The sequence below is a fragment of the Eptesicus fuscus genome, chromosome 13 (genome assembly GCF_027574615.1).
Source record: "Eptesicus fuscus isolate TK198812 chromosome 13, DD_ASM_mEF_20220401, whole genome shotgun sequence".
NCBI lineage: Eukaryota > Metazoa > Chordata > Mammalia > Chiroptera > Vespertilionidae > Eptesicus > Eptesicus fuscus.
In genome coordinates, this window is record NC_072485.1 from 78,182,673 (window position 1) to 78,247,081 (window position 64,409).

At 60.5% G+C, this 64,409-nt stretch overlaps 8 protein-coding genes across 10 annotated transcripts in view; 4 read left to right on the forward strand and 4 right to left on the reverse strand.

Moving 5' to 3' along the window:
- Positions 1–2,114: 2,114 nt before the first annotated feature.
- CORO1B (coronin 1B) lies at positions 2,115–7,355 on the forward strand. Of its 2 annotated transcripts, XM_054725117.1 has the most exons (11): positions 2,115–2,201; positions 2,942–3,144; positions 3,508–3,630; positions 3,736–3,865; positions 3,993–4,174; positions 4,262–4,381; positions 5,028–5,132; positions 5,207–5,352; positions 5,568–5,625; positions 6,433–6,711; positions 6,872–7,355. In XM_054725117.1, the coding sequence occupies exons 2-11, from the start codon at positions 2,944–2,946 to the stop codon at positions 6,995–6,997; spliced, it is 1,470 nt and encodes a 489-aa protein (XP_054581092.1). In that variant the 5' UTR covers positions 2,115–2,201; positions 2,942–2,943; the 3' UTR covers positions 6,998–7,355. The 2 variants fall into 2 exon arrangements, with proteins under 2 accessions (XP_054581092.1, XP_054581091.1); XM_054725116.1 differs by lacking the exons at positions 2,115–2,201; positions 2,942–3,144 and adding an exon at positions 3,153–3,406.
- Positions 7,356–7,500: 145 nt separating this feature from the next.
- PTPRCAP (protein tyrosine phosphatase receptor type C associated protein) lies at positions 7,501–9,766 on the forward strand. Its single transcript, XM_028153786.2, has 2 exons — positions 7,501–7,797; positions 8,913–9,766. The coding sequence occupies exons 1-2, from the start codon at positions 7,795–7,797 to the stop codon at positions 9,537–9,539; spliced, it is 630 nt and encodes a 209-aa protein (XP_028009587.2). The 5' UTR covers positions 7,501–7,794; the 3' UTR covers positions 9,540–9,766.
- Positions 9,767–9,857: 91 nt separating this feature from the next.
- Positions 9,858–16,606, reverse strand: RPS6KB2 (ribosomal protein S6 kinase B2). Its single transcript, XM_008147029.3, has 15 exons — positions 16,450–16,606; positions 16,067–16,107; positions 15,855–15,975; positions 15,279–15,347; positions 13,608–13,755; positions 12,505–12,562; positions 12,308–12,408; positions 12,113–12,203; positions 11,939–12,029; positions 11,715–11,822; positions 11,106–11,168; positions 10,932–11,009; positions 10,735–10,842; positions 10,526–10,638; positions 9,858–10,265 (listed from the first exon to the last, which is right to left on the reverse strand). The coding sequence occupies exons 1-15, from the start codon at positions 16,525–16,527 to the stop codon at positions 10,076–10,078; spliced, it is 1,458 nt and encodes a 485-aa protein (XP_008145251.1). The 5' UTR covers positions 16,528–16,606; the 3' UTR covers positions 9,858–10,075.
- A 1,045-nt stretch (positions 16,607–17,651) lies between these two features.
- On the reverse strand, positions 17,652–25,398 carry CARNS1 (carnosine synthase 1). The gene is made up of 8 exons (XM_008146868.3): positions 25,134–25,398; positions 24,339–24,428; positions 23,605–24,092; positions 23,214–23,388; positions 23,039–23,124; positions 21,795–22,026; positions 21,412–21,695; positions 17,652–19,963 (listed from the first exon to the last, which is right to left on the reverse strand). Exons 3-8 carry the CDS (start codon positions 24,085–24,087, stop codon positions 18,728–18,730), a joined length of 2,496 nt encoding a protein of 831 aa, XP_008145090.3. The 5' UTR covers positions 24,088–24,092; positions 24,339–24,428; positions 25,134–25,398; the 3' UTR covers positions 17,652–18,727.
- A 5,239-nt stretch (positions 25,399–30,637) lies between these two features.
- Positions 30,638–37,302, reverse strand: TBC1D10C (TBC1 domain family member 10C). Of its 2 annotated transcripts, none has more exons than XM_054725615.1 (10): positions 37,239–37,302; positions 36,841–37,008; positions 35,803–35,902; positions 35,464–35,571; positions 35,271–35,377; positions 34,953–35,067; positions 33,929–33,994; positions 33,641–33,830; positions 31,735–31,889; positions 30,638–31,455 (listed from the first exon to the last, which is right to left on the reverse strand). In XM_054725615.1, the coding sequence occupies exons 2-10, from the start codon at positions 36,975–36,977 to the stop codon at positions 31,108–31,110; spliced, it is 1,326 nt and encodes a 441-aa protein (XP_054581590.1). In that variant the 5' UTR covers positions 36,978–37,008; positions 37,239–37,302; the 3' UTR covers positions 30,638–31,107. The 2 variants fall into 2 exon arrangements, with proteins under 2 accessions (XP_054581590.1, XP_054581591.1); XM_054725616.1 differs by lacking the exon at positions 37,239–37,302 and adding an exon at positions 37,138–37,214.
- A 1,072-nt stretch (positions 37,303–38,374) lies between these two features.
- On the forward strand, positions 38,375–41,763 carry PPP1CA (protein phosphatase 1 catalytic subunit alpha). The gene is made up of 7 exons (XM_008146871.3): positions 38,375–38,518; positions 39,032–39,163; positions 39,310–39,540; positions 40,250–40,354; positions 40,803–41,026; positions 41,109–41,243; positions 41,319–41,763. The coding sequence occupies exons 1-7, from the start codon at positions 38,464–38,466 to the stop codon at positions 41,427–41,429; spliced, it is 993 nt and encodes a 330-aa protein (XP_008145093.1). The 5' UTR covers positions 38,375–38,463; the 3' UTR covers positions 41,430–41,763.
- Positions 41,543–47,203, reverse strand: RAD9A (RAD9 checkpoint clamp component A). The gene is made up of 11 exons (XM_008146873.3): positions 46,897–47,203; positions 46,728–46,798; positions 46,145–46,273; positions 45,616–45,730; positions 45,428–45,527; positions 44,014–44,123; positions 43,810–43,919; positions 43,668–43,732; positions 43,438–43,575; positions 42,500–42,701; positions 41,543–42,418 (listed from the first exon to the last, which is right to left on the reverse strand). The coding sequence occupies exons 1-11, from the start codon at positions 46,928–46,930 to the stop codon at positions 42,323–42,325; spliced, it is 1,170 nt and encodes a 389-aa protein (XP_008145095.1). The 5' UTR covers positions 46,931–47,203; the 3' UTR covers positions 41,543–42,322.
- Positions 47,204–60,043: 12,840 nt separating this feature from the next.
- Positions 60,044–64,409, forward strand: part of CLCF1 (cardiotrophin like cytokine factor 1) — a 9,798-nt gene continuing 5,432 nt past the window's right edge. Inside the window, exon 1 of the mRNA XM_008146874.3 lies at positions 60,044–60,207. Coding sequence (XP_008145096.1) covers positions 60,192–60,207 — 16 coding nt within the window. The 5' untranslated portion in view covers positions 60,044–60,191. The remainder of the gene's footprint in view (positions 60,208–64,409) is intronic.

Genomic DNA, 64,409 nt, shown 5'->3' on the forward strand with positions numbered 1-64,409 from the left:
CTTCCCTTCTCCCGGTTACAGGTCCCAAGGCCTTTCCAACAGGGCAGGCAGATCAGGGACTAAAACCTCAGTGCCAGCCACCTGCCTTCAACTCTGGTTCACAGTCCAAACCCCACCTCTTGGAGACTGGGCCAGCCCCGCCTCCAAGGTCCCCAAGAGGAATCCCACCCATAATGGATGATTGCTATGCAGGAGAAAGAGCAGTGCCATGAAGGGTTTTGAGGAATAAAGAGGAGTTCTCTTGGTGGCCCCGCATTCCACAGCTCCCCCCGCCCCCGCCCCCTTGTGCATCCCCTGTTACGCTCAGGGGAACTCATCCCTTCTCCAGACAAGAGACACCGTCCCTCTCCCTCACGGGGGCCAGACATGGATTCTGAGAGTTGTGAACATGAACATTTCTCAATTCGACACTCAGGGCTGCTGTTCATTCATTCACTCAGCGTACATTAATGGAACAGGTACTGTGCTAGGTCTTCTGTTCTAGGTACTGGAACACAGTGGGAAACGAGACAGAGTACTGACCTTGGTTTGCTGACATCCTAGAGGGCAAGGCAGACAGACAGCAAATACACCAATAATTATATCCTATAACATCAGGCCCTGGCTAAGAATGATGCAGGGGGAACAGGTAATGGGGATCATAATAATGATCATGATTAATCCCTACAGTTGATCAGGGGCCCCGGTGGGAGTGATGGGTGGGAGGGCAGTCAGGGAAGGCCCTTGGAGGAGGGGACGCCTGAGCGGAGGCTGGAGGGAGTGAGGTTGGAGCCTTTTCAAGATCTGAGGGAAGTGTCTTCAGATGAGGGAGCAGGACGTGCCAAGGTCCTGAGGCAGGAAGGAAAGGGGTATGTTTCTGGGACAGGAGCTCAAGTGTCACTGGGCCACATGCAGGGAAAGGACAGTCGTAGGTAATAAGGGGTGGTTGGCAGGGGTCAGACAGGCAGCGTGGGGGTAGGGTAGCAGCCACTGTAGGTGTTACCTGGCTTGGGGTGTAGACATAACAGAGAGGGAGGCTTTGTGGCTGCCTCCCCTCTTCTAAGCCACCCGCATTCCTGTCCCGGGCTGGAGGGGTTGTCCTGCCCGAGGTTTATGGGGCAGTGGGAAAGCAAGGACTTTGGAGCCAAACAGATCAGGCCTGAGTCCCGGAAGGGTGACCTGGGCAGGCACCTCTCCTCCCTGAGCTGTTTCCTCAATGGGGTGTGGTGAGGGGCATGAGGAGGGCACAAGCCCCAGCACACATGGGACACACAGGGGCTTCATGGAGCCCTGACTTCTGCTCTCCCCTCCTTCCCCCTGCGCCCCACTCTTCCTGAGAAAGGGACCTAGCCCATCACCCCTTGGTCACCCAGGGCAGTAGGTGCTCAGAGGAGGAATGAGGGGAAGGGGCTGGTGCCCAGGGACACAGCCCCCGGTGGAGGGGGCAGTCGGCCTGTGAGACCTGCAGGAACAACCAAGCCCCCTTGTCACAGGAGCTGGCTGCGAGGAGGGAGAGGTCTGTGGACTGACCTCCAGGTCTCCGTGGGAGACGGTTGGGGAAAGACAGGAAAGTGTGAGGGATCTGGGGGTGGTGGGGGGAGGAAATGGCGCATTTCTATTTTTAATAAGGAGGCCCAGCAAGACCCAGGTGTTCACCGGGAAGAATGAGTTGGGGGGTGGGGGGCCTTCCACTCGCTCCTTAAAACACTCTGTTTTATTTACATTGTTAACCAAGAGGGATTCTGCTGTAACTTAGCAAGAGGCACGGCCACACGTCGGCCGTCCCAGTCGATAATGCATTTTGGAGTGGGTGGATGGCCTGGGGGCCCCGAAGCGTGCATTGGGGTGCGAGGTTGGGAGGGGCAGGTCTCCATCCACTCCTGGAAGGGCCGGGACTGCCCCTCCCGTGCGGCCCTCGGGCTCCCAGGCCTCAGCCCCAGAGCGACTGGGGGCCTGCGGGGCGGGGCTCCCAGGCCCGTCCAGGCCCCGCCCCGCGCCCCCCCCGCGCCCCCCGCGCCCCGGCGCCCCCGCGCTCGGGCCTCCAGGCACCGTCGCAGCCTCCTGCCCCGCCCCTCCGCGCGTGACCCAGGCCCCGCCCCTGGCCCCGCCCCGCCCCGCCCCTGGCCCCTCTCCTCTGTCACTTCCTGATTCCCGCTTCCTGCTTCCCAGAGGCTGGGATCCGGAGCCGCCCGAGGCCGGTGCCGCAGTCCCCGGCGCCCCCGGTGAGCGCCGAGGCCGGGGCTGGGGGCGCAGACGGGGGGCGGCGGAGCTGCGGGGGCGGGGCCGCGGGGGGCCCGGGTGGGAGGTCGCGAGTCCGGGGAGCCCTTCCCCTCCGCGGTGCCCCACCCTCGGTCCCAACTCCCCTTGGCCACCCAGCCCCTCCTCTCCTGGGCCGGGGTCCCTGGCAGTCGGGCTCCCGGTTTACCTGGGACCCCGCTCCGAGGCGGCTCAGGGATGCTCTGCGGCTTCCCGACCCCCGCCCAGCCCTGCCAGGCCCCCCGGGCCGGCCTGGGGTCCCTGCACATTCCTGCGGGCTCTGCACGTTCCCTGGGACTCGGCCCTGGGGCCTAGCGCGGCCCCAACAGCGGAGACCTGCCCTACCCCCTCTGTGCGCCCCCCTCATCACCCAGCTCCCGAACCCTGGGCGGAAGGAGCCTGCTGGGAATGGACTGGGACCCGCGGAGAAGCTAAGCCCGCTCTGGCTTTGGCCCTCCGCCCCCTGCTCCCCCCACACATACCAGAGCCAGCGAGGGGCCCAGGGAAGGGTCCTGCCAGGCTCCCAGGGCTCAGCATTCCCTCTTCCCCTGGGGCAGGCAGCCGGGCCTGCACCTGTGACCCCATCCTGCAAGGGGAAACTGAGAGCCAGGCCCCAGTGGCATCCCTCCGCCCCGCTTCAGGCAGCCCTGGGAGGCTGGGGGCTGCTGCGCTGGGTGGGAGCTGACCGGGCCTCTGCACACTGCAGACATGTCCTTCCGAAAGGTGGTTCGGCAGAGCAAATTCCGGCATGTGTTCGGGCAGCCGGTCAAGAATGACCAGTGTTATGAAGACATTCGAGTGTCCCGTGTCACCTGGGACAGCACCTTCTGCGCAGTCAACCCCAAGTTCCTGGCGGTGATTGTGGAGGCCAGCGGTGGGGGCGCCTTCCTGGTGCTCCCCCTCAGCAAGGTGGGGCCCCTGAGGGCTGGGGGAAGGACTGGACATGGCTTGGCCACGCCTACCAGACCCACAGCCACAGCCCACATCTTGCCCATCCCCACACTGCCGGGAAGGTGTCATAATCCACGTTTCTCCCAGAAGGAGAAAGTCTTTTATTGCTACTGAGTCAGGGTCAAGGCCACCAACATTTCCTGCTCACCTGGTGGTGCCCGTGAGGGAGAGGTGGGCCAGGAAGAGCAGTCACGTCTGGGCCACCTGTGGGCCAGGCCAGGTGCATCATTCCTGCTCCGTGGAGGGGAAGCCTGAGGCTTTGGGAGGGGGGGAGCTCGGGAGCCCGGAGTCCTCCCTGACTGTCCCCCCTCGTGCCTGCAGACGGGCCGCATTGACAAGGCCTACCCGACAGTGTGTGGGCACACGGGCCCTGTCCTGGACATCGACTGGTGTCCCCACAACGACGAAGTCATTGCCAGTGGCTCAGAGGACTGCACGGTCATGGTGAGGTGCGGGGCTGTGGTGGGCCCAGGGTCGCAGGTGTGGTTCGAGGCCGCTGGCAGCGTGGCCGAGCGCAGGCCTTAGCTGGCAGCCTCGCCCCTCCCACAGGTGTGGCAGATCCCAGAGAACGGGCTGGTCTCCCCGCTGACGGAGCCGGTGGTGGTGCTGGAGGGTCACACCAAGCGCGTGGGCATCGTTACCTGGCACCCGACGGCCCGCAACGTGCTGCTCAGCGCAGGTCTGCACACTCCCCCGCCCTCGCCCACGTCCTCTCTGCACAGCTCTGGAACCCCCACACCTCCTCCCAGGCCCATCTGAGGGTGCTCCAAGGGGGCCCGGTGGGCTGACGTCCCCCCACCTGGCAGGCTGTGACAACGTGGTGGTCATCTGGAACGTGGGCACGGCGGAGGAGCTGTACCGCCTGGACAGCCTGCACCCCGACCTCATCTACAACGTCAGCTGGAACCGCAATGGCAGCCTCTTCTGCTCCGCGTGCAAGGACAAGAGCGTGCGCATCATCGACCCCCGCCGGGGCACCTTGGTGGCGGTATGTGGCCCTGGAGGCCGAGGGGGGCAGTGAACGGGCCAAGGGGCTCTACTCAGGCGTCGCACTGACCACCGTGACCCCCCACAGGAGCGGGAGAGGGCTCACGAAGGGGCTCGGCCCATGCGGGCCATCTTTCTGGCCGATGGCAAGGTGTTCACCACAGGCTTCAGCCGCATGAGCGAGCGGCAGCTGGCGCTCTGGGACCCGGTGAGTGGCCTGGCTGGCCTGAGGTGGCAGGCTGGAGACTTGGCCCCCCCGGGCGGGGAGGGCGGGAGTCACCCTGGAGAGACCTGCGGTTCCCAGGTTCTCAGCCTAGCACCTGAGGCTCTCCTGTTCCCGCCGCCTGCTCTCAGGCCTCCCCTGTGCCTCCAGCTACCTCCGAGTCTTCGTTCACTTTGTTCCTACCAACTGGAGGGTCTTTCCCTCCTTTGCTTGCCTGCTCCTCCCCAGCTGCCCTTTGAGACCCAGTGCAGAGGCCCCTCCTCCAGGAAGCCGCCCAGCCCTTCCCCTGAAGTGCTCTGTCCACGGCTGTACTCTGTATCCTGATCTCCCAGGGCCCCTGAGACAGGCTGATGCTTCCTGGCACCCCAGCTCCCACGTGGCGGGGATGGTCAGCACTGGCTCAGTGGCCTGGGAGTAGTCCGAAGGCCAGGGAAGTAGGACCCTGGGAGCAGAGGGGAGCCAGGAGGGCGTGGCGGGGCACACTATGTAGGCAAAGGCTTAGAGGTGGGAGAGAACCCACCGGCCTGGTATGGGAGGCCGGCTGGGGCAGCCCCGATGGAGCGCTGGGACATGGAGGGGGGAGGGGAGTGTGGCCTGGCCTGGCCTGACTGCACCCTACCCTCCATGCCAGGCAAACCTCGAAGAACCCATGGCCCTGCAGGAGCTGGATTCAAGCAACGGGGCCCTGTTGCCCTTTTATGACCCTGACACCAGTGTGGTCTACGTGTGCGGCAAGGTGAGGCTGGGCGGCCTGGTGGACAGGGAAGAGGGATGCCCGAGCACTGAGACCTGTTCCCACCCACCCCACAGGGTGACTCCAGCATCCGGTACTTTGAGATCACAGACGAGTCCCCTTACATCCACTTCCTGAACACGTTCACCAGCAAAGAGCCCCAGAGGGGCATGGGCAGCATGCCCAAGCGGGGCCTGGAGGTCAGCAAGTGCGAGATCGCCCGGTAAGAGGGGCCACCTAGGCAGCTGGCTTTGGGGGAGCGGGAGTGGCCTAGGGGCAGGGTTGAGAGGTCAAATTATAGAAGACTGCTTAGGAGGCCCTGGGGTGAGGGAATCAGCCTTGGAGGGGCTAGGTGAGGACTGGAAGTGGGGAGTAGAGGGAGCCAGGAGAACTGGTAGGGGGTTCCATGCACAGCTCCTCCCTCCCTCCCTTTTCCAGGTTCTATAAACTGCATGAGCGCAAGTGTGAGCCCATTGTCATGACTGTGCCAAGAAAGGTGAGGCCACCCAGTTCCCCTGTCCTACCCGGCAGTGTGTGGGCACCCACTCCCTTCTCCAGCAGACAGGCCATGTGGGGTGAGGCCTGCTGGGTGTGGGTGCAGTCAGTGGGCTGGACAAACACCAGTGTGTCCCCAGGTGTTGGGCTGTACTGGGCAGGGGACAAGCCGAGATAAGGGTGAGAGCCAAGGCCCGGCTCTGGATGAACCACAGGAGACAGTCAGGAGGTCTTCTCGTCGGAGGCGGCTGGCAGTGTGGCTGGGGCAGGGCCCTCCAGTGGTGGGCAGTAGGCCAGGCACAGGGCACAGAGCTGTGAATGGAGAGGGGCAGGGAGGCTGGCTGCAGTGGAGGCCCCCAGGAGGAGGGGATCAGGCCACATGTGGCTGCGTCTCAGATGCCCAGCCAAGAGCTTTGGGCGTGTCTCCTCCTTCTCCAGCCAGCATTTGCTGAGTGACCATTCAGTGCCAGGCACGTCCCAGGGAGCCGAGCTGTGAACCAGACTGACAGGGCTGTCGCAGGTGCTCACAGCCCATGGGCACAGCCATGGCGCCTGGAATCCCCCATCCCTGCTTAGGGAGGCTGGGGAAGGCTTCAGAGGGAGCAGTTGGCGGTGTCCAGAAGGGAAGTAAAGGGACAGATTGAGCTTAGACAGGTGGTGACTCAGGGCCAGGCCACTGGGGAATGGGTTGACAGGGTGCAGGCCTGGAGGCCAGGAGAGTGATGAGGAGGTGGCCACCTAGAGTCCAGACAAGAGGACGCTGATGGTGGGCCCCAGCTGATCCCAACCCCCCTCACCCCCTGCCCAGTCGGACCTCTTCCAGGATGATCTGTACCCTGACACGGCAGGGCCCGAGGCGGCCCTGGAGGCGGAGGAGTGGGTGAGCGGGCGGGATGCAGACCCCATCCTCATCTCCCTGCGGGAGGCCTACGTGCCCAGCAAACATCGGGACCTGAAGGTCAGCCGGCGCAACGTGCTATCTGACAGCCGGCCTGCCGCGGCCCCTGGCTCCACTCGCCCGGGGGCCTCCATACCTGCAGCCTCCACCAATACGACCGCCCCCAGCAGCAGCATCGCCGGAGCTGGGGTATGTGCTGGGCGGTCTGGGTGGTGTTGGGAAGGCCCGGTGTGCTGTGTGTGCCTGAACCATTTGCTGTTTATCTCTGAGCCTCAGGCCCCTCCCTGCCTGCTAATGATTGAGGGAGGGCTACAGCTCTGTGACCCCTGACCCCCCCATGTCCCTGCAGGAGGCTGGCAAGCTGGAGGAGGTGATGCAGGAGCTGCGGGCACTCAGAGCACTGGTCAAGGAGCAAGGGGAGCGGATTGGCCGCCTGGAGGAGCAGCTGGGCCGCATGGAGAATGGGGACGCATAGGACCACAGGCCACAGGCCGAACGGATGCCATTCCCACCTCACCTCCTCCTCCTCCTCTACCCCCTCCTCACTCAGCCTCTGCTATCAGGTCACACTGCTGGCTGGCTGTCCCCTGCCCCCTGCTGAGGGCCTCTGGGGCAGGTTCAAGGGCCAGTCCACACCCTGACCCATCCTGTGGCCCAGGCTGGAGCTGCCTGGCTTTTGTCATTGTTACTGTGGAGCATTTTTGTACCAACACAAGCTTATACTCTGAGGGACCATCTCCCCACTCCTACCCAGCCCCCGCTCCCTCCTTGGAGGAGTAGGAGGGATGGGCTCTATATTTTCATTCCAAATAAAATTCTCTTTCTAAAAGCCAGTTTGCCATTCTGCTGCAGGTGGGGCTGGGAGAAGAAAAGGGGACAGATGAGGCCGCAGGGATCATCAACTTGAGAGAGGTCTGGGGGCCGTGAGCATCCCCCACCGTCAGCTTCCCTGAATTCTTCCCTGAAGACTGAGGCAGAAGACATGTGGGAACCTTTAGGGCCATATCCGGCTGAGCTGGCTGCCCACTTCCTCTTGGAGGCCTGGTCACAGGCCCCACAGCCCAGCCCGGCCCAGCGAGAGGCCTGTGCGGGTCAGGGTGGTCCCAAGAGGCTCAAGGGGCCTGTGGCGGAGAGGGCTGGGTGGGGTCTCGTGGGCAGGAAGCGGAAGCGCCAAGTAACCCCTAGCTGTAGCTGAGCGCGCGCGAGCTCACTTCTCACTCGGTACAGCTGGAGCTAGAGGTGGGCACCCAGCGCTGAGAAGCCTGCGGACCCATGGTGAGCGTTGGAGCCCGCTGGGTCCTTGGGTGGGGGTGACAGGTCAGAGGGAGTTAAGGAAGGATTCCCCCAGTGGGGCTAAAAGCAACCGGTCCCGGCAGAGCACAGAACAGAGAGCCGGGACAGGTGTGGGGCAGAAGCTGGGCCTTTCCCTTCGCCTCAGAGCTGGGCCACCCTGGGACTCGGGTTGTGACCCAGACCTGCTTAAAGACCCCCCAAGACCCTCCCCTGCTCTGCTGGTGAGCCTGCCCGGGAGGGAGTCTTGTTTGTACCTCTGCACCCTTCCCCCCAACACCCCCACCTGCCTTGTTCCAACCGCAGGCTTCCTCTGGCAGCTGCACCCGCCTCCCCCAGCCCCTGAGGCCCCCAGGGACAGAAAGTTAAACTGAACGGAAATGCTGTAGCTGGGGCAGTAGCAGAGCTGGGGGGGAAGAGGAGTCTCAGGGACCCCCTTTCTGGGATCTGGCCAAGTGGACAGTAAGCAATTGCCTTGGGACTGGTTCCTCCATCCCAGGCCTCAGGAAAAGCCAGCCCAACACCAACCTGCAGGCTCCCTCCCACCCCCACCCCTGCCGGCCCGGCAGTCTGACAGTCAACCATTTATTGAGCACCTACTATGTGCCAGGAATTTTTTAGGTGCTTGAGCCAGAAAGAACACCGTCTTCCTGCAGTTAATTCTGGTGTGTGTGTGGGGGGGGGGGGGGGGGGGGGGGGATAAACCTAATAAACAAGTAGCATTCCCATTGGGCTAGGAGTGGGGGGTGGGTAGTGGAGCTGGGCTGGGCTGCAGGGATGAGGGCAGGGTGGTGATCCAGGTCAGGTGAGGCCTCATTGAGGTTCTCAGAGCTCAGGTGAGGCGAGCCATGTGGCCGGCAGGAAGCGGAGGAGGGACGGGACATTCCGGCAGAGTCTGCCCTCTGAGCCCCCCACAGAGCAGGCTTATAAGGTGCAGCGGGAGGGAGGTGGACAGGTCTCATAGGGCAAGAGCCTCGTTGACCAAGCAAGAACTTGGGCTTTTCTGCTCCACTGTCCCCATTTTGCCCAAAAGGCAACCGAGGACCCAGTCACCCAGCCTGCCCATGGCCTGGTGATGAGCCCTGCCTGTCTCCCCACAGGACCTGCCCTGTGCCCTCGGGCTTGGGACGCTGCTGGCCCTGCCAGGGGTCCTGGGCTCCGGTGGCCGTGCCAAGGACACCGTGGGCTCCAGCTCCGTCACTGTGGTCCTGCTGCTGCTGCTGCTCCTTCTGCTGGCCACCGGCCTGGCCCTGGCCTGGCGCCGCCTCAGCCGGGACTCCGGAGGCTACTACCACCCGGCCCGCCTGGGAGCTGCGCTGTGGGGCCGCACCCGCCGCTTGCTCTGGGCCAGTCCACCAGGCCGCTGGCTCCGGGCCCGGGCGGAGCTGGAGTCACCAGATGAGGACCCAGAGCAGCAGGAGGACGAGCAGGACGAGGAAGACTACAGCCTTGGTGGTGGCCCGGAGAAGGCCAAGCCCCAGGAAGAGGAGCAGCGGCGTGGAGAGCAGCACAGCCCACAGCACGGCCCAGGGCCCGCACAGGAAGCGCGCGGCCGTGACTCCGGCGACACTGAAGGGGGCCTGGGCCTCAGCTCCAAGGAGCTGCAAGGCTCAGCCGGCAGCGCCGAGGCCCTGCTGAGCGACCTGCACGCCTTTGCTGGCAGCGCCGCCTGGGACGACAGTGCTGGGGCTGCTGGGGGCAAGGGCCTCCATGTCACCGCACTGTAGGGGCCAGCCCTGGGGTCACATCCCGGTCGCTGCGCCTCTGCTTCCCCAGCTGCCCTGACTGGAGACTGCCTGCCCTGGACCTCACTGTCACCTCCACACGGAGAGCCTCAGACTGTCACTCCGCCCCTCAGTTTTGTCCCCAAGGCTGCGCATCTCTGCCCCCTCCAGGAAGGGCACTCATCCCTGGGCCCTGAGCCGCCCTCTGAAATAAAGTCCTCCAGCCCTTGGCCCTGTGGTGGCCCTTCTGTCCCTGAGCAGACGCTCCTCTGGCACGACCTTGCCCACTCCTGCCCCCAGACGGCCAAAGGAAGAGCCAGGTCGGTGCCATGATCTGATCCTTTATTTCTGCGAGCACACAGCTCAGCGGCGGGAGGCCCTCCCCCGCAGCCAGCCCCGGCTCATGATTCGGGGGCATGGCCACTCCCAACAGAGACACGCTCTCACACACACTCACTCCTGTACCCCAACGTCCCCTGGGGTCCTTCTTGGGCTGCAGGGAGGAGCCTCAGTAGCTGGCTTCATCCCTGCCCACCCTCCTAGTGCCCAGGGTGCCCACGGCCCCTCTTGGACTTCTTTTTCCCTGAGGGGGGTCGGATGGGGAGGGGGACAGTGCTCGAGGGTGGTGGTGGTGGCGGTGGTGGCAGGAGAGGAGGTAGAGGGGGCTCCATGGGCTCTGGTGGGCCGGGGCTGGGCCGGAACCCCTCAAAGGGTGAGAACGTCAGGGGGCTGCAGGGGAAACCAAGGCAGAGTCAGCGCCTCCTGGCACCAGGGCAGGAGGGCTGACTTCCCCACCTGCCTGGGTACATAGGCTGTGCGGGCAAGTTCCCCCCAGGCAGCTCCTGCCACAAGGTGTCCCCGAGGTGAATGGGAAGCTGAGGCTAATGCTGGCTAAGAGCCTCAGCCAGGGCAGCCCTGGGCTTGAGGGCAGAGCCACAGCTCGAACTGGCCTCCTGGCCCAGCCCTAGGCTCCCCTCTGCCCTGAGTACCTGATGGGGGTCCGGGGGCTGCTGTTGAGGCGCCTGGGGGAGCGCAGCTTGGGCTGGAAGGAGAAGCCCTCCTTGATGCTGTCCAGGACGGAGGGCGCCACGTACGTGAAGCCCTGGGGGCAGAGGCAGGGCAGGCGATGCTCAGCAGCCACTGCTCCTCAGCCAATCCCGCCCGTGTCCCCAGAACCTGCAGGCCGCCCAGACCATACCAGGAAGGCCTGGTTGGCGCTCTCGCTGAGGGCCGTGTCGTCTGGACTGTCCACTGGTGTCTGCCGCGTGAAGTGGGTGTCAAACTGGCTCACGTCCTCTTCTGACTGCTGTGGGCAGACCCGAGTGGGGAGGGGTCAAGGGGTGTCCAAAATGGGGGTCCTCCACCCACCCCTGGGCCCATGGGCCCACCACTCACCAGACTGGGCCTGAAAGGGGGGTCCACACGGCGGGCCAGGAGATCGTCCCAATTAATGTGCCGGAAAAAGGGGTGCCTCTGTGGGTAGAGCGCCCCCAAACATGCCAACAGTTCACCCCCCTTGGCTCTCTCTCTGCCCTCCAGCACCCCCCCTTATGGTGGTTCCAGACCCACCTGTACATCAGCAGCGTCCCCTGGGCCGCCCCCCATCCGTTGGCTGGGGTTCCGCTTCAGAAACTAGAGGACAGGACAGAGTGAGGGTCTGGGACAGAGGTAGTGCTCGGTGTCCCCGTGTTCCCAGGAGCTGGCTGGGGAGGGGACAGGGAGTGGAGAGGCGGGAGGAGTGGGAGGGGACGGCCTCTGGAGTGTGGTCTCTACCTCCTGACGCTCAGACTTCCAAGGTTTGGTCCAATGGCCCCTTCTCTACGAAGCCTTTACAAAGGCCCATGGTTGCTGGCATCACCCCAGGTGCTTTGGTGGGGACCCAACTCCAATCTGCGTGAGGGCCTACCCGGCCCTGTGCCCCTGGCCGCCTTTTCAATGGAAGAGCGGCTAGCTCATCACGGTTTGCAAATTAGGACGAGGGACTTGGGGTCAGCAGCTGCTCTGCGTCAGAGCTAAGCCCCAAGCTCAGTGTCTGGGACTGCAAAGTGGGGCTCCTCCGTCCCAAAGGCACCCTGCACAGCTGCAGTGCTCTGGCTCCCCACGACCCAGAGGCACTCCGGAGCCCACGCAGGGCCTGGGAAATGAGACGGGCCGGACCAAGGGCAGGAGGGAGCCCACCTTTTTGACGAGGTCCCGGGCATCCGGGGTGAGGTAAGGGGGCAGCGTCAGCTTCCCTTTGATGATCTTGTCCATGGTTTTCTTCCGATTCTCTGCAGTGAAGGGTGGCTGGAGGGGAGGAGGGTGAGAGGAGCCTTGTGGGCCTCCCTCCGGGCCCTGCCCCCGCCCGGGAGAGGGACCTCCTCCTGCCCTCACTCCTGCCCTCCCGAGGAGGCTGGACTTGCCGATCCAGTGAGCATGTCGTACATCAGGGCCCCCAGGCTCCACCAGTCCACCGCCCGGTTGTGGCCGCTGCGCACCAGAATCTCAGGGGCCCTGGAAGCCGGGTAGAACCATCAGTTGTGCCAGGCCCTTCCTGGCTGTCCTCCCGACCCTGGGCCTCGCCAGCTGCCCCTTACATGTACTCAATGGTGCCACAGAAGGTGTGGGTGACGACACCCTCGTGAATGGACTCCTTGCAGAGCCCGAAGTCCGTCAGTTTGATGTGGCCTGAGGAGGCATGTTGGAGGAGTGGTCAGGGCCCCAGGCCACCCCACGGGCTCCTCAGCCCTCCCCGCAGGTTCTGACCGGTGGATACGACTGCACACGCGCACCCTGGCTGTTAAGCATGATGTTCTCGGGTTTGAGGTCCCGGTAGATGATGCCTTGGGAGTGGAGGTGGCCCAGGGCCAGTGTGATCTCTGCCAGGTAGAAACTGCAGACACGGGACAGGGTGAGGGCAAGAGTGACGTGGGGAAGGCAGGCCCTCGCGCTCCCTGGAGCCCCAGGAGAGGCAGGAAGGAGCACCCACCAGGCCGTGTCTTCCAGGAAGATGCCCTCTCGCTCCAAGTGTGTGAAGAGCTCGCCGCCTGCGACACAAACACGTCAGCAGCTGTGTGCTGGGGCCCAGCTCCTTTGCTCTCCGAGTCTTGGTTTCTTCTTGGGGGAGTGGGGCTCACAATTCCCGCCCTACCTGCCTCACAGAGCTGCCGTGGGGTTCAATTCAATTCAGCAAACATCTACCGACGCCTACTCGGTGCCTGGCCCTGTGCTGGGTGAAGCTGGGACAGAGGTAAGAGACCCAGCCATGGCCCTCAGGACGCTCAGTCTAACGGGAGAAGACATGCCAGACGGAGGCGACAGCTCTGAGAGCTTAACCCCAAAACACCTCACAGAGGAGACAAAGGAGGACAAAATCAATCCCCAGGTGAGGGGACAGGAAGGCATGGCAGCAGTGGGACTTAAAGGGGATGCTGAGATGGCACTCAGGGGCTGGAGCTCACAGGGCTCCTGGGTGCAGATGGGGGAGCAGGGAAAGCAGGCCTGGACCGCTCCATGGCGAACAGGAGGCCCCAGGAGAGGCCAGGCCAAGGTCAGGCTGTATCCGGGCAGTTACAGGGAGCCATGAATTCTGAGGAGTGTTGGGAACAATGCCAGGCTCTGAGACGACGACCCTGGGAGTTAATGGAGGAGACACTAGGAGAGGCTGAGCCGGAGTTAAGACACAACTGTGCCCACCCCGTGCCCCTGGAAGAGTGGAGAGGATGGAGGTCATGGCAGAGAATGGCCTAACTGGCTCTGGGACCTGACTGGATGCAGGACACACAGGAGGAAGGAACAGGACATGAAGGGACAGTGGAAATGGAGAACAGCCCTCTAGACTTCTAAACAAACTTCCACATTCCCATCCACCCCCAACACAGGCGAGGGACACAATAGGCATTAGATAGATGTTTGCTGAATGAATGAATGAATGAACGAACGAATAAAGGGATGGACAGAGACTGACAGATGGGTGTGGGGGGCCCCCTAGCTGTCCTACACACCACAGCTCTCCAGGCTTCCCTCAGACCCCCAGACCTCCCTGTGCTGGTTCCCGGGCCCTGCCCATGCCCTCGCCGGGCCCCCTCATACCACTGAGGCACTCGAGGATGAGGTAGAGTTTGCCACCAGTCTGGAAGGCATAGGCCAGTTCCACAATGAAGGGGTGTTTCACCGACTCCAGAATGTTTCGTTCAGCCCGTGTGTGTGCCGTGTCCTTGGCGTTGCGCACAATTTTGGCCTGGAGAGGCAGGAGTCGGTTAGAAGGTGGGTGCCTGGGGCTCCTTCGGTCCCTCCAGCCAGTATCCTTCAGCCACCCTCTCTCAACCTCTAGCGTTTTCTCAACCTCAGCACTGCCGACACGTTGGGCAGGCAGCTCCTTGGTGTGGGGGGCTGCCTTGTGCACTGCAGCGTCCCTGGTCTCTACCCCCTGGGTACCATTGGCACCCTCTCTAGTCATGATTCCAAAATGTGTTCAGGCATTGCCAAATGTCCCCTGGGGCCAAGACTGCCCACGGTCGAGAATTAATGCCCAAACAACACCCAGTCATGTGCTACATGCTGACATTTCAGTCAACAACAAAGCACATCTATGATGGTGGTCCCATAGAGCATAATGAAGCTACAAATTCCTATCTCCTAGCGATGAGGTAAAGTCCTAGCGCAGCCCATTCCCCGAATGTTTGTGGTGATGCTGGTGCAAACAGACCCACTGTGCTGCCAAGTACATCAAAGTATAGCACTGCCCTGGATGGTTTGGCTTGTTGGTTAGAGCATCGGCCCGAGGACTGAAGGGTCGTGGGTTCGATCCCCAGTCAAGGGCATGTGCCTCGGTTGCAGCCTCAATTCCTGGGCCTGGCTGGGGCATGTACGGGAGGCAGCCAATCTATGCATCTCTCTCACATCGGTGTTTCTCCCCCTCCCTCCCTCCCTCCCTCCCTTTCACTCTGTCTAAAAATCAATGGAGAAATATCCTCCGGTGAGGATTTAAAAAAACATGGTACCCACAATTATGTAGAGTACATATTTGCGAACAATAATAAATGACTATGTTACTGACTTATGTATGTGCTATACCAGTGGTTGGCAAACTGCGGCTCTTTGGCCCCTTGAGTGTGGCTCTTCCACAAAATACCACGTGCGGGCGCACTCGTACAGTGCGATTGAATCTTCGTGGCCCATGCGCAGAAGTCGGTTTTCAGCTCTCAGAAGAAATTTCAATCGTTGTGCTGTTGATATTTGGCTCTGTTGTCTAATGAGTTTGCCGACCACTGTGCTATACTATACTTTTTCTCTCTATTTTAGAGGGTGCTCTTTCTACTTATAAAAAAAAAGTTTGCCATACAACAGTCTGCCCTGCGACACCGCAGCAGCCTCATACATCTCATTTACAGCATCTCTGGATTGCATCACTTTCTCTTGTGTTTGACTGAACCTTGTGCTGTTTTGTACAGTAATGTGCTGTACAGGCTGGCAGCCCAGGAGCGACAGGCTCTGCCATATTGTCTGGCGTGCAGCCGGTGAGACCGTCTGGGTTTGTGTAAGTGCACTCTGCGATGTTCGTACGACAATGAGATTGCCTAACACTGCATTGCTCAGAGTGTACGCCCTCATCAGGTGGGGCATGACTGTGATCACAACTGACAACAGACCAGCAAACGCCCAAGACAGGCCTGTCTCCTCCATCATGTTCCCTGCTGTCCTCCCCAAACCTAGTGCAGCACGTGGGGAATGGCAGGTGTGTTGGCTGAACGGATAACTCACCTTCCTCAGGACCTTCATGGCATAGATTTTGCCCAAGTTGGTGCCCTGCACCTTTCGCACCTGGAACACCTGTAGGGCAGGGAAGACAGGATCAACTTCCCTCTCTACACCCTATCTTCAAAAGGCCCCACCCCACCGCCAAAAAACGCCCCACCCTGGCCCTGACCGGTTTGGCTCAGTGGATAGAGCGTCGGCCTGAGAACTGAAGGGTCCCAGGTTCGATTCCGGTCAAGGGCATGTACCTTGGTTGCGGGCACATCCCCAATAGGAGGTGTGCAGGAGGCAGCTGATCGATATTTCTCTCTCATCAATGTTTCTAACGCTCTATTCCTCTCTGTAAAATATCAATAAAATATATATTTTTTTAAAAAACGCCCCACCCTGAAGCACGGGGACCTAGAGGCTGGTGCCCACCTCAGGGTGGGGCAGTAAAGATTTCAAGTCCGATTCTAAAAGGATTTGCCCTCCACCCTTTATGCTTCTACCTCCGAGTTCTGTGGGAGGCTCCGGATTTACAAGCCTCGCTTGTTGGACCCTTTGCTGCAAAGCCTGTGAGGAAGGAGGTGGGGCCAGTACCTTGCCATAGCCCCCCTTGCCCAGCACACGCAGCAGCTCAAAGCAGTGGGGCCCAATGCGCTCGGGGCCGGGGTTCACACTGGTCTCCGTCAGCTCCACCTCCTCATAGTGCCCCACGGGCCTGTGGACACAGGAGGGCGATGGGGGCAAGGCTCCATACTCCCCAGGTTCCCTGTCCCATGCCCTCCTCCCCCAACACGACCATCACTCACTCCAGGCCAGCCGCCCTCAAGTCGGCGAGGGGACACGCGTCCTGTGAGAAACCGAGGGGTCAGAGGCAGGGGAGGTGCCAGGATTCCGCCCCCACAAGCTGGGCTGCTTGGCCCAGGAGAGGAAGGGGACAGGAATGGGAGCTGGCAGGTGACGGGCCAGGACTGGGAGGACAGGACGAGAGCAGAGAAAAGGAAGGATCGCGGGTAGGTCCTGGAAGGCAGGTCGGGGTGACGGTGGGGAAGGAGCTTAACAGGGGCCGGGATCTGAGGAAGATCGGGGTCTGCAGGAGCGGAGTCCACTCATGGGGGGAGCCGGGGCGATCCCATCGCCTGGGTGCTGCGATCGGCTCTGGGATCCAGCCGCGCCCGGGAGGACCACTCACCGCGGGGCTGAACTCTGGCTCGCCCTCGCCCTCGCTGCCTTCCTCCGTCTCCAGGTCCAGGTCAAACACGGCCGCCATGGCGGCGCCGGCCCCGCGGGCCCCTCGGCGCGTACCAGCCGCGCAGTGACTGACAGCCCGGGTCGGGCCTCCACGTTATCTCTCGGCGACGTCGACTGCGGCCGCGCGCGCCGATTACGCAAGGCATCTCCCTCCCTGGAGTCGGCCGCTTTGCCCTAGCGAGGAGAAAATATGGCGTCCGTCGCAAGGCTTCTCGGGAATTGTAGTTCCAGGTTACCAGGATGCCAAAACCTGCGGAACCCTCTGTCGAAACCTTCAGTCTTCCCAGCACAGCTCTCCGGGAGAGGCACCGGGCCGGGCGGCCTGGGAGGCGCCCATCTTGGCTCTTAGAGAGCTTGAATGGGGCGGAGCCGGACGCGCATACAGGTGTGAGTGTAAATAAATGCAATTTCCAGCCCTGTTGAGCCTTTCGCTGCCAAGCTGGCTGGGTGGCGATTGGGCAGGTCACGTCTTCTCTCTGTTCGCCCCTGAAAGGGAGGCGGCTGCATCAGTGTCTCCCTAACGTGCCTCCGTACCTCCGTGTTCTGTCTCCGTGCGTCCGTGTTCCAGGACCCTGCAGGTCAGAGCATTTACTCGGTGACTGCTCCGTGCCCAACTTACTGCCAGGCTTTGTTGCCAGGTTCCTGCCAGAAAGGACTTGTGTCTCATTCATCCACCTGTAAATATAGGCTTGTGTTGGAATTTGCTCTGCTGCCAATTTAAGCACATTTTGTAATCCGGCTACCTGATATGGAATAGGCGCTTAATAAAACTTAGTTAAAAGAATGAATGAATGAATGAATGCATGCATGAACGAACGAACACACCAACCCTGGTCTGTGACTTTAGATTTGGGCATGCATTCTTATTGGATGGGGCTCTGTGGGGGTGAATTGGACCAGATGAGGCCTGGGTGAGTAGATTTAATCTTGTATGTATAGATCTCAGGGGTCTCCGTGCTGGAGGAGGGTCATCTGGTTGGATGTGACCCTGTGGGTGTAATCCCACCCTCAGGAGGCCCTCAAGTTTGGGTGCTGGTGCGGATTCTCCTGGCAGGCTCCCACAAAGGTCCACCCAAAAGCCTGGCCAGTGTGGCGGGTATCCTTCGCTCCAGATGTTACAGGTACCCCCTAGCCACCCCTCACTTCTCCCTTCCCCATAGAGCTGAGCCTGAGCAATGCTGTCCAAGTCGCAAGAACCTATCGCAGACCCTGGACCTTTAAGTAGTCCTTAAGCCTTTATTTGGGGAGGGATGCTTGTGGAGCTGTCCATAGCTCCTATGCTGAGCACACAGGAGTTCTTAAAGCAGTCTCCCCTGAGTTAAGGAGTGAGACTCCTCTGCCAATGCTAGTTAGGTGTACCAGCGGCCAAAGCACCTAAGCTTGGTGAAGATACATGATGCATGAGGGGCTATTCATATGTGCCAGGGCCACATATGAATCAGGGCAGGGAGGTTAGCAAGGCCTAGAAACTGAGTGGGCATGTAAGACAGTAAAAGCAGGCACCTGGACCCTACACCTTGTCCCTCGACATTCCACCCGCTGTGATATGACCTTCAGGCCATGGTTTTTCCTCTTTGAGCCTCTTTCCTTGTCTAACGGGTCAATCATGTCTACCTGGAGGGGAGATGGTAACTGCTGACCTCGGGCCACCTGCTCAGGTCAGATGAGGCAGGTGCAGCCTTGCCAGAAGTTGTCAGCAGGCTCTACAACTGTCCTGGAATTCGTTAAGTGAGAGGGTGAGAGTAAGAGCACAGGGTGTTTAGTCTCAGGTTTTGTTGGGATTTGCCCAAGGCCAGGGCCTGCCAGGTTCTCTCCTGTAGATGGCAGGAGGGGAGGGATGCTTGGAGGGGTGGCAGGCTGGGCTAGGTTTGGGCACACTCCCACCTCCCTGGGGGTGGTGTGTGTGTGTGTGTGCATGCACGCACACGCAGCTGTTGTCCTTTCTCCATGGCAAGAGTCCGGGGGCAGCTGTGGCCTGGACTGGGCCTTTGGGAGGGCAAGAGGGCCCAACGGCCCCCCAGTTGCTATCTTTTATGGCCCTTAATCCCAGGAGGCCTTGGTGTCAAAATGGCCGCCACTCTGGAATGGAGCTGAGGCCTAGGAGTGGGCCAGGCCAGGGCTGGGACAGGGCTAGGGGTAGAGAGGCAGGGAGAGTATCAGGAAGCTGAAGGCAGCACCGCACCCCTCCAGCACTCTGGCCCTGCCCCCTGACACCAGTGCTATTTGAAGTGGGACAGGAAGTGGGCAACGGGGTAGTGGGGCCCATCGATGCCCAGGCCCTGGCAGAGTCCCAGCAGGCGGAGGCGGGCCTCGGCGGGGCTGGGCCCAGCACAGGCCACACTGCAGTAGGGCTCCTCATACTCGCCAGGCACCTGGGCCTCCTCTAAAGATGTAAACTGATTGAAGCGCACCAGGCCCCGGTCGTGAAGAGCCTGCAGAGCCTCCTGGCTGGCCGTGGAACGCAGCACCTGCAGGTGCTGGGACACTAGGCCAGTGACACCCACCAGGTAGCCACTGGCCCGTGGGTGCGGGGGCACGGCAGGTCGCAGGCCACAGGCCACCATAGCAGCGGCCAGCAGCAGGTCCACACCGTAGAGCTCCAGGATCCAGTCTCGAAGGTAGAAGCCACCCATGCGGGGGTTGATCTCGATGAGCCGAGGCCCGGCCCCAGTCAGCTTGAGCTCTACGTTGAAAACCCCATCCAGCAGCCCGCAGCCCAGGCAGCAGCGGAAGGCCGCCTGCACCAGCTGCGCCTCCTGCTCCGGAGCCAGCCCGCTGGGCATGCAGGCCGCCGTCTCAGTGAAGCCAGGCAGCCGCGTGGGGCCATTGTCAGAGACAAAGGCAGCCAGCAGCTTCCCACGGAACAGCACCAGGTCCACGTCGTGCTCAGTGCCCTCGATGAACTCCATCAGCAGCATGGAGTTGCCCCAGCCCAGCCCAATGCCCGGGTGGTCGGCCTCACCCTGTAGGTCATGGGCGATGCGTGAAAAGTGCTGGTGGCACTGCAGCGCATCCTCCACCAGCCGCACGCCCACTGCGCCCGCTCCAAACTCCAGCTTCATGACCCCTGGCAGGGGCACCTGGCGGACAGCCCTCTCCACGTCAGCCTCACTCTCCAGGGGGCAGCAAGGCACAGCATGGAGGGAGGGCGAGGGCCAGGGCGGGCCTTGGCATCGCAGCAGGTGCAGCTGGGTGCGGCTCTTCTGCTTGGCCAGGCGCATGGCAGCCGGGGGGCTGCAGGGCAGCCCCAGCTCCTGGCAGAGCAAGGCTGTGAGCACCAGGCAGTCATCCCAGTAGGAGAAGCAGCCATCCAGCTGCAGGCCACGTGCCCGCACCAACTCCGCCAGCAGCCGCGCATTCTCCTCATCCCTCCGGTGCTCCGTCACGTCGAAGTGGATGAAGGTCTGCACCAGCTGGGATGCGAAGTGGTTGGGGTCTGACTCCACCAGGTGCAGCTGCAGAAACCACAGGAGGGCAACACACTCAGATCAGCCCGTGCTGGACGCTGAGGAAACAGAATGGAGCCCAGAAGGTGGCCTTGGCCCTCAAGGGAGACGGGTTTACCGACATTAGGTGCTCGAGAAATACTGGTGGATGACTGGGTAAATGGGAGGTGCAGAGGTGGGGCATGTAACCCAGCCTGGGGGGGAGAGAAAGCACCCTAGAAGAGGCAGTGCTTAAGCTGGGAGCCACGTAAGAGCCACCAGAGGAAAGAGGGCTGTAGGAGGGAGAGGGCAGAGGGGTGGGGTGCAGAGGGCAAGTGTGCTCATTCCCACAGGCAGCCTCACTCTGGCCAGGATTTGGAGGGAAACTACCAGATCTGGGGCTCGGACAGGCGGTCTGGTGTCTTTGGGCGTTACGCTCTTGGTCATCATTTATCCAATGTGTTCTCACACGGGGAGGTACGCACAGAAGAATCCAGTGGGGCCCCACACCTCCAAAGCTCACCGCCCGCTGGGGGAACAGACAAAGCAGCTGGAACCCAGGGCAGAGCAGCCCTGAAGAGGGCAGGGAGGGTGGCTGTCTGCACGGTAACTGTGAGGAGTGCAGAGGCATTCCGGGTGCATGTGTGTGCGAGGCAGGGAACGTGGAGGCATAGGAATGGCTGGGGGAGGGGGAGTACTGTACTGAGGGAGAGGGGACAGGAGGCCACTGTGGTAGACTGGGACCAGGAAGAGCCTGGATATTTGGCCTCCGTTTTCTATCTGTTCAATGGGGGTAAGAATGTCCATTCTGCCGGCCTGGCTCCAGATTCTGTAAGGAGGCCACTTCTGTGAACTTGACTCGGGATCTGTAAGCTGCTCCCCAGCACCCTCCTGGTGCCCTAGGGGTTCCAGCTCAAAGGAAGCACCTGGCCTTTCTGCCCAGGCTCCTTAGCCCGGCATTCAGAGCCCGGGCCTGGCACTAATCCTGAATGCTCCCCGCGCCTCCAGCCTGTCTGCCCTGCGCTCCGCTGAGAACTGCGGGGACAGAGCCGGCCCGGCGAGGCTCAGTGGATGAGCATCGACCTATGAAACAGGAGTCGAGGTTTGTTCCAGCTCAGGCGCAAGCCCGGGTTGCGGGCTCGGTCCCCAGTAGGGGGCGTGGAGGAGGCAGCCGATCAATGATTCTCATCATTGATGTTTCTCTCTCTCTCTCCCTCTCCTTTCCTCTCAGAAATCAATAAAAAAAAAAAATAACAAAAACTGCGGGGTGCGGGGACAGAACTGGGCTAGACTTCTAACCCGGGCCAGGCGGCTGGCTCGGCCCCTAGGACTGGGGTCCAGCGCCCCAGAGAGATCGCCGGGCGCAGACACCGCCCCTGAGGCCGGCCCGCCCCCAGACCCGCCCACCCTTGCTTCGGGCCCGCCTCCACCACGCAGACCCCGGGCTTGAGCCCGGCTCCGCCCCGCGCCCCGCCCACCTTGAGCCCGTAGTCGCGCGCCGCCTCCCACACGAACTTCTTGCTGACACTGCCCCCGCCGACCACCAGCAGCTGCTTGCCCTCCATCAGGCAGCGCGCCGAGCGCCGCAGCATGGTCTCCACCAGCGGTGCGGCTGCCACCGCCTCCTCGGTCGCCGGCCCCGAGCGCGGGGCAGCCCAGAGCCCCTCGAGCGCACCGCACGCCTCCAGGCACAGGCCGCTGTTCAGCTCCAGAGCCACCGGGGTGAGCGCGCCACCCGCCGCCGTCAGCGCGAAGTCCACGCCTGGGCCGGGTGCGGGGCGCGGGCTCAGCGCGGACCGCCCTCGGGCCGTGCCCCTCCCCGCCGATGTCCCCAGCCTCCGGCCCGGGCCGCCGCACTCACCGAGGAAGTCCGTGCCGGCCAGGCGCCCGCCGCGCTGCTCAACGCTCAAACCGGCTTCCAGGGCCAGCACAGCGGCCAGCGCAGCCTCGGCGGCCGTCTTGACGCTCCGCCGCACGGCCGCCACCTGCGCCGCCTCACCCAGGCCGCACTGGGCCAGCGCCACCTCCAGCGTGCGCGGCAGAGAGTTCTGGTGCCGGAGAGGCCGGTTCCCGCGGCCCACCGCGCACACCACCTGGGCAGGCTGTGGCTCAGGGACTGGCCCAGGAGGAGTCCTCCCAGGACACCCCATCCCATCCCTCCCCCTGCACCCTCCTCCCCCGTGAATGCTGCCCCCTGTGCCAAGATCCAGGCCAGACCCCTCGGGACATCCAAGAAGCCCAGTTCTCCGTAGTGACTTGCATTGCACAAACCACCTCCACAGCCACTGCCCAGCTGGTCCCTAGACCCCTGGGGGATTCCACTCGGGTTTCCATCCCAGCTGGGGTCTCTGCTCCCTGAGGGCTCCAAGCATGCTGGGTCCTAGCTCCTGCAGCCCTGGGGACCTGTGCCACCCTGGTGTGCCCCAGCCCAGGAACTCCCTGAGGACAGGACTGAGCCTCTCCCTCTCAGCTTGGCCCAGAGCTGTACACCCAGGCGGGTTCCCAAGCCTTCCCGAGCTCCCAGCTTGGAGGCCCCTCCTAAGGGGGCCTGGAGGTTTGTCAGGGACCTGGGTCGGCCTCTCCTGTGGGAAGAGCTCCTTGGGAAGAGGACTCAGCCCCACGCTCTGCGCGCAGCATGGGGATCAGTCAAGGCTCCTGATGTGGGAGGGGTGCAGGCAGGGTTGGAGGGGCGGGAAAGAGGGCCAGACCCAGGAGTCCTTCCAGAAGCAACCAAGGTCCCCCTCCAAGGTTTTGTCCTCTTGCCCTAGCTGGCGTGGCTCAGTTGGTTGGAGCGTTGTCCCAACACCAAAAGGTGGAGGGTTTAATTCCTGGTCAGGGCACATGTCCAGGTTGTGGATTTGATCCCCCAGTTGGGGTGTGTGCAGGAGGCAACTGATTGATGTTTCCTCTCTCTCACATGGATGTTTCTCTCTTCCTTCCTCTCGAAAATCAATAAAAACATTAAAATGTTATAAAAAAATAAACATCTATAAAAATATTTTTTTAAAGATTTTTGTCCTCTCTGCCCAGGGGCCCTCATCAGCCCAGTGGGGCTAGACTGGGGCGCGGCAGCAAGGTCATGACCTAAACCTGGGCCACCCTCACCTTGCTCAGCAGGGGCCTGTCACCCTGTGTCCGGCACACCACAGCACAGATCCGCATAGCCAGCTCCGGACCTGGCGGGCCGTTTCCTGGGGGAAGACGGTGAGGCCTGAGCCCAGCACAGCAGCCAGGAGACCGAGCCAAGCTCCCACCCCTGGCCGGCTCAGGCGGCTCTCACCTGGGGAGGGCAGCCGGGCAGGTGGGCACACAGCCTCCACCAGGACACTCTCCTCCTCCTCCAGTTTCTCCAGCAATGCCACCACTGTGTCCGCCACTGTGCCCACGTGGGCTCGTGGGTGCAGACGTAGTGCCTGCTGCCCCCGCCAGCGCCAGCTGCTGAGCTTGATGGCCACCTGCAACCACAGAAAGGGGCAGGGGCTTCCTCACCACCCACGCGCCTGCGGGAGGAGATGTCACACCATAGGAGCCCATGAGTAAACTGAGACAGAAGGCAGAGGTTGCCGCAGCGATGGGGCGGCAACAGGACACAAAGTCGGGGGTAACTTCCCAGCAGGACTTGGTCCCATCCTGTGGCATCTACACGGACCTCCCGGGCCGGAGCCTGTTACCTGCAGGGCATCACCCAGGGCCTCCGAGTGCAGAAAGGCCCCCACTTCCTCCTTCACCAGCGTCTCCTGGCCCTCTCTGCCACTCAGCTCCACCAGCCGCAGCCCCGGGCTGCCAGCCCCTCCCCGAAGCAGCGCGGGCGGCTTGTAGGCGAAAGCCAGGGTAGCTGGCACAGCCACGCCACCTCGCTGGGCCAGCAAGTGCCTTGTCAGCAGCCGGTCCTCCAGCAGCCGGGCCAGCTCTGCTGAGGCTCCTGTAGGGCAGGTGAGGTCGCGAGCGAGCTCAGCTGCTTCCCTCCCCTGGCCGGGCCCCGGTCCCAGGCCCACCAGGAAGTAGGTGGCTTGGCGCTGGGGGACAAAGTCATCCAGGAAGCTCAGGCCCCCCGGATGGAAGCTCACTGCCTTGGAAACCAGCAGGGCCGCCTCTCCCGGCCGCCCCGGTGCCGGCACCTTTGTCAGCCACGCAGGGGACAGGCAAAGCAGCATGTTTCCTGTGGGCAGATGGGGGAGAGCCGCTGGTCAGGGAAGGCTTCCTGTCCCATGCCCTCCTCCGCCAGCCCGGGCCCTGGGCCGTGGGGGCAGCTGCTCCCAGAACCCACCCCCGCTTTGAGCACGGCAGCTGGCACCCTGGAACGCTGGCAGTTGCCAGGGTTGGCGGGTATTTTGGGATGTGGCTGGGCCGGGGCAGGGCTGCCCTTTCTGTAGGAGGGGGTGGGGGAACTTGGGTGCACACTCACCGGGACTCTGGACCCCACCCTCCAGCAGCACAGACAGAAAGGTGCTGGGGGATCCCAGAATGCACAGGGTCACCTCTGCCCCAGGGCAGCCTCGAGGGAAGAGAACACGCCAAGCTCACCAGGGGCTCCCCGCTTGTCTTTCTGCCCCCCTTTCCTGACCCCCGTGGCCCTTCTGGGTGTGGACGAGAAGAGTTAAAGGGACCAAGGGGAAGCTAGAGAGGGAAGAGGAAGCTCTGCCCACCCCCGCCCTGGGAGGCTAGCTCCCTTCTCTCTGCAGCTGGTCTGGAAGGCGCTGGAGGTTGGGTGACCAGAGACCTGAGCTCTGCCACTGACTTTCGTGGGACCCTTGGCCCCTGTGCCGTGGGAGGAGGAGCCTCTGCACCTCGTTTTCCAGTCTGTACCACGCAGCCGAGGCTGGTTCTTCCTGTGTTTTACAGCTTTGGGGGCCACGTGATATGTAAAATAGGTAACGCAGGGAAGGAGGCTGGGGTCCCAACTGCTAGCTGCCTCCACTGCAGCTCCCAAGACAAGACACTTCCCTGGAAGCTGTGGCTCCAGAGACCATGGGTTGTGAGTTCCGGGGCGGGATCCTCTGGGGGTGGAGGGAAGCTAGGTCTCTGACTTGACTGGTGCCAGAGGCCCGTGGAAACAATGCCTGCCTGCCCGAGATTGGCCCGGGCTTCAGACCTAGTCACAGCCTGGGAGAAGGGACTGACCTTGACAGGGATAGAAGCAGGCTGGGCTACGGACACCTCCCTCACCCCAGGGGTTCCCCTCCGTGGAGCCCTTGGGCACCTGTGCGGGGCACCTGGCTGCGGTCCTGGGTCTCCGGAAGGCCAGCTTGCTGCAGGCAGCTCTGCAGGAGGCTGTAGTAGTAGGCAGTCCAGGCCCGGGCCTCTGCCCCTTCGGGGGAGCCCTTGCAGTCCAGGCCCACGTCGAGGCGCCAGGAGCCAGGGAAGTAGTCTGGGGGTGGCAGGCCCGAGCCTCCTCCCCATGGGCCCTCCTTGTCCTCCAGGCCCTTGGAGCCCAGGACGCAGTCCCACTTGGGACTCAGCTGATCCGAGGAGAGCTGGAGGGGGAGGGGGGACACGAAAAGTGGTGGGTGTTGGGCGGGGTGAGCAAGGGGCGCATTAAGTCACTCAAGAGTGACTTAACCTTGGGTTACATTCAGGGCAGACCCCGTCCCAAGAACCGGGAGAGGATGAGGTTGGATTGGGGAATGAAGACGAGGAATGTGTATGTGGGAATGCTTTGCAGACTGTACGTGCAGTGCCCGCCCCGGGGCGGGGCAGGGAGGGTGCTGCTGGCTGGACCATGCTTCCCCCACCCCACCCCCACCAGGGCTTGGCCTAGCTTGGTTCACAGGGGCAGGGTTTTTGTCCGTTTTGTTCTTCACTGCAGCCCTGGCACTAAAACAGTGCCTGACACGCTGGCTGCTCAGTGAATGTTTGTTGACAGAGCAAGTGAGCAGAATAGCCCAGCAATCATTCTTGGCTGCTGGTTTCCCTCGGCCTCCGTGACCCATCCACCTTCACAGAGCTCTGCCGAGACCTGGATTTATAGGTGAATCTGTTCCTTGCCGCCCCCAGGCCGGCCTCAAAGACTTCCTGTAAGCCCACCCCTAGGCTAGGCGTGGGGAGGGGCGAAGCCCTTCCTTTCAGGGCGGAGCCACGGAAATGCTGTTTTTGGACAAAGTCTTACATCCCTGACTCCCACATGGGGCTGCTCAGAGGCTTCGAGCAAACACAGTGGGCCTCTCCTCCAGGGACCAGCTGGGCCACCTGGGCCAAGTCATGAGATTTCTTTGGACCATGTGGGCGCTAGGCGCCTGTCCTGTCCCACCCTTGGGTGCTGAGGAACCTTGGAACAAAAGCATCACCTCGGTGCCGGGGGGACAGTGTGTTGCACGCGGCCAGGAGGGCAGAGGTCTGGGTCCCAGCTCACCGGTCATGCCAAACTCTGAGCCTCATGCCCTCCCTTAGAAGGCGAACTCCCTGAGAGCCTAGACGGGGTTCACCGTCACATCCCCCAAACCTAGAACGGTGCCAGGTGCCTGGGAGGTGCTCAGTAAATGTTGCAGAATGAATGGATGCCAAAGGAGACAGCAGTGCCCACCTGCCAGGGCTGATGGGGAGGGGAGAGAGCCTGACACGCAGTAGCTGCTGGTCCCGGGACACGGGACGGGGAGGCGGGGGGCATGTGCTGCGGAGGGGCCTGGGCCTGGGGCAGAAGCGGCCCTCCGGGCCCTCTGTCTGGGGGGGGCCTTGGGCCTTGGGGGAGGGACCCGAGGGGACTCACCATCTTACAGGTGGAGAGAGGCTGGGAGCCTGAGGCAGACGGAAGGGAGAGAGACAGGACAGGGAGTCAGGGCCGCCTCTCCTCCCACAGCCCAGCCCCTGACAGTCGGGGGGGGGGGGGGGGCGGAGAGGTGGACCCCGCAGCTTCTCTCTTGTCCCTGCCAGGAGGTGCCCGAGCCTGACCCACCCCCACCCCCACCCCCACCCCGAAGAAGCGGAGGGATTTTTGCCGCCCTGACCCAGGGACCCTGCCGGGGCTCACACATCACCCAGGGGCGTGTGAGCTCCTGCCCGGCGGCGCCGGGGGCCAGGCGCTCAGCCAGTCCCTTGGGGGCGCGCGCGGGTCGTGTGGCGGGTCCGCTGCGGGGCGGGGGCGCGGGCGCTCCAGGTCCCGGTGCCGCAGCCCCTGCCCCGAGGCGCTCCTCCTGGCTTTCCCGGGCGAGGGCAGGGGCCGGGGTACCTGGTGGGGTGGGCGGCAGAGGTTCGGCGGGACTCGGCGGGTGTCGAGGACCAGGTGGCGCTCGGCGAGGGCACGTTGGCGACGGCGCGGGGCTGAGACAGCAGCGCTTTATATAGAGGCGCCCGGGGCATGCCCAGTGCGGGAGGGGCGGCGCGGGCCCAACGGCCACCCCCGCTGCGCGGCCCGCCCAGCCCGCCCGCCCGTCGGGAAGCCTGGGGCAGGCTGGGTCCCTGGGATGGGAGGACGGAGGGCCGGGGAGAGCCCGACAGGGAGCACACGGCGTCCTCAGAGGCACAGGCCGGGAACAGGGCGCCAGGACCGGTGGCCAGGGACCGCCAGCGAGGGTCCCCGACATGGGCCGTGGCGAAGACAAGACAGAGACGAGGACAGGGACTCGGAGAGGACGTCCCCTAACGGAGGAGAAGGCTAGAGGAGAGGGGGGAGGGGGGAGCAGAGCCAACAGAGACTGGCACCAGGGCTGCCCTTGGGTGGGGCCGGGAGAGCCGGGGCACACAGTCCCAGCTCTGTCCCTGGACGGTGTCCTCGGCCAGCGGCTGTCTGTCCCGCCATGGGCACTCTCCCAGAGACCCTCTGGGCCACAGGTCCCCGTGCATGGGGCCCCTCCTCACCGCTCCCAGCCCCTGCCAGCGTGGAGACCGCTCAGTAAGGTGTCCCCACAAGGACAGTCCCAGTTCCCTGGGACACCCTCTGCCCTACTGGGGGCCAGAGGGAAGGGGGTGCCAGGCTGGGGGAGTGCCAGTGAGTCTGAGCACCGGAAGAGGGTCATCTACAGGACCTGCCCTGCCCATCAACACCCAGGCCAGCCGACACCCACAGCCTCCCCGAGACACACACCCCCACACCCAGGCGCACCCGCAGAAGCACACCCCGAGATGTGGCTCACAGCCAGAGACTCACACCCTCTACTCAAGTGTAAGTGTGTCATAGCAGGCGGCTTCCAATCCTAGTTCCAGCGTGGGACCTGGGCACCTCCCCTTTCTGGTCTGAACCCCACTTACCTCCTGCCTCAGATGGGGCTAGTTCCCACCTCACCGGGCTGTTCAGGACGGGCACGTGCCAGCGCCCAGCACATGTAGGCTATGGCTACAATTCCTCACCTCACCCCCCAACCTCAGACCCTCTCCCTGGTGACCCCCGGGCTGTCCCCAGGTGCCTCCTGGGTTGGGGAGAGTCCTGAGGGGCCCGTGGCCCTTGGTGGGACCGAGTTGGCAGTTTGGGGTCTTTTCTTCAAGTGTCTACAGAGCCGCCTCTGAGGACCCACCCGTCTACCACTGGAGGGACCTGGAGGGGAGGAGTGACCTAAACAGGGTCCCCCCGCCCGGCCCACAGCCCCCACACAGCACTCCAGGGCTGGCTGCTGGGAGGCTCCCAGGCTCCCGGAACGAGGTGCCATGACAGCGGGAGGGGGGCACGGAAGTCATTGAGGAGCATGAGCTTGACCCTTAACAAGTGTCGCCAACCAGCGATTCAACTGAGTCCGTTTTAAAGCTCTTACCGGCTTTGTTCAGTGGTTCATAAACGGGCAGTCGCCAATCCAGCAGACAGACAGCCGAGGAGCTGCGCACAATGCAAGACTCTGGGATACTTTAAAGATAAGAATAACCAAGTCCTGGCAAGGAAGGACAAGGAAGGACACAGTGTTGTGGGCCTGGTTAGACTCTCCGATGGACCTGAACGAGGGGGCGGGGCGGGGCTGGGGGAGGGGAGGGGAGGCCTGGCCTTCCCTGTCCCAGCCTCCCAGAGGCTCAGCATGTCCCAGCTTGGCCCAAATTACAGCTAATCGCCCCCTTTACCACCACCCCACCCCCCAAAAAAAAAGAAAGACTATGGGCAGAGGAGGTCTGAGCGATGACGTTTTCTAGGCAAAAGAGCGGGTTGGTTAGTGCAAGGTGGGTTATTGCATTCCTCCCGTGGAGGGTGGGGTCTAGCCAGTGCTGACCAGGGGTTCCGGAGGGGCTGGCTAAAGATGCCGTTTCTGGGACAACTGAAGCTGTCGGTCAGTCTGGTTCGGTGACAACGTGTGGCTTAGCGTAAGTGACTTCATTCGGGACCTGTTGCCTGTTTTTAACACAAGCTCTGCAGCATCTGCAGACTTTCCTCATCCTCTGATGGGAATCACAGGGACCCTGTCACAGGAGCGGGCACGGGGTGTCTGGCAGAAGGTAGGCGCTCCGTAGCAGGGACAGCAAGCGTTTCTTGACCTTGTCCCAGGCGCTGCGTAGAGGGCCTTTGTGTCGCATCGCGCGTAACCCTGGGAGTAGCAGTTACGAATCTCTGCCTTTTACAGATGCGGAAAGTGAAGCTCAGAGAGGCGGTGTGGCTTGCCCAGGGTCACACAGCTGGTGAGTGGGTAGCTGGGCTCTTCCCTCTGCCGGAGTGCGTGCATCCATGCACAGAGAGCAGCGTGGTCCTGTGCCCACTCCCAGCCCGCCCTGGCTAGGCACCGGCCGAGGTGGCATTTGCCTGGTGGATGCAGGGAGGAGAGTCAGGGGCAAGGAGCGCAGGCCCAGGGCGCTGGGATTGGAGGCAAGCAGGCTGGCAGGGCAGTTAGGACTAGGGCTAGGGACGGCCGACCACTACTCCATCTAAGCAGGACTCCAGGCCGCTTTCTCCTCTACTCCCCACTCCTGCCACGCCCCACCCTCCTCCTCCCACCCTGCCGGGAGGGTGCCCAGGGGAAAGGGCAGCGGGACAGGAATGGGCACCCAGCGAAGTAAGCGTGCATCGGAACCAGCCCCGTTGTCCTGACGATGGCTCTCGTCCCAGGCACCCACGGGGGCAATTAACGAGTGTGGGAGGGGTTTCCATGGTGGCAGTCCCAGGGGCTGCAGCAAGGCTTCCGGAGGGGACGAGGGCGGGCGGGACCTTTCTCCTTTGTCCTGGGCACACTAGGCCTTTGTTCCCGCCCGGATCACGGGTGGGGTGCGAACTTGGGTTAGAGCCCCCCCCCACTCTGGGTCCTGAACCAGACTTGGGGGAGAGGCAGAATAGGGGAGAAGCCCCACTTCTGGGCCCAGCACCCACTTGGGGAGCCCTCCTCCCACAGGTGCTACCTGCCCCGAAGAGGCTGAGCAGGACGCGCTCACCATTGGGCCCTGTTGCTGGTAAACACCTTCCAGCAGCCAATGGGCAGCCGCCGTGTGTCTGGCGGCACCAGGAGGGGCGGGGCTGTGGGAAGGGAGGGCAGCTGGTCTAGGGTTGGGGGTGGAGGACATTTGATCCAACTCGGGCCAGGCTTCTGCTAAATCAGACTTTATTCCAGGCCTCCCCAGGAGTCCTTCGGGGTCCCCTGGCCCAGCAGGCTACCCTGACCCCCACGCTCCTTCAGCATCACTTCTGTGCTTGCAAGGAGACAGCTCTGTGGGGTGATGGTGGGCCTGGGCCCCCAAACCCCAGTCTGTGACCTTCCTTCATCCTGTGCCCGGCACAGTCCGTGTGAGGAATGAGTGAAGAAAACAAGTGGAAGTCGGTGTAGCTAAGCTGACTCAGCACGGAGTCTCTCATCAAGCTGCCACGGAGCGTTCATGCGGAAAGTACTTTATTTTACTTTAATGAGCCTGAGGATTTAAACTTCTGAACTCCTCCGTGGTGCGTCAATGCCCGGAGATTCCTGGAGATAGGACTTATGGAAAATGAAGAACGTAGGAAAGAATGTCCGCCCGCCGACTGCCTGACGTCGGAAGATGGCTTCTCCGGCCAGCGCAGGGGTGTGCTGTCCACAGAGCTCTCACCTCTTCTGCATCCCGACACCACGTGTTGCCCAGTCACGTTTGGGGTTTGCAAACACTAAGAACTTGGAATAAATCTTAATCATTTATTTCTAGCCAATGCCTCCTGGTCCATTTGCTGCCCTTGGTTGACACTGAGAAGGCAGCTGAGCCACTAAATCCCAGCGATAAAGTGCGGCGCCCATTTGTGAGGCTGGCATCAGCCAATCGGGTCGTTGAGGTTGGGGGACACTGAGTCCATGGTACCCTGAGAAGTGGGACCTTCAGAATCGGGTGTCCAGGAAGGAGGTGGAGCTTCGATGGGACCTGGGGGGGCCCTCAATAGGGGGGCCCTTGGACCGCGTCAGGAGCCCGTGGAAAGTCTTGCCTCGGGTCTGGGGCTTGCGCCGTGGTGGCCTGGGCTCGTCTGGGGGCTGCACGACGATGCGGGGCACCTCAGGCCTGGCGCCTCCCCGCGCCCGGGCCAGCTGCTGGGCCTCAAAGATGGCTCGGGCCCCCGCCAGGCGCGCCTTTGGCCGAGGAGGTGGCCCGGAAGTCGACTCTGGCAGCTGGGCCAGCTGGGCCTTGAGCTCCCGCTGCAGGTCCTGCTCAGACAGGGCCACGCTGTGCACCTGTGGGGAGCAGTTGGTAGTGAGTTGGCCTGGCCTGCAGGAAGGCAGGAAGCCGCGAGGTCCCCATAGGGCGGGCAGTACACAGCCCCAGGAAGTGGCTGAGGGCTGAGGGGCTGGCAGTCTCACTGAGGGAGTCATAGCAAGCCACATAGGCCTGGGGTTTTCAGGTTCTGTGTGCTCGGAGGGCAGGAACTAACCACTGGTTCTCACTATGACTTCGGCTCTGGGGCTCAGTTTCCCCGACTGGGCAGCAGGGGAGGGTGGGCAGGGGGCACCCACCTGGGACATGAAGACCTCCTCTTGCAGTTGGGCAGGGGGGATGGCTCGAAGGGCACCGAGTGTCTCCAGGAGCCCCGGGCAGGCCTGGCGCTGTTCTGTGGTGCCCAGCGCCAGGCGCACCAGCGTCAGCCCCACACGGAACAGCACCTTCACACCTGCAGACCAGGCTCACTCAGTGGGGCCAGCCCGCCCCTCCTGAACCTGCACGTGAAGCTGCCCTCTCCCCAGATTCCTTCCACCCCCACCCCCCAACCCTACACAACCCAGGCCAGGAGCAAGGACGAAGAGGAGGGGTGCGATTTGGGGTCACTGGTGAGTATGTCTCAGCAGCCACAGATGCTCCCGGGCAGAGCACCTGCCAGGAGCCGGCGGCGGGGGGCGGGGGCGGGGGGGGGACTGACAACCTCGCACAAAGCCTTCTCTCTGTCTGGGTCTCAGCTCTGTGTTCCTACGAGGCTGGGCCGGGCAGAGAGTTCCCATTAAGGCCCTTCCAGCTTGTTCTGGTTCCAGAGAGATTCTGGCCAGAGCTGCTCCTCCCTAAGCCGAGAGCACGGTGCACATGTGTGTGCACACACACGCGTGGACACGGGTGTGACCGTGGGCTGTCCCAGAATCCTCAGACTCCCTTCCAGGCAGCCTCGGGTCTGCTAAGGAGAGCGCTCAGGGACCAGCACGGCTTAGCGGTAACTGTGACTCTAAAGGGTGATAGTGACTATGACGTCATCCTTATGAAAGGGAGACGCGGAGGGCTTGTCCTCAATGGGGGGGAAGGAGAGCTCCTCTACATGCCCTGGAGGTCTGAGGTGGAGGGGAGGTGGCCCGTAGATGGCGCCTTGGAACCACGGCCAGAGTCTAAGCCAGCCTGGAGCCAAACGGGCTCACTCACGGCAGGTGTTCCGTAAAAGCACTGATGAATTTCTACCATTTTTTAGGTGCGACTGCTGGACAGCCCAGGTGGAACAGAATGCAGGCAGGTGACTGATGGGAGAAGGGAGACCTGGAGTCCTGTTCGGCTCTGCCCTGACTCCCCCACTCTTGGCCTGGCCCAGGCACCCACCCCTCTCCACGCCCACACCCCCCAAGTCATCTGTAGCCTGGACTCTGTGAACAGTGTCCTGCCTGCGTAACTATATTAATTAATTAAAAGTAATAAATAATAAAAAAGTACAATAAATATTTTTTTTAATTTAAAAAATAGCCCAGCTGGCGTGGCTCAGTGGTTGAGCCTAAGAACCAGGAGGTCACAGTTCAATTCCCGGTCAGGGCACATGCCCAGGTTGTGAGCTCGATCCCCAGTGTGGGGCATGCAGGAGGCAGCCGATCCATGATTCTCTCTCATCACTGATGTTTCTATCTCTCCCTCTCCCTTCCTCTCTGAAATCAATAATAAAAATATATTAAAAAATAAACAAAAATTGGGTTACGTGAGCCTTCCATCCCCACCCCCAGAATGTCGGGCCCCTCATTCAGGTGGCCCCAGTGTACCGGTGAGCGTACACCAAGTCGGCACTTGGGCTCCAGGGTGAGGGCCTCTACCGTTGGCCATGTCCCCACTGTGCCAGCCCCCGAGCCCTCGCATGGCTCTGATCTCCGCAGCTCCTGCCCCATCTACCTAGAGGGAGCCTCCCGGGCCCAGCCCTCCCCCCGCAGGGCTGCCCTCCCTGTAGTGGTCTCACCGCACAGGGCAGGGGCTACCATTCACTACGCTGCGAGTGTGGCCTGGGGCTGGGCGGTTTCCCCAGAGCTGCCAGGGCACCATCGCCCTCAGCACCCCGGGCACCCAGACCCAGGGCCAGGATTGGCAATGGCGGGCGGGCAGAGCAGAGCTGGCGGGTTCATTCCTTGCGCACCGAGCACCCAAGGCTGTAGCCCTGGCCCCACCACCCGCCGGGCAGTCCCCACTCACCCTCACTGAGGAAGGCGTCCCAGACACGCAGCACCGTGGGGAAGGGCAGGGAGCGGGCAAAGAGGCACAGGAACCACTCGGGCAGGTAGAGCAGGGGCCCGACGCCCACCTGCTGCAGGTGCTTGTGCACGCGCGGGAGCAGCCGCCGCAGCAGGGCCATGAACACCTCGGCGTCCAGCCTCACGGCCTCCTGCAGCCATGCCCATCAGTACCTCCGCTCCCCTCCCCAGGCCCCCCCCCCCGCCTGCCCGCCCCTCTGCGGTGCCCTCTGCCCATTCAGCCTCTCACCATGTGGGGCCCATAGTAGCCGGGCAGGTAAAGCTCGCAGATCTGCACCAGGCACCAGAAGGCCTCCTGAGGACAGAGCCAGGCCGTGAGTGCCCACCACAAAGGGGACTGCAGGGCGGGGGACAGGGGTGCAGGGGAGGCCCTGGACACCATCTGTGGTGACTCAAGCCAGGAGCCTGAGCTCAGTGCTGGGGGGCTTTTACCAAAAGCCCCCCCTCCACCACCCCCGTACCCAGACAGAGAGCTACCCATGATTTGGTCACAGAGCTCAGGGTGTTGAATTTGAGGGTCACAGGGTTGGGGCTCACTGGTCAAGGGTTGGGGGCTCAGAGTTCAAGTACTGGGTTCTTGGAGTCATTGGGATCATGTTTGCAAGGTTCAGAACCAGGAGTCGTGCCCTAGCTGGTTTGACTCAGTGGTTAGAGTGTCGGCCCGCAGACCGAAGGGTCCCGGGTTCGATTCCAGTCAAGGGCACGTCCCTCAGTTGCACGCTCAGTCCCCGGCCCTGGTCGGGGCACTTGCGGGAGGAACTAACCGATGTGTCTCTCACATCGATGTTTCTCTCTCCCTGTCTCTCCTCCCGCCTTTCATTCTCTCTAAAAAATCAATGGGACAAATACCCTCAGGTGAGGATTAACAAAAAACAAACAACAACAACAACAACAAAAGAACTGGGAGTCTTGAGGTCAAGGTAGCAACATCCAGGCTCCTAGATCACTGAGCAAGGCTCCTGGAGTCAAGGTTGTTGGGCTTGAAGGTCACTGAGGTTGGCAGTAATGAGGCCCTGGATCACTAGGACAGGATCTGGGAGGCAAGGATCCCAGGTCCCTGAGGTCAGAGTACCTGGGGTTAGGAAGTCATGGGTCCAGGGCCCAGGACTACAAGGTCCCAGGGTCACTAGGGTTGGGGATCAAGGGTCCCAAGTACATGAATTCAGAGTCCCTTGGGTTGGGGACAAGGTGAGTGGGGTTGCGGGGTCAGGGTCTTGGGTCCCTAGCGCAGGCGCAGGGTCCAGGGCACTCACCTCCGGGGGCAGATGCATGAGCAGCACAGCAGCCACAGGGCCCTGGGCCTGGCAGTAGCCCTGTTCCGGCCGATACAGGGTGTAGGCCTTGAGTACCTGCAGGAGCCCCTGCTGCCTGTGCCAGAAGACCCCGTTAGGCATCCCTTCCCCAGCCTTTGGCAGCCTCTGCCCAGGCCTCACCACCCTGGCTTTGCTGGATCCCTTGAGATGCAAAGACCTAACGCTGGGGGAGCAGGCGGGGCAGGGGGAGGGGCGGGTGGCTACACCAAATGACTGGGGTTGTGAGGCTGGGATCCCTGGGCATCACTGGCCTCATACCCGTGACCCTGGGGTGACACAAACATCTCGTGCAGAGGGAACTGGCGGTGCAGGTCCCTGCTGATGGTCTCCATCCACTGGGGATCTCCTGGGGCCTCAGCCAGTTCCTGTGGGTGGGCAGGAAGTGGATGTGAGGGCTCAGAGTGGCGAGGGGCTCTGGGAAGGGGAACAGGACCCCTGCCAACGCTTTTACCTGGTAAGTGTCAGGGCTGTTCTCCTGATGCACGTGAGCCCCGCACAGCAGGGGCCAGCACCGGGCACGCAGGGCTGAGGGGATGCCCTTCCGGCATTGCATCTTTACCTGTGGGGGAGGCCACGGGACCCCAGTAGGCTAGGGCCCCCCCCTCCCCCAGCCTCCCCTGCTCCTCTTAGCAGGCACCAAACACAGCCTGTCATCGGGCAAGGGCCACTTTGGGTGGCAGGGAGAAAAGGCAGGAGGTGCGGGACACAGGAGGGGTCCATGCTGCCTGGGCCTGGACCAAGGCAAAGGGTGATGAGCCAAGGAGGTCAGGTGGGCCACTGTCCCTCTCACCTTCTTGTACCGGCGAGACATGGTTTTCTCCCAGTGTGACGTCATCTCCACCCACTTCATCTCCCTCTGGCGGATAAGATCTGCGGGAGGGTGACCTGGCCTGGGAGCACAAGCCACAGACATGTAGATGCAGGGCAGCTGTTACCTGGAGCCTGCATCTGGCACTCTCATGCAACCTGTGTAGCCACGGGGGAGTTGACCTGTCACCCAGGAGTTGCCAGTAGTTGTTATGGGGACAGGAAAGGATGTGGCTGTGATGTGGGCAGAAGCAGGAAAGACTAAAGGGGGTGTGTAGGTGTGTGTTGGGGAGGGGCTGGTTGGCTGTCCCCAGCATAGGGGCACAGACAACTCACAGCAGAAGCTGAGTGGACAGAACCCTGAACTAGAAGCCAGGAGTCCCAGAGTTTGAGTCTGGCTTTGTCTCTGAGCTGCTGTGTGACCTCAGGCAAGTTCCTTTGCGGCTCTGGGCTTATTATCCTATCTATATATTGGGAAAGGGAAGTGTGGGGGAATAGGTGTGGGTTTCTATGATTTAGATTTGGGATTCTTGGTCCAGAGATTAAAAGGGGAAGAATTTTTGGCTCCTAGGGTGGGTGCAAACCCTCAGATTGGGTGTAAAAGAGGCATACTTGGCCCTAGCTGGTTTGGCTCAGTGGATAGAGTGTTGGCCTGCGGACTGAAGGGCCCCGGGTTCGATTCCAGTCAAGGGCACATGCCCAGGTTGTGGGCTCGATCCCCAGTGGGGGGTGTGCAGGAGGCAGACAATGATCCTCTCTCATCATTGATGTTTCTATCTCTCCCTCCCTCTCTGAAATCAATAAAAATATATTTTTAAAAAGAGGCCTTCTTGGACATATCACCCAGCCCTGCCATCCTTAGGATTCCACCTGGAGCCTGAGGAGTGACACTGGTTGAATCCCCAGACCCTCCCAGGACCCTTGAGGTTGGGCCTCACTCTAGAAGTCAGCCCTTAGCCCACATCCTCAATTCATGCATCCTCCCCCCCACCCCCCTCACCCCGCTTCCTTCCCCACTTACCCTGGCTCTGCTGAGCTGCCCCCAATGAAGCCATAGCGGTCAGCCTGGCGATATGGGCCCGGCCCACTCAGCTCCGAGTCGGAACCCAAAGAGCTGGAGTCATCCTGCACCAGGTCCTCACCCAGGGCCTGGGCCATGCTGTCGCAGACCCTCACTGTAACGAACAGGCTGCAAGATGTGGGGAAAGCCAGCGTGAGCGGCAGTTCCTGGCCGGTCTGGGGCCCGGGCTCCCATGCAGCCAGTCCCCAGCGCAGAACCTGGCTGCGAGTGCAGGGAGGAGGTTTCAGGGTATCTCACCAAGCCCCCCTAGCCCCTTCTTCTGGAGGGGTAGGCCCTGAAGTGGCAGAAAAGCCAGGCCTCTGTACAGAGACCCAGCCCCAGGCCCAGCCCCAGCTTACCTTCCTGCTGCACCTCACCTCCTCCTCTCACTTCCTCCTCAGCCACAGCTTCAGCAACTCACTGGGGGGCCCCTCCCCAGTGTGTGTGTTTGGGGGGGGTCACCTCTTCCTCTCTGAGTCTCTTCCTGTCTACCCCAGTGTCCCTGGGCCGTCGGCTCCTCCCTCCACCCCTTGGGCAGGCCTGGGTTCCTTTGCTGGCTGTGATGGGGCCAGGGTTGCCAGAGGGAGAGAGACCAGGCTTCCTCTAGTTTTGAGGAGACTAGCATGTAAAACACTCAGTTCAGTGTGCCAGTGAGAATTATGGTTTATTTAATATTTGCTCCTTACAAAGTAATACTTTTAAAAATCTATATATTTTTTTTATTGATTTCAGAGAGGAAGGGAGGAGAGCTAGAAACATCAATGGTGAGAGAATCATTGATCGGCTGCCTCCTGCACGCCCCACACTGGGGATCGAGCCCGCAAGCCAGGCATGTGCCCTGACTTGGAATGGAACTGTGCTGTCCTGGTTCATAGGTGGACACTAAACCACTGAGCATGATGGCCCGGCCCAAGTAATACGTTTAACGTGCACACATGCAGCATTACTATGCTACACAATAGGCAATGATGGGGCTTATAAATAAATGTTAATTTAGGTCGCAACACAGACAGTGGGACCCAAAACGGGCTCGGAGCTCTGGTCGGCCGCCTAGGGGGCCACAGAGACTCAGGAGACAGAGGTCGGTCCTCAGGGAATGTGAGACCAGCCCCTGGCTCTCTCTGAGTCTCAGTTTCCTTTTCTGCACTTGAAGGACTTAATCCACAGCGTTTGGGAAACAATTATCAACGCGCTCACACCATGTGGGAAGGACTGTTTAGCTTCTGAGAGAGAAAAACAACTTGCAAGGTACTTCCGGTCGCACAGCCTCGGAAAGGGGCTGGGTCATTCCTAGCAGGGGCGGAACCAGCCGCAACCTCGCCCCACAAAGCCCCGCCCCGCGGCCGGGCCCCGCCCCAGACAACCAGCCCCGCCCCGTCTCCGAAGCCCCGCCCCCGGGCGCCACGGCCGCTGCGCGAGGGTCCAGCGGAGGCGCTATGGAGCTGGGGCAGCGGGCCGGGGAGCGAGCGGGGCGGGGCGGGGCGGGCCCGGGAGGGCGGAAGGAGCTCCAGGCCGGAAGGAGGCCGCGGAGGGCGGGAGGCAGGAGCGGGCCCGGAGCTGCTGGGCCGGAGCGGCAGAGCCGCCATGTCCGACAGTGAGAAGCTCAACCTGGACTCTATCATCGGGCGCCTGCTGGAAGGTTGGCTGGGGGCGGGGGAGGTCGGCTCCCACTGCGCCCTGACCCCCGACCCGGCCCGGAAGTGGCGCGCGGGAGCGCCTGCCCCTCCCAGGGCCGCTTAGACGGGCGGGGACGGGCCGCGAGGTCCCACGGCCGCAGCCACCCCCCACTCGCGACGCGCTTGGGGGATCTGGGGCTGCTGGGGCACGGGGAGCCCCCTCTCCTGGGCCTGGGGCGCACGGGTTGGCCTGGTTTTTTGGAGTGAGGGAGAAACCTAGACAGCCCCCCCCTCCCCCCAGGGTCCTGCGCTGAGGGGTTTGGAGTGGCAGCACCTGCGCACAGCAGTCCCTTCGAGAGCCTTGTGGGTAGTTGGGAGGCCACCTCGTGTCCTGGGAGGCGCAGCAGCACCATCTGTCCGGGGCAAGGAGGGGCCCAGGAGGCCCTGGTGCCTCCAGAAGTGCCCTTGGGGCACCCGTGTCGCCCACCCTCCTCCCGTCTCGGGGACCAGGGTCCTGACGCCCATTCTGCTTCCAGTGCAGGGCTCGCGGCCTGGGAAGAATGTACAGCTGACAGAGAATGAGATCCGTGGCCTGTGCCTCAAATCCCGGGAGATTTTCCTGAGCCAGCCCATCCTTCTGGAGCTGGAGGCACCCCTCAAGATCTGCGGTGAGACTCCTGCCCGGGCCCCTTTGTTTCCTGAAGGCGGCACTGGCCCCCCAAATCCCTGGATCCTTCTTATCTTGAGCCCAACCCTGGCCCTGGGTTCAAGTCTAGACCCTGCGCCAGTGCTGATCTGGTTCCCTGGGTCACAGGTGACATCCATGGCCAGTACTACGACCTCCTGCGGCTGTTTGAATACGGGGGCTTCCCTCCAGAGAGCAACTACCTCTTCCTGGGGGACTATGTAGACCGGGGCAAGCAGTCGCTGGAGACCATCTGCCTGCTGCTGGCCTATAAGATCAAGTACCCCGAGAACTTCTTCCTGCTCCGTGGGAACCACGAGTGTGCCAGCATCAACCGCATCTACGGCTTCTACGATGAGTGTGAGTAGCTTCGTGCCTGCGGCTGCCCAAGGCCCGAAGAGCTCTCCCTGCTGTTCTGTTGGCCTGGTGGTAGGGGCCTCCATGTCTGGCAGAGCCCTGCTCTCCTGCCATGGAGTCTGGCACTCAACAGGGGTCTGGTGAATTGTTGCTGACCGAAGGGTGTCCACATTCTAATGCAGAGCCCTGTCCGGTGACACTCCCCCTAGTACAGTGGTTCTCAACCTTTCTAATGCCGCGACCCTTTAATACAGTTCCTCATGTGTGGTGACCCCCAACCATAAAATTATTTTCGTTGCTACTTCCTAACTGTAATTTTGCTACTGTTATGAATTGTAATGTAAATATCTGTGTTTCCCGATGGTCTTAGGCTCTACAGCAGCGGTTCGCATAAGACCATCGGGAAACACAGATGTCCTACTTAAGCACTTAGGACACCTATTTGGACTGGACTCTGCTGGCCAGAAGCTGAGATAAAACAGACCCAGTCTTGGCCTGGTCCTGCTCATAGGGTGGGGGTGCATGCTAACCCCAACATTGTTCCAGATTGGAACTTTGGGGTTCCGTGGAGTCAGCTACTGTAGAATTCCCCGTAGAAGGCCGGTAGGCAGTGTGTGTGCGGTGGGGGTTCCCTTATCTTCCATGCTCTTCTCCGAGCTGTGTCTGGGAGGCCCTGGAGGCCTGCTCATGAGCGTCTCCTTCCCCTGGGCAGGCAAGAGGCGCTACAACATTAAACTGTGGAAAACGTTCACCGACTGCTTCAACTGCCTGCCCATTGCAGCCATCGTTGACGAGAAGATCTTCTGCTGCCATGGAGGTGAGGGCGGCTCTGGGGCACCTGCCGAGGGAGTTCACGGGAAGAAAGAACCCCTGGGGCCATGGGAAGAAGCTGTCTTGCTCCTGGTCGCCTGGAACAGCTCTCCCTGGGGCCTGGGCTTGGATGTCGCTTATTGCAGGAGGTTTCCCTGCTCCTTGGTGTGGGGCTGCACTCTCCCCTGTTGTGGCCTCGGCGTTATGCGTGGAATTTGCTTGCTCCTTTCTCTAGGGAGCTCTGCGCTCCTAGAAGGCAGGGACTTAAAAGAGGCCGAAGGTAATGGGTTCTGTCTGCCTGGGCTCCCAGAAATCCAGGAGGCCAGGGGGTAGCGGTGGAGTGTGCGCGTGCGCAAAAGCTGATTGGCCAGGGCTTTTGGGGGGGGGGGGGGGGATGAGGGGAAGCATCCTTGTTTTGAGGCCTGAGGAAGTGATGTGCCACCTGTGTCCTCCAGGTCTGTCCCCCGACCTACAGTCCATGGAGCAGATTCGGCGTATCATGCGGCCCACAGATGTGCCTGACCAGGGGCTGTTATGTGACCTGCTGTGGTCTGACCCTGACAAGGACGTGCAGGGCTGGGGCGAGAACGACCGTGGTGTCTCCTTTACCTTTGGGGCTGAGGTGGTGGCCAAGTTCCTACACAAGCACGACTTGGACCTCATCTGCCGGGCACACCAGGTGGGCTGGCAGCTCTGGTCCAGGTGGGAGAGGGCCCTGGGCCGCCAGCACCTGCTTAACTATCTGCCCCATCCTCGTCCAGGTGGTGGAAGATGGCTATGAGTTCTTTGCCAAGCGGCAGCTGGTGACACTCTTCTCAGCTCCCAACTACTGTGGCGAGTTTGATAACGCTGGCGCCATGATGAGTGTGGACGAGACGCTCATGTGCTCCTTCCAGGTGGGGATGGGGAAGGAAGGGGCTGGTGGCCCCCTGGCTCAGCCCCGTGAGCCTGACCAGTGTTGTCTCTTTCAGATCCTCAAGCCCGCCGACAAGAACAAGGGGAAATATGGGCAGTTCAGTGGCCTGAACCCTGGTGGCCGGCCCATCACCCCACCCCGTAACTCCGCCAAAGCCAAGAAGTAGCCTCCACGTGCCCGCCCTCTGCCCTAGATGGTGGATTGTACAGAAACCACACAGCGTGGGGGGTCATGCAGACTTCCTCAGCCTGCTGTCACAGGGAACATGGAGCCTCGATGTATTTTTCCTTTTTTTAATGAATCAATAGCAGTGTCCAAGCCCCCAGGGCTCCCTCTGCCTGTGCCTCGGTGGCTGTGAGCAGGATCCTGGGGCTGAGGCTGCAGCTCAGGGCAAAGCAGGGCCAGGTTGTGGGTCTCCAGCCTTGCTTGGCCTCAGGGCTGGCAGCCAGATCCTGGGCAACCCATCTGGTCTCTTGAATAAAGGTCAAAGCTGGATTCTTGCCCTGGCCTGTCTCCCTTGTCCCAGACAGTGGGCCTGGCACTCTTGCCCAGAGCCACTTGCGAGGGCTGGCTTGCTGGGCATGGTGCCCCAGCCACACATTAAGGTCCACAGGGCCTCCTAGAATTCCCAGCAAGAGCCAAAAAATATTGAAAAAGCAAGAACAGCCAGCCAGCCATCAGACATCCCAGAGATGTGCCCAGATTTGGAAGAGGGACAAGTCATGATTATCAGAAAAAGTTGATCGACGGGCAAGCAGCCCCACTGATTTCTTAAGGAAGCTAGGTGTCCAGCCTTGGCCACAAGGTTGGAATAAGGTGTGGGACCTCCTCTATCAGGTGGACCTCCCCTCGGAACAGACATGATTGATTGGGGGCCAGTTACCAATAGCTCCCTGAGGTCATGGGGCATGGGGATGCAGCAGGACCAGCCAGCTCAGCTCCAGCCCACCTTTACCAACCGCCAGGGTGGAGACCCAGCCCTGTCCCTGGCTGGCGCTGAGGTGGGAGGCTGTGGCTTCATCCAGTCCAGGGCCTCTGGGCACAGATGAGGTTCTCAGTTCAGCCTTCACCCTCACTGTCTTCAGCCAACACAGGGCTGGGGCCCAGGGGGGAGTGTGCAGGGGCCAGGATGGAGCCAAAGAACAGTGAGCGGAACTGGAAGAATAGGAAGCTGAGTGAGTTGTGGAGGCTGCTCCCTCCTGGCATCCCATCCTCTGCCTCACTTCCAGCTCCTACCTTCTTGGGTGGGGGGGTCCCAGGCACTGTACTCTGCTCAGCCTCAGCTTCATCTTCCTCTTCGGAGTTGCAGGGGCGCTGGAGGCCAGGTGAGAGGGAGATGGAGGGGAGTGTTCTTGAGCTCTCACTGCCCACAGTGGTTTCCATGGCGATCATGTAAGAGTCAATGTCGTCACTGGCAAAGTCATCCAGCTGGGGGGTGCTGCAGGTAAAGATGACATCAGTGAGAAACAGGAACAGAGCCCACCTTGGAGGGCTGGGGTGGGGTGGGGTGGGGGCCTTGTAACCACTGGTGATCTAGTTTTATTACTTCCTTATTTGGTTGGAGGAGAGAGGATACGAGGGTTAAGTGGCGGCTTCCTGGAGGGGCTGGGCCTGGAGTCTTTTGATCAGAGTTCAGATGGGCCTGAGGGAGGCATCCTGGGGGCCAGTTTAGCTCAGCTGGGGGAGGGAAATAGTAAGTCCAGTGAGCTGGGCCACTTTGGGCCCAATATCTCACCTTCCCAAGGGATAGGAGCTGGAGAGCATGAGGGCCCAGGGACCTGCTGGGCCAGGGGCCAGACCAAACTTCCTCTGCTTAAACTATACTGGTCCCATCCTCCCCAACCCACCTGCCCTCCCAGCCACCTGCTTTTCACCCCAGACAGTCCCTAGCCTCCAGCAACCCCCTTTCCCTCCTAGTCTGGGAGGAAGCTCAGTGGGGAGGTCTCGGCCAGAGAAGGAAGCTAGCCTGACCTTGGGGACACTTCCCCTGGGTGGGAGGGATCTCTGAGCACAGCTGACCAGGAAGGCTGAGCCTCTGAGGCTGGAAGCACTGTAGGGGCTGGGGCCTTACAGGAAATGTCTGTGTGGAGGAGGAGGTATGGAAGATGGAAGCAGCAGGCTCAGGCCAGGGTGCTCAGAGCCACTCGGGAGGGTGGGCCCGTGGGAACCCTCACCTGTGAGCCTGGCGCTGAGGCGCTGGCCGGCAGGGCTCTGGGAAGTGCAGGTCCTGGGAGTTTGGGGTTGGCTCCGAGAGTGTAGCCAGAACAAAGTGGCCATCCAGCAGAGAGTCCTTGATGGCAAAGATGGCTGGCCTGGGCAGATGATGGGTCGCAGACAAGGTAAGGGCCCTTTGGTTCCTGGCACCCCAGAGCCCTCCCCTCCCTGTCCTGAAGCTGGGAATTACCTGCCGGGAGCATCGAAGTGAATGCTAAGAGATAAATTTGCTGACTCTGCGAAGCTCAGGAGCCCCTGGGAGGAGAGAGCAGAGCAGTGAAGCCTCACAGGACAGTGAGGATGCGATGGTGAGGGTATGGGGGGAACCTCACCCGGAATTCTTTGAGGCAGAAAGTGATGGCCACCCCTTCTTCGGCCTGCAGCTGCTGGAAATCCTCCTGCCCGATGCTTATCTCAGTCACCATGGCTTTGATGGTGCTGTCTGTGGGGGCAGGAACAAGAGGAACCTGGGCCCATGGGTCCTAGCTCCTCCCACCCCATCACTCCCTATCCCAGGCCCTGTCCAGCTCCCTCACCTGCCTCCTCCTCCTGGTAGCTCCGCAGGATGACCCTGCGACCATGGCCAATGCCCAACGTCACTTCAGCCAGTGCAGGGGGGAAGGGCAGAACAGCCTCCCCCAGAACCCTGTGAGGAGGGCAGAGCATGACACCTAAGGCTGGGCCCTACCCAGTGGTTTTGCTCTCAGAGGACCTGAGGCAGGACAGTGACACACGCACCAGTATGGGAGGGGGATTGCCATGGGCCAGGCTAGCAGCCCCAGGGAGGAGGACAGGGTGAGCAAGACATGGTTCCTGCCCCATCAAAAGCTCCCAGGCTGTCATGGAGCAAACCCACTGTGAGGGACAGGACGGACAAGAGAGGAGCCCAGAGAAGGCGGCAGGAAGGATGGGCTATACCAGGCAGGCAACACCTGTCCATCCAGGGGTGGGAAACCACACCCATCCATCCTTATCACTCGGCCTTCACAAAACCCTACATTCTTGCTTTTTAGGGATACATGGTAATACATAGTTACAAATGAAATAATATTTAGAATTAGCCTCAAGACAGTTGGGACAGGAGCTGGCATCTTTTATATGTATTTAAAATGGTAAGAAAAAGAAAAAATTACCATTAGAAAAGAGAGAAATAGCCTCAAAATCCAATCCAGAGGTGACAGCTTTCCCTTTCTCTATCCAAAGGAGACCTGAGCAGTGCTATGAACAGAACTCAGAAACCATATAGTCAGGACCCAAAGGCACCTTCCAGGTACCATGACCCATGGCTACCAAAAGACATGAACAAGACCTTGGGCTGCTTGAATGCCAAGAGCATCCAGCATGGGCGGGAGGGAGCTACCCCTCTGCACTGGTCTTCACCAGGGACCTGGGCCTCCACTGCAGGCCCCACCTCCCAGCCCCTGGGTGCTCCGATCGCCCAGATGGTTCCAGCTCCAGAGCTGCTTGTTTAGGCCGTCCTCCTAGACCACAACCTCCCCACCCAGCCTCCTGCCTGACCTGAGGACTCAAGGCTAAGGTCAGGGTAGGTAGGAAGAGAGGCTGCCCTTGAGTGGGGAACACCCTAGAAGGATAACCCCAGAAGGGTTTTGAGCCGTGAACTACAAAGCTTGATGACAGACTTTCAAGGCTGCTCAGGCCAGAGACCTACTCTCCAGAAGGCGGACTGGCCAGAAGACAAGCTGAACCCTTGGAGTGAGGATATAGGCTCCTGAAGACAGTGAGGAGCCTACCGCAAGAGAGCCCGTCCCTCCTCCGCTCCGCCTCTTAAAGAGACGAGAACCTGAGGGCACACCGGGCTGGGTGGCTGCTGAGCTTCACAGGAACCCTGTAGGAAAAATGGTAGAGGGGCCTCCTTAAATTGACCCTTGAGGCCCCAAAGAAGGAAGACGGAGACCTAGGGCTCAGGTTTCGGGAAAGTGGTATACTTACTTCGCTGGGGCGCGGAGCAGATGGGGGCACGAGGCTGGGTTGAAGACAGCCTGCAGGGACTCACAGTCCTGGAAGGACAGGTTGTGAGTCTTTCTCACCCCTGGACGGGCAGACAGAGTCTCAGGACCTCGCCAACCTCCACCCCCACACCCCCCAGGACCCCCCTTGCTGGCCAGCTGCCCACCCACCGTATTTGCAGTGCAGCTGCACCACCAGGCGGCTGCTCCTGCCATTCACGGAGATGCAGCATTTCTCCACTGTCTTCTCCAGCATCACTAGCGAGCGGAAGACTGACAGGAACGACTAAGCGGGGCAAACACATCAGGCCAACATGCACCTCCAACCACCAGTTCGCACGTCCCCTGTAGCCCTAGCGCATCATGTGCTCAGGACTGTCACACCAGGAAGGGAGCTCCCACAACGTATCGGTCACTGACACACTTCTAGGCCTTTGTTCATGCTGCTCCCTGTCTGGAATGCCTTGCAAGACCTGCTTGAATGTCACCTCTCTCTCCAGGTCCCTGGTAGGGCTGACCACCCTCTCCTCATCTGCCACTCCCCTCTGCAGATGTCTTCACTGTGCCCCTCGCTGCACTGTGCACTGGGCTGCCCTGCACACACCTCTCCCCAGTCCGCATCCACTGAGCGCCCAGAGCAGCCGCACAGCTGCTGGGGGCTCCTGGGGGTGCAGTGCCACTGCTGAGGGAAGGACCTCACCTTCATCAGGATCTTACAGCGCAGTGGGTCCTGACCAGGGGTGGCCGCCTGGTACAGCTGGAAGAAGAGCGGGGCAAAGAGGAAGCAGGCATAGGCAGAGCGGGAGGAATTCACGGTCCGGAGAGAGAGCTGGGCAAGGAAAAGCAGGGAGAGGAACGCCGTCAGGGCAGTGGCAGGCCAATCCCTCTGGCCGGCTCTTGCTCACACTCCTGCCCTAATGCCCTGCACCTCCACCATCACCTGGTGAAATCCTGACCCCTTCCAGTCATCGGATACCTTCCCCATGAAGCCTCCCCAGAACTGGCCTCAGCACTGCTCCCACCAAGGGCCTTACACCAACACACTGCGCCTTTCCCCCATCACCCCCACCGGCCACCTGGCACTTCAGGGAGAGCAGTTGTTTTCAATTCACACACAGGCCTGGGGAGACGACAGGGCCCAAACGGATGCCCAGCACCAGGGGTTGGGAACAAACTCCGCTGACAAATCTGTCACGGGCATCCTGCCTGATGGAGGCGAGACTCAAGCCCAGGTCAGGGCTCCCTGTTGAAATCCCACCCAGTCCCATACCGCAGCTCCTCACCCCGTCTTCCAGGGGCTCCAGGTAGAGCTCTTCCCCGATACGGGACAGAGAGTGGACGGCCTTGCCGAGCACTGCGTGGGGAGGAGAGAATCAGGGGTTAGGCTGGAGCCTCGGGCAGTCCCACGTCCCCCCCCCCCCCCCCCGCCCACCTCGGGCAGTCCCCACTCACCCTTCACGTTGCCGCCTGTGACCAGACACTTCATGCTGCCCCCTGCACCGAGGCCGGGCCTGGCCTGCGACCGGGCTGAGACTGGCGGCTTCCTCCGCTCCCCCAGCGTGGATGGCCCGGATTACCTTCGCGCGCACCACCCCTGACAGCCCCGCCCCGCTTCTTCATTGGTCCACACACCCGGGCCTCCGTCACGTGAGGAAAACGTTTGCCAACTCCACTATCACGTGACGGAGCCCATTGGGGGCAGGTCACGTGAGCCGGGAGCGCCTGGTGCCGAGCTAGTTCGTTTTCTCTCGCAGGCGCGCGGCTCTGCAACCGAGCGCGAGGAACCCGGAGGACGCGGCCCCAGGTGCTCGGTGCGGGAGAAGGCCGCTTGACTCACCAATTTCGGTGTCTGTCGGGGATACGGGGTCGAAGCGAGACCGTCCGCACCCAATCCGGGCCGGAGACTAGGGTACAAGCTGCAACCACCAGCACTAACGAAAGATGAAAGCAATTGCGGCCGGATCCCCGTGTGCGAAGTGGCTGTTCCTTCTGGCTTCGAGGGTCTTTCGTTGATTGTTGAACATAAGATTCTCGGGCAGCAAGGGCTGGCCGGGTGTACCTCGCCGGGGAAAGCGGGAAGAAAGGCTCCGCGGTGTGAGGGTTTACCCCGGGGGAGGGAAGTGGGTCTTGGAGCGTCGCAGAGGGGCGGTGGCTGCCCAATGACAAGGCGCACTGAGAAGCACTGGGGACGTTTTACGGGGGTAGAATCGTACTTAACGTGGCCGTTTAAAACAACAACAACAACGCAAAACCCGGACTGTGCAAAAGGAAGCGTTTCGTCAGCCAGGGGTGTCTGCCTGGCCCTGGGCGTCAGTCCGCTGTGTGATGTGGAAGGAAGTCCTGGGCGGGGCTTGCTGACCTCTGGCAACACCAAGGCTCTCAGGTGCTCTGTAGGGCCCGGCGTCGCGGTGTTCTTTAGGGCAGCCTGGCCTTGCCCCTCTGCTGCTGTCTGCAGCGAGGATACCTTTGCCTGCGGACCCCTTGCCCTCCAACCCCTAACCTGCAATTGTGGACCCCAGTTTGTTTCCCCTTCTCCTTGCCTTCATCTCCCCTCCCTCACTGGGCTCTCGGGGAGGTTATTCTTTCCTCCCAGAGGGTCAGTAAATGGCACCACCTCTGTGCAGGCATTTAGGTAAGTAAGCATGGAGTCATCCTTGACCCCACCTTCCCCTCACCCCACATACTACAATTTTTTGGCAAGTCCTGAGTCTACCTCCCAAACAGATGACAACTTCAACCGTCCTCTTCCATCTCCAGAGCCATCATCCTGGCTAAGGACACCATCGTTTCTCATCTGGACGACTGACTCGGAGCTCTCTGAACTCTTTGCCTCATCCAGTCCACTCTCCATACAGCACCAAGGTGACCTTCCTAAAATGTCAATCATGTCACACTTCCCCCTTGTTTAGACCCTCCAGTGGTTTCTAACTACTACACTTCCCATAAAACCCCCACTTTTTACCCAAACCTCGGGAGCCGGCCCAGCCTCTTCTCTGGCCTTCCTGCGCAGCCCATCAGTTCTTTGAGCATCACATCCTTTTCCATCTTGGGATCTGCACAGGTTATTCCTACCACTGGGGCTGCTCTTCTCCCTTCTCACATGCTGGCTCCTTTTCCTGGGGCTCAGCTTCAAGCAATAGGCCTCCGACCCCTCCCCCATGTCTCCCTTCTCTCTAGCTAAGCCCTTGCTCTGGTTTAGTCACAGCACTTAGCACAACTCAACATTATTGCACACGTGTGAGCATTTGTTCAAGGGCCATCTTCACCACTAGTATGTCAGCTCCTGAGCACAGGGACCATGTCTGTTTTGTTTGTTGCTGTATCTATCCCTGTGCCTCACACAGGGCCTGGCCCTCAGTAGAGGGTAAAAATGTGTTCAGTGGATAAATGTGTGATCCAAATGACTGCCTCCAAGTCACTACATTTCTCATAGAATCCACACCCCTTACCCCAAACCTGCCCAGCCTCTTCACCTGTCTCTGGCTCATAGCCCCACCCTTCCCTGGACAAGAGCTGCCCCCGACCCTGTTCTGTCAGAAGAACAAAAGAACCTAGCACAGCTATTCTCGTCCTTAACCTTTCCTCCCCATCCTGGACGTCCCTCTCCTCCACCCCAGTGTAAGTCAGTATAGCCTCACAGCTTCTCCACCTCACCTCTGCCCCACACCATTCATTACCTGAGCAGCCCACCGGAACAGGAGGTAGACACCAAAGCCCTCGGAAGGCCAGGAAAGGAAGCTGTGATTATGCAGTCTTGTCTGCCCTGACCCCTAGGTCTGTGGAGTCTTATGGCCTTGAGGTCTTTGGAGCAAGGCCCTGGAGAGAGGGAGACAGACTCCTTAGGACTTTCTCTCTCTCTCTCTCTCTCTTCTCTCTCTCTCTCTCTCTCTCTCTCTCTCACACACACACACACACACACACACACGCCTGTCAAAAGTCAGACTCTGCCCTTCTGAAGGGCTCAGACAACAGAAAGGAGGCTAGAGCAGGAGTCAGGAGGCCTGGGTTTCTAGTCTGTGCTTCAACATGATTCGCTGTGTGACTTTGTGTAAGTCCTTCCCTGGCTCTGCGGCTGTTGGTGGCATGAGATGCTCACTGCGGTGCCCCGGCTTCCCTATGCCCCTCATCTGGCCATAGCTCTGGAGAGGAGCTGTCATTGGCTGCCTTTTTATTTCTGTTAATCCTCACCCGAGGATAGTTTTTCCATTGATTTTTAGAGAGAGTGGACATCCATTGGTTGCCTCCCGTATGCGTCCTGACCCGGCTGGAGATTGAACCTGAAACCCAGGTAGGTGCCTTTGACTGGAAATCAAACCTGAAACCCTTTTGTGCTCGGGCTGACACTCTAACCACTGAGAACACCAGCCAGGGCTCTTTAAAAAATACACACACACACACACACACACACACACACACACACACACACACACGAGGCTCGTGGCAGTGCAGCGGCAGGGAAGGCCAGCTTCCGCGGAGTTTGTGCCTGGGTTTCTCAGGCTCCCGCCTCCTCATGTGCACAAAAGGGGCTAGGGGACCGACTGGGTCAGTGTGCCAAGGACGTCTAGTCTCAGAGGGAAAGTAGACACCAGTCCAACTCGGGTCGCCCCCCACTACTGTCTCAGTGAGGGGGGCAATGATAAAAGGGGAAGTGGCCACAGCAGGTCCTATCTGGTGGTGAGTGGCTGTCATGATCTCTATAGCACCGCTCTACAGTGGCGTACACAACTGGACCAGTTCTGACCGGATTCGCATGTGCGGTATCAACGAGGAGAGAGAGAAAGGGAGAGGGGGAGAGAGAGAGATAGAAACATCCATAATGAGAGAGAATTATTGATCGGCTGCCACCTGCACGCCCCACACTGAAGATCAAGCCCGCAACAGGGGAATGTGCGCTGACTGGGAATCAAACCATGACTTCCTGGTTCAAAGGTCGACACTCAACCACTGAACCACATTGGCGGGACTGTGGCTTAACTTTTAAAGTTATGTTTGGGAAGCCTGTCCAGCTTCAGCAGATATAGTGATGGCTGCAGGGACAGTGGGCAGGGGCTTTCTCCTGGCCCCAGGTGGCTGACTCTAGTAAAACCTCCAGATAGATAGATAGATAATAGATAGATAGATAGATAGATAGATAGAGAGAGGAAGGGAAAGAGAGAAAAAAAATAATGTGAGATAGAAACATTGATTGGCTGCCTCCTTTACCAGGGATCAAACCTGCAACCTGGATCTGTGCCCTGACTGGTGACCTTGTGGTCCATGGGATGTGGCTCAACCCACAGTCACGCCGGCCTGGGCTGTAATTGGCTGGCTGGCTTCCCCAGGCAGTGGGGCCAGAAGGGCGCTCTCCAGGCTGTAGTTGGCACAGCCAACAAAACCTCTCCGGTCCAGAAGGGCGGGTTTACAGGGGGCATGAGAGCCTCAGCACTGTCAGGAGCCCTTTGTGTCGGGCAGGCAGTGACTATAGGGGCCCAGAGACAATGTGGGATCTGTGCCAGAAGTCAGGAGGCCTGGGGGGACCTCTAGTCCTACTCACAACTTCAAGCAAGACTCCTCTGGGCCTCAGTTTCCCCTTGATAAAAATGAGGGGATTGGATGAGATGCTCTCTCAGAACCCTTTCAAACCCTAGATTCTTAGTCTTCACCATACCCACTTGTGACCTCCCACAAGTGCGTATGTGGGGCGGGGGGGGGAGGAGGGGGGACGGGGATAGGGGACCGAAGAAGGTGATTACCATTGCAAACTTTTTTCTTAATCCTCACCTGAGGGTATTTTTTTCATTGATTTCTAGAGAGCATGGAAGGGGGAGAGAGAGAGAAACATCGATGTGAGAGAGACGTATCGATTGGCTGCCTCCTGCCAGGGCCAGGGAACCTGTAACCCAAGATACATGCCAGGAATCAACCCCTCGACCCTTCGGTCCTAGGGCCAATGCTCTAACCACTGACCAAAACTGGCCAGGGCCCATTTCAAACTTTAAAAATAATCATCTGTCGGGAAATTTCAGTTCAACCACTACTTCTCACCCAACTGGTTAGGTTTGAAGTTGCAGGAATCCCCAGAGCTCAGTAATTCATTTAATACAGAAACACATTTCTAAGTTCAGGAACGAGACTACAGGATACAAATCCCTGTTGTCCTGGGCTTCCACTGTCCTGGAGAGGACAGATGAAAGGGAACACTGTGCCAAGGCTCTGATGAGATCCAAACGTGCAGTTATGCTGGGATGACCAAGGGGGCGAGGCAGCTCTGAGCTGCTGGCAGGGCACTACTTGCCCACCTGTAACTGTTGGTGGTCCACCAGGTGCCAGTGGTGCCTGTAGGCAAGCCCTGTCCAGGCCTTTCTCATTCCCCAGCATTTCTCCCAGCAATTAGAGCAAGCTCAGCACATATCGGTGGCTTCCGCATATATTGAGTGACTGAAGAGCGAAACATTCAAAGTGGTTACAAGATTTGAACTCAGGTTGTCTATTGAGGTGGACAATGGGATTCTAGGCACTAGCCTGCCTAGATCTGAATCCTGGCTTCATCACTTTTAGTTTGTGTGCAAATGGACACATTGCCGATATTCTCCGACCCTCAGTTTACTCATCTGTAAATTGGGGGAAGGAAAGGGCTGTTGTGAGGAATCACTTAGTGTTTACACAGCTCTTAGCATGCACTGTCAGTTTTACTATGATGATTATTGCTGTGTCCCACTACCTCCATCTTGCGTGTGCCCTCACAGGATTCTAGGGTCAGAACCAAGAACAAAATCAATCCTCCTTAGGGAGGAATCCCCACGAGGAAGCAGGGAGGAAAGACCCCCAGAGAAACACTGCAAGGAAAGGCCAGAGGCCGGGGACTGGAAAGAACTCGCAGGACTCAGGTGGGGCGGAGGTCAGCCCCAGGGAGAAGGTGTGGGGAGGCTGTGGCTGTTGCCATGTGCTGGCCCCTCGATGCCTTCTGCCTCGTGAGGGGAAGGGAAGTCCTCTGTCTTCCTAAGCTGCCAGAGGCTGACACGAGGCCGTGGCTGTGCCCACACTGCCAGGCACGGTGCACAGACAAGACCAGGTCTCTCCAGTCTGCAGGGCAGGAGGAGGAGGGGAGATGGGAGGGAATTTTCTAAACCCACAGCGGCGAAGGAAAGGGGGAAGCATAGGCTTGTTCACCAAAACCTGGCACGCCGGAATTACAGGCCCCCTTGGAGCACAAGTGAGGTAAGTTTAGGACAAATCAAAGACAGCGTGCTTCACCCAGCAGGGGAGGACACCGATGGAACTCATTACCCCAAGATGTGGTCTCGGCTGGGAATGTAAATAGCTTCACAAAAGGTTTAGATAAATCTGTGGATGACAGCTCCATTCACGGGCAGAGGGGAAGGAAGCTGGGGCCTGCTGGCCTGTGGGGAAAGCCTCAGGGCGGGACCTGGCCTCCCTAAGAGCAGCTCAAGGGGCCCGGGTCAAAGGCAGGCTTCAGGCCACAGGAACCCCAGGGGGCAGCATCAGTGTTCTGGCAGGCTAGAGCCCCGTCTGAATCCCGGGGTTCTTTCCTCAACCCCCAACACTTGCTGTCTGGGGAGATATGCGCACCACCAGCTCTGGGGAGTCCTGACCGGGTTGTCCCCTAAAGGGACCAGCAGAGGGAGACAGACACCGTGTCCAGTCCCAGCTCCCAGCACAGAGTTGGACTATTCCGCCTGTAGGGCAGGCAAGCACCCCTGGGGCCCAGCTCTGTGCCTAAGCCAGCCAGGCACCTGAGGAGGAAGGGGCTGAGATGGCCTTACTGCAGTGGGGGGTAAGGGGGAGAGACTAGGAAACTGGGGGCAGGGTGGGAAGGAGGGCACTAATTAAGAGCAGAGTGGCTCTGGAGCCATCTTGCCTCTGTCCCAGGAGACCCAGAGCTCAGGCTGGCAGGCATGGGTCTCTATAGTTCCAAACTGTTCCATGGGTACATACAGGAGCTTCTGCAAGCTCCTCCCCAGCCCCAGCAAGGTCCCAGGCCAGGTGTGGCCTTCCCTTTCTGCCACTCAGATTCCCCAGCCCCTCTGGACGTCCTTCCTGACATCTCCGTCCTGGCCTTTCTGTGCTCCACAGCCCTTTAGAAACCTTAAGTTCTTCAGCACCTGTCTCATATAACCAATTCTGTAGCAGGCTGAAACTGACATGCACAGAGCACTCTGCTGAGGACCTGTGGTCCTCAGAAAGGTGCCTTGGGGGCCAGTAGGAGTGAGGGGGCTCCTCAGAGATCCAAACTACCCACATCTTGCAGACAGATGACCTGAAAGCTCAGAATGGGGCGGGCACCCAGCACAGGATCAATTGGCTCCTCTCAACCCTTCCGAGCTCACTGTGCCCTCACTATTGCCCCTCCCACTCCACCCTCCTTAACACATTGAACCCCTACCAGAGGCTGTCTGGGGTGCAAATTCAAATGCTCAGGAATCATTTATCATTGGAGAGTTGAGCAACAGCCCAATTCTAGAACTCTCCAGAGTTCTGTGTCTGTGCCCTGTGTGGGGAGTCAGAGTGGGGGTGATGGGGACAGGCTTCAGGAAGGCAGAATCAAAAGGACAGAAAAGGCACAGACATAGGGGCTTGCAAGGGGGTAGTGGCATCATTAGTGGAAGCAGGAGGATAGGGCGTGAGGAGGAGATAACAGTAATATTTAACCTTATTGAGTGATAAGTGCCAGAGATTGACTTGTATTAACTGGATCGGCCCTTATTCTGAGGAAAGTACTATTATCATCACCCCTGTTTTATGCAGGAGAAAATAGATGTGCAGGGATCAAGTGATTTGCCCAAAGTCACACAGCTAGTAAAGCTGGAGTGGTCACCCTCAACTGTGTCATTCTCCCAATAGTGGGAGATGGAGGCACTGGGGATGGGACTCCCATCACTGCTTCACTGGGATGGCCCCAGGGAGGTGCTGTCTGTCCTCTGACCCCCAGGGTCCCTGAGAAGCCCAGACATTCTGGAGAAAGTCCTGAGAAGCCTGAAGGAGGGTGGCTGGTGAGGAGGGAGGGGACAGAGCAGGAGGAGCCGGCAGTGACTCAGCAGGGCAGGATAAGGATCTTCCAGCCCAGGGAGAGGTAACCCCACTCCTTTGCCAGGGGAGACGGAGTCACGGAGCCCGAGGCATGGGTTGGCCAGGGCAATGGAACATCCTGGAAGAATGGGGGGGGGGGGGAGTTTCTGACAAGCAAGGGAGGAGTTGGGCATGGGGGTATCCCTTCTGCCCCTGCCCATCTCACACACCTGTCACCCAGACATCCTTGCAGATGAGTAGAGCCCAGGCAAGACAGGGAGTGGCCCGCAGCAAAACCTGGTTCCTCTTAGCTTCACATGGAGGCAGTGGGTGTGGTGTCCTCCGGGAGGCCTGAGCTGGTCCAGGTGTGGGTGGGGGCACAGGGCAGGGTAGGGCCCTTGCTGAGATGGGAGGAGGCCCAGGGGTTTCCGCTGACATCATGGCCAGCTCAGGGTGAGACAGGGCCCGCTGGGCTCTTGCCCGCCTTTTCTCACCATCTGCCCTCAGTGGCCCCCAGGCCTGCACATTCACACTGGAGTGCTCACACGTGGTGGTGAAGAGGAGCAGAGGAGCACTCTCCCAGGGATGGATCCCTGGGGGCCTTGTCTGGCCCTAGTTAGTAGCTCAGAAGGGGCCTCTCAGCCTACTTAGCCCCTCCCTTTGCAGGCCATATAGTCTGGCCCTCAGGAAGCACAGGGACATCCTGGTCCTGGTCCTGCAGGTGGGGGTTCTCTGACTCCCAGTTCAGTGCTCAGTCCTAATTCAAGCTTACTGCCCCTAGAATCTACAATTCCAGCTGAGGGCACGGTGCCTCTCCCTGTCCCAGGAGGTGATGTGGGGTGACAGCCTAGCATCACAGTGAATTCTTGTCAGTAGTGGGTGGTGGGCAAGAGAGTGGGGACTCTGTCCCTAGGAACGGCTTAGTGTCCTGAATAGACTAGGCACCTCCGTTAGCTACCTCATGGCCCGGGCACTGGCAAGCCCTGGTGTTTCTGGAGCTGCTCAGCACCCAGCCTCTCCTTTCCAGAGTCCCCTCCCAGGTTTGATTCTGGGAGAGAGAGTTAAAAGGGCTCCCGTCCTGGTTCTACTACTTGTGTGACCTTAGACAGGTGACTTCATCTTACCAAGCCCCAGTTTCCTCACATATAAATGGGGAAATAACAGTTCCCATTTTACAGGGTTATTGTAAGAATGAGATGGCCCTGACCACCCATTGTGGCTCAGTTGGTTGGAGTGTTGTCCTGTGCACCGGAAGGTTGTGGGTTGGATTCCTGGTCAGGGTACATAGCTAGGTTGTGGGTTCAATCTCCAATCAGGGTGCAACTGATCAATGTGTCTCTCTTTTTAAAAATTTATTTATTTTTGTAGAAACAAGTGCTCTATTTTTTGCATTCATGGTTTATTTATTTATTTAATGCTCATCCAAGGATATTTTTCCATTGATTTTTAGAAAGAGAAGAAGGGAGGGAGAGAGAAACATTGATTGGTTGCCTCCTGCACAGGGATTGCCTGCAACTGAGGTACATGCCTTGACTGGAATTAAACTGGGACCCTTCAGTCCCTGGGCTGACACTCTATCCACTGAGCCACACTGGCTAGGGCCAATGTATCACTCTTACATCAATGTTTCGTTTCCTCTCTCTCTCTCTCTCTTTTTCTCTCGCTCCCCCTACCTCTCCTACCTGCACACATGTCAGTCTCCACCCCATAGCCTCTTAGGGTTCCTCTCTGTGTCCCTGGCACTTGGCATGGAGTAGGCACTCAGGGAAGTTTAGTGAACAAATGAATGAATTAGTGGATGTCCTTACTCACCTCTGTGGGCTTCTCTACCACCATACTCCTGCTCACCCCTCAGAAGGGCATCAGACCAGAAGCCTCCCAGGTTTAGGAATCCAGGACACCCAGAGGCCAGTGCCCCTACAGTGATAATCCTTTAGCTGCCTGGGACATGGTGTTGTTGGGGCATCTGGAGAGCCTTCCCTGGGGATACCAGTTATGGGGGGAAGGTGGGAGGGAGAAGTGGGAATCTAGCTCATCCATAAGCCAACACCGGCTCACCCCCATCACTTTGGAGGGCAGCTCAGTCATCACCTGGTGCCAGCCCTGCCCCCTGCCCAGCCACACCCCTTGGAGCCTTACCTGCTACCCCACTGTGAATGGTAAGGCTTGGAGCCTAGAAGGCCAGAGAGGGCAGCAAAGCAGTGTCTGCCTCCTCAGCTCACTGATACTCCCACCATCCTGTGGGGGAGTTGCTGGGAGGTGGTCCTATCCCATTCCACAGAGAGGTGATGGGCTTGTCCCAGGGCCACACTGACCAATTGGAAGCCCAGCATTCTGACTCCCAGCCTGGCCCTCTGCCTCTGCAAGGAGCCTTATACCTCTGCCCAGGGGTTCCTCAGGACCCCTGCCTGTGGTTGCCACTGCCCCTCCTGCCATCCAGTCACATTTCTACCCTTCCCAGAGCTCTACCTCTTCCCAGAGCTCTACCTCTTCCCAGAGCTCTCCTCCCCTCACATCCTCTGATCTCCGAGGGGTTAATGGGTGTATCTGGTCACAGGACTGTGACATTCTTAAAGGCAGGGGTAGGTTTTCCTCTTCCCTTGTCTTTTATGGGACCTAGAACCCAGCGGGGGCTCAGGAAATGCCTGCACAACACACCAAGGATCTGGAACTCGTGGGTGTGTGTGTGGGGGGGGGGGGGGCGTCTCCTCTAACCTCTGTCCTGCCCCCAGCATCAATGAACAGGAAGAGCCACAGGGGAGCAGGAACCTTCCGGAGGTCCCCAGCTGGAAATCAGAGGGCAGCCACCTGTGCCCTGCCACCCACAGAAACCCTGGTGCCATTCCTACTCTGCCTCTCCTTCCTTCCTTCGAGTTCCAATAGCCCACTCCCATTTGGGATTTGGTAGAATAAAGGCATAGTCTTTATTCCAGCCCCCACCCCAACCCAACTGGCAGCTCCTAGCCTGCTGCCTTTGCCCAGACATGGCAGAGGGGCACAGGCCGCTTGGGGATGGAGTTGATTTTCCCTGTGGCAGTAGAGAAGAGGGGGAGGGGAGAGGCTTGCCCCCCATTCCTCCATTCTCCCCCCACCACCACAGAGAGGGGAGAGGGCAGGGATACAAGTCCAGACAAGAGGCAGAGGCAGATGGGACTTCCTCAGCTCGTGGGGTCACAGTATCAAGCCCAGGGGCTGTGTGTAAAGCCAATTGTGCCTGCACCCACCTGGCCTGGTCCTCATTTGAGAGTTGAAGCCCTTGGTTCCTTTGAACCAATGCTTTCTAGACTCTTGAGGTGAATATTTGCGGGAGGGGGAGACTAGGGGGGGAGGCAACATGGTAAATTCCCCCTCAACTACAGAGTCTGTTCCTCTTCCTCCTTGGGCTCCTGCTCCTCCCCTCCTTCCCACTCCCACCCATTTATTTGCCTTTGTGTCTCCTCTTTCCTGTTCTGTCCCTTCCCTTCTCCCCCTCCTCTTCCCTCAGCCCCCACCCTCCTCCTTCAGCTCCCCTCTCCCCCTTTTTCTCCTGGCCCCCTCCTCCTCTCCCTCGGTGGGGCTGCTTTCTCCCTGACTCAGCAAGGTGCTTTATAAGGTGCTGAGGGGGCTCAGCCAAATCCAAACCACATTGTCTGTGCAGACGCTCTCCACAAGGAGCCGGCTGCAAACCAGGGAGGACTTGAGCGGTTCCCCTCTCCCTCTCCCCTCCCCTCTAGGGCTCCCTCCCTCTGTCAGGGTGGCTGCTAGGGGACCTCCTGGCTGGCCTCAGTGCCAGTCACCCACTGGGCATCTGCCTTCTTGACCTTGGCATGGGCATCAAAGATCGTTGGGCTCACAGGCCAAGAATGTCATTGAAACTTCAGTGTTCAGGCTGGGGGGGGGGGGGGGGGGCGGGCGGGGGAAGAGGGAGGCCCTGAGCACTTTTCAAAAGGGCCCCTCTAAGGCAGATGCCCTAGAGCCCATCAGAGCTGCTGCTGATCCCCTAGAAAGTCCCCTGCCCCCAACTCCAGGCTAGCTCCCCTTTCCCAGTTCTTTTTCTTGTTTAGGAAAAAAAGAAAAAGAAAGAAAGAAGAGGGGGAAAAAACTCAACAACAAAGTCTGTCCCACTCCAGTGAGGTAATTGAAAACAAACTTCTTCCCCACCCCCCCCCATCCCCCCCACCCCAGTTCTCCAAGTGCAGAAAAGGAAGAGCTGCCCTGGGAACCCAGTGCTGGTCATGACATACCGCCTGCTCTGACCTACAGGCTGGAGGGGCTGTGGCAGGGCTGGCAGAGCATCCACCTTTCTCGGGGGGCACCAGGAAAGGAGTGGGGAGCGTGGGCTCTGATGCTGTTCCAGAGAGAGGAATCACTGTCCAGGTCTGGCCCACCACCACCTCTATCCCTTTGAAACAACAAATAAACAACAACAAAAGCAACGAATTACTAAATGATTTTATTGCTGGTCTGGTTCTAGAGCTCTCAAAGCCATGGAGATCAAATAACTGTCCCCCAAGAAAAGTCAAGAAGTGGAGATTCCTGCAGGACCCCAGATGAGGGAGAGCTGTTTTCTCTGCACGCTTCCTAGCAGACCTGTGTAGAGCGAGGAAGACCCTCCAGGGAGGGTCTAGGCTTATGGGTCCCCTGGGTATCCCAGCCAGCAAGTCCCAACCCAGGCCTGAGGGAAGGAAGGAGAAAGAGCACTCCACAGCCAAATCGCCCCTACCCCACCACCGGAAAAACCAACAACCCCAAACCCCAAAGGCAGGAGGAAGCCAAATGTCTTTATGGGGAAGCATTTCACAAATGGGGTCGTCCATTGCCTTGAATTAGAACATTCTCGCTGAGTCACCCAAGAAGCCCTGGTGTTGAAACTGGTCCGGGTGCCTCGTGTAGATTAATGAATTACAAATCCCCCACCCATGTGTACTCTCCTGGCCACTGGGAAGAATGAAGAACCTTGTGAACTTGCGGGGAAAGCACTGGCCAAGTGGGCCTGTGGTGCCCTCTCCCACCCCCGCAGGGGGCATTGTGAACCGGTTAGTCACCTGCCCCGGCCAGGCGCCTCGCTTAGCCCCAGCTTTTGGAAATGGGACAGGCGTCGGGACAATAGGCAAGGGGGGCGGTCAGCCCAGACAAAGGGCAGCAGGAAAAACACCATCACTTGCTTGGAGGCCAGCTCGCTGGCATTTGGGAGAATGTGTCATTGCATTTACTGTGTGTGGGGGGGTGGGAGGGGGGCGGTAAGCTTAAAGATGAGAAGGCAGAGGTAGGGTGAGCGTGGGACCCAGGGACCCACGCGGACAGGGAGCGGCGCCCCAGGCAGACGCGGAGGGCGAGGAAAAGGAGCGGGCGGCTCCCTGCCTGAGCTCTCAAAGTTTGCACACCGACTGATGCCCTTCCCGCCCCCTCCCCCAGGAGGCCCAGGGTGGTACCACCGCAGCCTCGCCTCACCTCACCCCCCCTCGGTGTCGTGGGAGGGAGAGGAGCCCCAGAAGCCCTCCCTTCCCTCCTCCCCCCTCCTCCCCCCACCCCAGGGAGGGCCGCTACAATTTGTGGTTACAGCTTTACACGTCAGAAAAAAAAAAAGTTTGCAGAATGTCCCACACTGAAAAAAAAAAAAAAATCCGAAACCGAGCGAAAAAAACCTGCGAGTGGGCCTGGCGGATGGGATTATTAAAGCTTCGCTGGAGCCGCGGCTCGCCCTCCCACTCCGCCAGCCTCCGGGAGAGGAGCCTCGCCCGGCCGGCCCGGCCCCCAGCCCCATGGACCTCCGAGCAGGTAGGAGCCAGGCGTCCGAGGCCCCGGCCCCCGCCTCCGCCCAGGAGCCTCGAGATCCGGTTCCATCCTTCCCCCGGGAGCCCGAAGCCGGGAGCCTGGACCTGCCCCCGCCAGCAGGGCTCGGGCCGGTGGAGGCAAAGCCGGGCGCCCTCGAGAGCGGCCCGGCGGGACGCGGCATTCCTGGAGTCCGCTCCGCGGGGCCAGGAGGTGGCCGGGAGCGCGGCGGGGAGTCCCGGCGACCCGCAGCCCTGGGGAGGCGGCCACCAGGAACCCCAGCCAGGCGGGGTCCCGCCAATCCCGACGGACGAGCCCCGCGCAAAAGTCGGGGAGAGCGAGTCCGAGGCGGGAGCGGGGCTGCGGGAGGGAGACGCGGCGCGCGGGGTGGTGGGGGCCGGAGAGGAAGAGGGAGGGGAGGGGAGGGAGACAGAGGGGAGCCCGGGGCCGGGCCAGCGGGAGGCGAGGGAGGCCGACACCTCGGGCCGTGCCGCTCTCCCTCCCCGGCCCGGCGGGAGGAGAGGGCGGGAAGGAGGGCGGGCGAGAGGGGAGAAGAGGCGGAGAGCAGAGCCCGGCCGGGCCGGGCCGCGGGCCGGACTCGCGGCTTCCTAGCTGCGCGCCGCGCGGCCGGAGCCCACCATGCTGCCCGCGGCCGAGAGCCGGCGGCAGGTAGGGGCCGGCGGTGGGGGCGGCGGCCGCGAGCCCTCCGCACCGCCCGCCTCGGCCTGGGAGTGATTAGTGTAGGGGGGGCGGGTGCAGCCCGGCCGGACGGGGCAGGAAAAAGTCCGTCACCCTCCGGGGAGCGGCGGGAGCGGCCGCTGGGCGCTGGCGGCCCGCGGGAGGGCGGGCGGACGGATCGGGGAGTTGACGCGCGGGAAGGGGCAGCGGCCCGGCTGAGCACGGAGCCCCGAACCTGCCCCCGCCCCCGCCGACGGGAAGGGAGCACCCGGGCGGGAGCGGGCCGGGGGCGGGGCCGGGGGCGCCGGGGCCACACAAGGGGAAGGCGTCGCCGCCGCAGCCGCCGCGGGGAGAGGGCCCGGAGCGAGGGGTCACGCCGAGGGGGGAGGGCCAGGAGCGGCCGCCGCCACACCGTTCCCGGGCCGAGGCCCCCAAGGGAAACCCCGCGTCCCTCGAGCCTCGCGAGTCCCCCTGACCTCTGCCCTCCCACCTTCCTTGTCTGCTGTCCAGAAGTCCTCCCCAGAGACCTCCAGTCCCAGAGGATCCCGTCCCAGCTTTCTCCTGCGCCCGGCCTGACCCTCCCGTAGCGGGTAGGAGGGGGCTGCCCGGAGCCGGAGCCGGGCGAGCAGGCAGTCCCCGGTGGCTGGGGCAATCCGAGCCCTTTAGAGAGGCTGCAGGCGGAGGGGGCACTGGACACACGCCTCTGTCAGGCGCTCTCTAACCCGGACGGACATCTCCGTCTTCCAGGGTCCCCGCAGACCCCTCCTGGGCTCCCAAGCACACAATGCCCCTTCCGTGGGACACAGAGGCACATCCCCCTGACTGACCAGACCTGCCTCCACCACTGGCTCAGGCACACTCACTGCGCCGGAGCCAGGAGCTCAACCAGATGGGAAAGGGCACCAGGCAGTGGCGGCAGCAACTGTCACCCAGCTGCCCCATAAGCCTCTTCTCCCTCTCCCCCTCACAGCCCGCACTCCTGCCCAGTCACACTTCTGCACACCACCCTGCCACACCAGCTCGGCTACTAGTGACACTTCACATTCCTCCCCACAATCCCACCTGCTTGTTCACACCGGGGCTCCTGCCGGGTCCCTCAGAGCCCCTCCCAGGCCTTTTGGATAACAACACCCTTTGAAACTCACCCACACACTTACCCCTACTATTTCCTAACTTCTTCCCCTGCCTCGCTAAAGCCGGTGGCCCAGCTTCCCTGGCCTCCACTCTCCCCCCCCCCCCCCCCCCCGCCCGCCCCCCCCCCCCCCAGCACACTCAGGGTCCTTTTGCAGCACAATCCAGAACCCTCTCACTCCAAGGAAAGCCCAACTCCTGTGTCCACATGGACTACACAAGGCAAGGCAGCTGGCCTGCCTGGCTGCTTCTTTCCCAGGCCTCAGTTTCTTGTCATTTAGGTGGAAGAGAAGGGCAGGGAGCGGGCTGTTGAAGAGGACAGCAGAGACAGCCCCACGTGGTTCTGGTGAGGAACTTTAACATTCATGGTGCAACCCCTCACTAAAGCCCCATTACCTGATGGGTTGCTGGCAAAGCGAGGTCTCCTGACTTCTGGGGGCCCATGTGTACTCACTCACTAAGCCACCTCTCAGCAGCCTGGGGGACAGGAACCAAGGAGAGGATGGAGGGAGGGCAGGCCAGGCAGCCAAGAGGACAGGAAAGTCCGGCTGTGTCTGTGGGCCTTTCCCTGGGAAGGCAGGATGGAAAGCTCCCCCATGGACCCTTTCTTACAGTCTCAGTGCCTGGATCTCATACCACAGTGGACACATCACCCCCTAAACTGCTTCATTCCCCTAATTCCCCTCAACAGACCCCTCCAAAGTCACCAGGATGCTTTCCTGATCTGGCCTGAGGGCAGGGCTTTTCCTTCTGGCTCCCATATTTCGCCCAACACTCTGGAGCTTGGCGATGCCTCCCTGGCTCCTATGCATTCAGCTGATAGCTCTTAGCCACCAGTTCCAGGAGCAGTCTCCCAGCTGACTTGTCCTACTCACCCTGACCATCCTGGCACATATGTACTGCCGAGCCCCACACCCTCAGTGAGTGGAGTGAGGTCAGCCTGGGGGATACAGGCTACAGACTGAGGGGCAGCTGGCCAAAGACATGCACACACAGGTGTGCCTGTCTGTGCAGCCGGGTCAGGGTGGCCATGCGCTTGCAGTCCGAGGTGTGCATGTGAGTGTTCATAAGGGGGGCCTCGGTTCCCAGAGCCCAGGGATCTGGATGGAATTAGGGGCCGGCCCAGGCGGGGGCCAGGATGGGGGGGTGAGGGGGCTGCAGCAGGAAACGTGAGCTGCACTCATTAGCTCCTCACGTGCTCAGCCGGATTTATAAACACAGGGGAAGACGGGATGTAAACAATCAGTGGGCAGCAGCCAGAGCCAGAGCTGGGGCGGGAGCTGGTCGGGTGCCAGGACTGGGAGATGGGGCCCAGGACACAGCCCTTAGTGGCCAGGTCCACCTGCACACCATGAACTTGGAGAGGAGGATCAGTGAGGGCTCCAGGATGCCCACTGCACTCTCCCTCCTAGGGACACAGGCAAGCTGCAAGCTACTTACAACTAAATCACAGGTTGTCTCTGCCCCAGATGCTTTTGCTGCCTGAGATATAGGAACATTGTGCCCGGAGTGGAAGCTGTCATGACAGAGGGTAGAGCCCTGTCCTGTCCCCTTTCTCCTCTCCTAGCCTCTTTTCCCTCTGGGTTTCTGAGTCTCCTTCCCTCTTTCTGGTTCTCTCTATGGGTCAGTCAGTTGGATCCTTCTGCTCTCTCCCTTGCACACCCCCCCCCCCCACCCACCCACACTGCAGTGACAGTTACCTCAGAACTGAAATATTCCTGGAAACACCGGCCTTGTCTGGTTAATTTCATGAGCCGTTTTTCTGCCCAGATGACTTAGCTCTTGTTTATCCAAAGGCTTCTCCCCCACTCCCCCTGCTGTCCCTGTGTAGGGAGCCAGTGCTCCCCAGGGATGTCCCACAGGGCCCAGAAGAGGAGGGGGAAAATAAGTCCCATAGCTGAGTTCCTGACTACCCCGCCCCCCCAATGGGATAAATGGGATAAGCAGAGCCCTGCCCCAGAACTCCTGTCTAGCAGGGCTGCCCAGAGCAGGGTGGGATAAAGAGGCAAGCCCAGCTCCCAATTCCTGCTTCAGCCAGGACCCTCGGCATTGCCACTAACTGCCAGCCAGGCCAGACTCAATCCTGAAAGCTACCTCAAGGCTGGAAGGGCCACTGCCCACCTCAGCAGGTCTCTACCTCCAAAACTAACCCCACCTGTACCAGCAGGATCTTGGGAGTGACTCAGTCAGACATCCAGGCTAAGAGTAGCCCAAGGCCCAAGGCTTCATGCAGAGGAGAAGGCCTGGAGTTGTCTTGGGATGTGAAGAACAGGGACTAGAAAGAAATTCAGAGTCAGCAAGAGCTCAGATGGAAAGAAAGAATAAGGAAAGGAATGTTGAGGAGGGAATGCACAGGCTGGAGATGGGGGAAGAGCGAAAAGAGATCCTGTCTCCTCAGG

What these genes read in the sequence shown, in the direction of transcription:
- RAD9A (XM_008146873.3), bottom strand. Translation starts at nt 46,930, where the DNA reads ATGAAGTGTCTGGTCACAGGCGGCAACGTGAAGG. An exon ending in CTACCAGGAGGAGGAGGCAG is followed by an intron (nt 43,920 to 44,013) that starts GTGAGGGAGCTG and finishes CTGCCCCCACAG; the next exon opens with ACAGCACCATCAAAGCCATG. An exon ending in GGACCCCCCCACCCAAGAAG is followed by an intron (nt 42,419 to 42,499) that starts GTAGGAGCTGGA and finishes CTATTCTTCCAG; the next exon opens with TTCCGCTCACTGTTCTTTGG.
- TBC1D10C (XM_054725615.1), bottom strand. Translation starts at nt 36,977, where the DNA reads ATGGCCCAGGCCCTGGGTGAGGACCTGGTGCAGGATGACTCCAGCTCT. An exon ending in GGCAGCTCAGCAGAGCCAGG is followed by an intron (nt 35,903 to 36,840) that starts GTAAGTGGGGAA and finishes TTGTGCTCCCAG; the next exon opens with GCCAGGTCACCCTCCCGCAG. An exon ending in GCTACTATGGGCCCCACATG is followed by an intron (nt 33,831 to 33,928) that starts GTGAGAGGCTGA and finishes GCATGGCTGCAG; the next exon opens with GAGGCCGTGAGGCTGGACGC.
- PPP1CA (XM_008146871.3), top strand. Translation starts at nt 38,464, where the DNA reads ATGTCCGACAGTGAGAAGCTCAACCTGGACTCTATCATCGGGCGCCTG. An exon ending in GGCACCCCTCAAGATCTGCG is followed by an intron (nt 39,164 to 39,309) that starts GTGAGACTCCTG and finishes CCTGGGTCACAG; the next exon opens with GTGACATCCATGGCCAGTAC. An exon ending in CGCTCATGTGCTCCTTCCAG is followed by an intron (nt 41,244 to 41,318) that starts GTGGGGATGGGG and finishes TGTCTCTTTCAG; the next exon opens with ATCCTCAAGCCCGCCGACAA.
- CARNS1 (XM_008146868.3), bottom strand. Translation starts at nt 24,087, where the DNA reads ATGCTGCTTTGCCTGTCCCCTGCGTGGCTGACAAAGGTGCCGGCACCG. An exon ending in ACAGGCCCCTGCTGAGCAAG is followed by an intron (nt 22,027 to 23,038) that starts GTGAGGGTGGCC and finishes CAGCCTGCCCAG; the next exon opens with GTGGTGTGCGCGGTGGGCCG. An exon ending in GGCCGGCACGGACTTCCTCG is followed by an intron (nt 21,696 to 21,794) that starts GTGAGTGCGGCG and finishes CACCCGGCCCAG; the next exon opens with GCGTGGACTTCGCGCTGACG.
- RPS6KB2 (XM_008147029.3), bottom strand. Translation starts at nt 16,527, where the DNA reads ATGGCGGCCGTGTTTGACCTGGACCTGGAGACGGAGGAAGGCAGCGAG. An exon ending in GCAAGGGGGGCTATGGCAAG is followed by an intron (nt 15,348 to 15,854) that starts GTACTGGCCCCA and finishes CCTGCCCTACAG; the next exon opens with GTGTTCCAGGTGCGAAAGGT. An exon ending in CCCGGGACCTCGTCAAAAAG is followed by an intron (nt 11,169 to 11,714) that starts GTGGGCTCCCTC and finishes CCTGTCCTCTAG; the next exon opens with TTTCTGAAGCGGAACCCCAG.
- CORO1B (XM_054725116.1), top strand. Translation starts at nt 3,179, where the DNA reads ATGGCTTGGCCACGCCTACCAGACCCACAGCCACAGCCCACATCTTGC. An exon ending in AGCTGGCGCTCTGGGACCCG is followed by an intron (nt 4,382 to 5,027) that starts GTGAGTGGCCTG and finishes CCTCCATGCCAG; the next exon opens with GCAAACCTCGAAGAACCCAT. An exon ending in TGGTCTACGTGTGCGGCAAG is followed by an intron (nt 5,133 to 5,206) that starts GTGAGGCTGGGC and finishes CCCACCCCACAG; the next exon opens with GGTGACTCCAGCATCCGGTA.